This window comes from Phyllobates terribilis, unplaced genomic scaffold (assembly GCF_046119375.1).
Source record: "Phyllobates terribilis strain yellow unplaced genomic scaffold, ASM4611937v1 Scaffold_1077__1_contigs__length_431683, whole genome shotgun sequence".
NCBI lineage: Eukaryota > Metazoa > Chordata > Amphibia > Anura > Dendrobatidae > Phyllobates > Phyllobates terribilis.
The window spans coordinates 322941-395029 of record NW_027363837.1 but is presented as its reverse complement, the minus strand read 5'-3'; the positions used below and the strand labels follow the sequence as shown (position 1 = coordinate 395029).

At 45.9% G+C, this 72089-nt stretch overlaps 1 protein-coding gene across 1 annotated transcript; it reads left to right on the top strand.

Moving 5' to 3' along the window:
* The first annotated feature begins 26552 nt into the window (after positions 1–26552).
* On the top strand, positions 26553–60309 carry LOC141242784 (general transcription factor II-I-like). The gene is made up of 6 exons (XM_073668867.1): positions 26553–26672; positions 34364–34463; positions 37130–37268; positions 37396–37515; positions 58173–58355; positions 60278–60309. Exons 2-6 carry the CDS (start codon positions 34368–34370, stop codon positions 60307–60309), a joined length of 570 nt encoding a protein of 189 aa, XP_073524968.1. The 5' UTR covers positions 26553–26672; positions 34364–34367.
* Positions 60310–72089: the final 11780 nt, after the last annotated feature.

Genomic DNA, 72089 nt, shown 5'->3' with positions numbered 1-72089 from the left:
TCTTACAAAGACAAAAAGGTGTCCAGTGTAAATGTAAAATATTTCCCTTGAACTGACAATGTATTTCCTGCGGATAAATGGTTTCTTCCACTTCTGTGTCTATGCGTCATCACATGTCTCTATGGTTGTCTAACTCTCTGAAAAGACTTCTCCTGTCTCAATTACCTGTCAATTGCATAGCTCTTTGTCTATGCACAATATACATCCTCATGGTTTTTGTCCTAGAAGAAGCTCTAGGGTTGGCGCTTCTCTTTGTACACTACCATTTTACATAAAGGCAGCTTTAGATTGCTAGCTCCTGTTTCCTTACTGCAGGAGTGAGTGTCTTCAGAAATTTTTAATATTTTCTGTGACAGTTAGGTAGCATGCTAGTCTACTAGTAAGTTGTGAGGGCCCTTCACTGCCTAATATTGGTCCGTTATAATGTTCCAAGGTAAACTACAGAATTTTTCACAGACTAATCCAATTGGAGAAATATATAAAAATTAACTTTTATTAAATTATTAAAATTAGTGCTCTCTTAGAAAGTCATAACCGATATCCTAGATATTGGACTACAATAGTATTCTGGTTCATACCGTTCACACTCAATGGTAGAATGATCCACTAACGGAGTGTGTAACACTGATCAATATAAATACTTGGTCAGGCATTATTTCTAGTCAAGTCCTGAATATCATATGTGCCAAAGGCTATTCATGGAGTTTTTCTCATTTATCTGGAATCTAGCAGTGGGAAAGCCGTGGGTAACTATTACCACGTTCTGTGCTGTTATTCTTAATATGATCCTAAGATGATAGAAAGATATTTCATTAGCCCCAGAGGGTTAAACTGCAGACGTACTGTCTCTATTCGGCTATATATCTTATGAGTGTAAATAGTCACGGCCTTTAGCTTGCGATTGTAGCCACCATCTAATATATATAATTGTCTTATCCCGTCTGTCTGTCTGTCCAGGAAATCCCACGTCGCTGATTGGTCAGGCCGCGGCCAATCAGCGACGCAGGATTTCAGAACAAGATGGCGGCCGTTAGCGGCTCACCCTCACACGCTCACCCTCACCCGCTCACCCTCACACGCTCACCCTCATACCCTCAGACGCTAACGCTCACGATCAGACGCTCACCCTCAGACGCTCATGCTCACGCTCGGACGCTCACCCTCTGACGCTCACGCTCGCGCTCTGACGCTCACGCTCAGACGCTCACGCTCAGACGCTCGCGCTCTGACGCTCACGCTCTGACGCTCACCCTCTGACGCTCAAGCTCATGCTCAGACGCTCACGCTCAGACGCTCACGCTCGGACGCTCACCCTCTGACGCTCAAGCTCACGCTCAGACGCTCACGCTCTGACGCTCACCCTCTGACGCTCAAGCTCATGCTCAGACGCTCACGCTCAGACGCTCACGCTCGGACGCTCACCCTCTGACGCTCAAGCTCACGCTCTGACGCTCACGCTCAGACGCTCACGCTCTGATGCTCACGCTCGGACGCTCGCGCTCTGACGCTCACGCTCGGACGTTCACGCTCAGACGCTCACGCTCACGCTCTGACGCTCACGCTCTGACGCTCACGCTGACGCTCTGACGCTCATGCTCACGCTCTGACGCTCACGTTCGGATGCTCACGCTCAGACGCTCACGCTCTGACGCTCACGCTCACACGCTCACGCTCTGACGCTCACGATCAGACGCTCTGACGCTCACGCTCACACGCTAGGACGCTCACGCTCTGACGCTCCCGCGCAGACGCTCACGCTCGGACGCTCACACTCTGACGCTCACACTCTGATGCTCACGCTCTGACGCTCACGCTTTGACGCTCACGCTCTGACGCTCACGCTCGGACGCTCACGCTCGGACGCTCACGCTCAGACGCTCACACTCTGACGCTCACGCTCTGACGCTGGCGCTCAAGCTCAGACGCTCTGACGCTCACGCTCGGATGCTCATGCTCTGACGCTCACGCTTTGATGCTCACGCTCGGACGCTCACGCTCGGACGCTCACGCTCTGACGCTCACACTCTGACGCTCAAGCTCTGACGCTCACGCTCGGACGCTCTGACGCTCACGATCAGACGCTCACGCTCTGATGCTCATGCTCTGACGCTCACGATCAGACGCTCACACGCAGCCGCTCACGCTCTGATTCTCACGCTCTGACGCTCACGCTTTGACGCTCACCCTCGGACGCTCACCCTCGGACGCTCACCCTCAAACGTTCACCCTCAGACGCTCACCCTCAGACGCTCACCCTCAGACGCTCACCCTCAGACGCTCACGCTCTGACGCTGACGCTCTGACGCTGACGCTCACGCTCAGACGCTCACGCTCGGATGCTCACACTCGGATGCTCACGCTCGGACGCTCACGCTCGGACGCTCTGACGCTCACGATCAGACGCTCACGATCAGACGCTCACGCTCTGACGCTCACACTTTGACGCTCACGCTCTGACGCTCACGATCAGACGCTCACGCTCAGACGCTCACGCTCTGACGCTCACGCTCGAACGCTCGGACGCTCACGCTCAGAGGCTCACACGCTGACGCTCAGACGCTCACGCTCTGACGCTCACGCTCTGATGCTCACACGCTCGGACACTCACACTCTGACGCTCACGCTCAGGCGCTCACGCTCAGACGCTCACGCTCTGACGCTCACGCTCACACGCTCGGACGCTCACACTCTGACGCTCCCATGCAGACGCTCACGCTCGGACGCTCACGCTCGGATGCTCACACGCAGACGCTCACGCTCTGATGCTCACGCTCTGACGCTCACGCTTTGACGCTCACGCTCTGACGCTCACGATCGGACGCTCACGCTCAGATGCTCACGCTCTGACGCTCACGGACTGACGCTGACGCTCACCCTCAGACGCTCACGCTCTGACGCTCAGATGCTCACGCTCGGACGCTCACGCTTTGACGCTCACGCTTTGACGCTCACGCTCGGATGCTCACACTCGGATGCTCACGCTCGGACGCTCACGCTCGGACGCTCACGATCAGACGCTCTCGATCAGACGCTGACGCTCTGACGCTCACACTCTGACGCTCACGCTCAGACGCTCACGCTCTGACGCTCACGCTCTGACGCTCATGCTCTGATGCTCACACGCTCGGACGCTCACGCTCTGACGCTCACGCTCAGACGCTCACGCTCAGAGGCTCACGCTCTGACGCTGACGCTCAGACGCTCACGCTCTGACGCTCATGCTCTGATGCTCACACGCTCGGACGCTCACGCTCTGACACTCACGCTTTGACGCTCACGCTCTGACGCTCACGCTCGGACGCTCACGCTCAGATGCTCACACTCTGACGCTCACGGACTGACGCTCACGCTCAGACGCTCACGCTCTGACGCTCACGCTCGGATGCTCACGCTCAGACGCTCACGCTTTGACGCTCACGCTCTGACGCTCACGCTCGGACGCTCACGCTCAGACGCTCACACTCTGACGCTCACGCTCTGACGCTCACGCTTTGACGTTCACCCTCGGACGCTCACCCTCGGACGCTCACCCTCGGACGTTCACCCTCAGACATTCACCCTCAGACGCTCACCCTCAGACGCTCACATTCTCACGCTCACATTCTCACGCTCCCACGCTCACGCTCACCCTCACACGCTCCCACGCTCACCCTCACACGCTCCCACGCTCACCCTCACACGCTCTCACCCTCACACGCTCCCACGCTCACCCTCACACCCTCACATTCTCACCCTCCAACGCTCACCCGCTCCCACGCTCACCCGCACACGCTCACCCTGTGCTAGGTGGTCATCTCCCTCACACGCTCACCCTGTGCTAGCCGGTCATCTCCCGGCTGCTCGCAGCAGAAGTACCCCGACCGGCGGCCTCGCTCCCCGGTCCTCCAAAATTCATTAGGGGCCCCGGGGGGATACATTGGGGGGTTAATTTAAAGTAGTGTACAACCCATTTAAGCATTGCTTCGCTGATTAGTCGCGCCCGGTCGGACGCATACATATTCTAGAATACCCGATGCGTTAGAATCGGGCCACCATCTAGTGTAACATAAATGTCAGATGGCTAGGTATGTAATCTAAGGTTCTTAAGTTTCACCACCGCCCTGTCCAGATGTGGTGATTATATCTCCTATTCACAGAGTGTCTCACCCTGAATAGCCTGGCTGTTTGGAACGGTGAGTGCAATAACCTATCTAAATGGTCTAGCCCTATGCATTTCATCATTATTATGTATGACTGTGATGATCATCAGGGGCTCACAGTCTCTAATATTTCTAGTATGGTAGCGTGGCACATTTCTGATGAACTTATCGGCAGGATTGCCGGCCGCGTCTGGCGGCCAAATCAGCGCATCTTTATAGGATAGTCAGTGCCGCCCTTTGCACGCCTTCTGTCCTCTAGTTGGTGGGTTGCGATACATATAGTGGTAACGCCTCCTATTAGGCTTATGCCGTCATGCAGGGGCTCGTCTCATCTGTCCAATCGTTACATTTTTCTCTAAACAATACAATCTTATTAACTTTGTGATCTCTTAATAGCTGTGTAACTTTGATGTACTGTATATACTCCATAGACCAAAAGTTTGGACACACTTTCTCATTTAAAGATTTTTCTATATTTTCATGACTATGAAAATTGTACATTCACACTGAAGGCATCAAAACTATGAATTAACACATGTGGAATTATAAAGTTAACAAAAAAGTGTGAAACAACTGAAAATATGTCTTATATTCTAGGTTCTTCAAAGTAGCCACCTTTTGCTTTGATGACTGCTTTGCACACTCTTGGCATTCTCTTGATGAGCTTCAAGAGGTAGTCACCGGAAATGGTTTTCACTTCACAGGTGTGCCCTGTCAGGTTTAATAAGTGGGATTTCTTGCCTTATAAATGGGGTTGGGACCATCAGTTGTGTTGTGCAGAAGTCAGGTGGATACACAGCTGATAGTCCTACAGAATAGACTGTTAGAATTTGTATTACGGCAAGAAAAAAGCAGCTAAGTAAATAAAAATGAGTGGCCATCATTACTTTAAGAAATTAAGGTCAGTCAGTGCGAAAAATTAGGAAAACTTTGAAATTGATAAACTTATCCTCAGGAGCACAGGTGACTCTTTGTCTTCCTTTCCTGGGGCGGTCCTCATGACAATTGTCGAGAGGTGCAGAAGTCTCATTGACAGTTACAGGAATCGTTTGATTGCAGTGATTGCCTCAAAAGGTTGAACAACAAAATATTAAGTTAAGAGTACCATCATTTCTGTCCAGGCCTATTTCATGAGTTTAATTTTTTTTTAAAATTCTGTGGAAGCAGGGTTGAAAAGCAATGTCTGACTTTCATTTGTTCATTTTGATAGATTTTTAAGTTATTATTACTTTTGTCAGATTCAAGTTATTTCTGTGACCATTGTGGGTTTTTCTTTCATAAACGAGGGGTACCAACAATTTTGACCACGTGTGTATATTTAGGTGAGTATAAGGACTGCAGAGGGTCAAAAAGCATCTCGAACAAGCGAAAGCCCTATGCCATTATGTATCAATAAAACAAGAGAAAGGTTTTGTCTCATTGATACCATGTGAACTGTATGATTTCATTCTGTGGATCCATCTGCATTCCTTCTGAACTAGTAGTTGGTCCCAGTTTCCTCCTCTCAATGGGGAATGTACTGCTTCTATAGCTTGGAAATGCAGTGCAAATGGATCTGAAGTATGTTGATCAAGCATGTGTCTAGATAATGTTGTATCTTCTTTGTGTCTAATATATCCAATATGATCCAATATCCGTCTCCTAAACTCCCTTTTGGTTTTACCAATGTAGTTCATCGGACATTGACAGGTGGCCATATAGATTACTCCTTGTGTCTTGCAGTTCATGAATTTGCGATTTTGGAATTGTTGTTTAGTTTTGGCACTTACGAATGTCTTGCTTTTATAAATAAAATTGCAAGCTCTGCATCTGCAACACTTATATGTGCCCACAGCATCACTGTTCATTCATGTTTTTTTGCTACTTGTCATTCCTTCCTCCACAAAATGGCTACGCACCAGATGGTCTCTAAGATTTCTACCTCTCCTGTATGTGATCTTGGGTCTTTCAGGGATCACATCTTGTAGATTTTATCATATCTCAAAATTGCCCTAAGATCTTGGAGTATATTCTTCACACAAGCAGCAAAGCCACACTTAGAAGAATTAAAATTCCTCTAAAAATTCAAGAAAAAACACAGCAAAAAAGGCAGCAGTGTTTACCTGCCCAGATCTTCAAAACCAAATGCACTACCAGAGTGCAGCAAACCCACATAAAGATGGCGGCTATACAGGTGCAAAATACTGATGAGACAACCACTCACAACCTACCATTTCATGGAGAGGGTGACTGCTTAGTATTTGAATTGCACACAAAAAGGCTTCTATAGGGTGCTGTTCACACTAGGGTAGTGCACAGTATCCGGCTTACAGCCTATTAGTTATGCCCATACTATTAGATTAGGCGGGCTGAGCGGTACTATCCAAGTGCACCCCCTAGAAACAGACACCCCAGTTTACAATGCCGGCACTGATGGGCCAGGCTGCACCCTGGAATAAAAAAGTGCAAAAATACATATATAAAATATATGAGGTTAGTTGATATTTTGGCCAAAATACGTAAGCTCGTAACCCACGACAAGGGTCCTCATGCTTACGAGTCCTACTCTAAACACAAACAGCAAAGCCACACTAAGAAGATGTATTGGCTGTTTGGTATTCCTCTACGCAGAGGAATCGGATGGTGACTCTGCCAGGACAGTAGTCCATTTTTGGCTGTTGGTTTCTGGAATAGTGTTGTCATCAACTGTCCGTGATTGGAATTTATTATGGTGATATCAAGGAAATTCAGACTATGTTTTTGAATTTCACTGGTAAAAAACAGGCCTAACTGGTTTTGGTTGAGGCAGTCAACAAATTCCTTGAATCTTACTTCTGTATCCATCCATAAGATGAAGTGAGGGCCGCTGGTAATGATGCGGTCAGTGTCCTGAATCCGAAGTCCCTGGTCCCAGTGCCAGAACTTCGTTCCTCCGTCCATGTGTGGCCAGACCCTGAATCAGAATCCAAGACCGGTGTGTCTGAACGTGTGCCTATCCAAGTACCCCGTATATATGGACTTTTACTGTCTCCGAATTAGTCCTTTCTGAGTCTCTGTGTCAGTAATCGTTCTGCAGTTTATCCTGTACATACTATTAATCTGAACGGAGCCCGAGTCTGTGTCCGTGTCAGTAACCATTCTGCGAGAGGATCCAAAACTTAGTAGTCTGAACGGAACCTGAGTCCATATTCGTGTCTGCGTACGTAACCCCTGGGGTCATTAGCTGCAGTACCAGGAACTGCCTAGGAGTGGTACCTTGTGGCTACCTGCAGCTCAAGACTGACTCCTTCATCAGGAGCTCCAGTGAACACCTGGTAGCCGCTTAGCTACACCTCTCCTAGGCAAGCCCAGCCCTGTGGCACAGTTGGTCCACGAACCATGTGCGCTACCTGCGTGCATAACACACGGGCCTGCCGTCCCTGCCTACACTGTCAAAAAGTTTGTTAGTGAAGAAAATTAGTCATTAGTTTTTGCCGTCTCCATCTCCTGACATACTTTCACAAAGTGAGATCAGTAAGTACAGTATGTAATGTAAAAATGTAAAACACTTTGCATATATTACAAGTTCATTCCCCACCTAAGAAGCACAGAGAATGCAATATGTACCTGTTTATATGGGATATGTGTTCATTTCTGTCACGCACGCAGGTGGTGCATGTAGTTCATGGACTCACTGTGCCATGGGGCCAGTCTTACCTATAAGAAAAGTAGCTAAGAGGATTCCTGGTTTTCACTAGAGCTCATGATGATGGAGTCAGGCTTGAGCTGCAGGTAGCCACCAGGTACCAATCTTAGGCAGGCCCCGGTACTGCAGCTGCTTACTCCAGGCATCAGGTACGCAGACACGGACATGGACTCAGGCTCCATTCAGACTACACCGGTTCTGGATCCTCGGGCAGAACAAACACTAAAATGTATTCACAGACAGGGCTGGATTTGGATACTGGTACAGTCCGGACAACACGGAGTACTGGGATAGGTACACGTTCAGACACCTGGGTCTCGGGAACTGATTCAGAGACCGCCAGAGCGGCTTCAGGGTTCAGGTACCACCGTCGCGGCTTCAGATTCAGTCCCTGGCCACACAAGGACCAGGTATTAATTTTCAAGGCCTGACCACACAAGGACCAGGACTTCAGGTTTTAACTACATGGAAACTAAAACGAGGGACCTGGCAACATACAGTTGTACTCACACACACTATCTAGGGAAACCACAGGGGTTGCCCCCTATTGGGGAGGGTACTTTTTATACAAGATGCCTCCCAACCAATGGCTGGGAACATCTTGCAGGTGCGCGTGCTGCCCCTTTTAGAACTGGGGAGCACGCACGCACCAGGCGTGCTGCCGAGAAGGGCGGCGTGCACAGAATGCAGGACATACAGTGCTGGCCAAAAGTATTGGCACCCCTGCAATTCTGTCAGATAATACTCAGTTTCTTCCTGAAAATGATTGCAATCACAAATTCTTTGGTATTATTCTCTTCATTTAATTTGTCTTCAATGAAAAAAACACAAAAAGAATTGTCCTAAAGCCAAATTGGATATAATTCCACACCAAACCTAAAAAAGGGGGTGGACAAAAGTATTGGCACCCTTTGAAAAATCATGTGATGCTTCTCTAATTCGTGTAATTAACAGCACCTGTAACTTACCTGTGGCACCTAACAGGTGTTGGCAATAACTAAATCACACTTGCAGCCAGTTAACATGGATTAAAGTTGACTCAACCTCTGTCCTGTGTCCTTGTGTGTACCACATTGAGCATGGAGAAAAGAAAGAAGACCAAAGAACTGTCTGAGGACTTGAGAAACCAAATTGTGAGGAAGCATGAGCAATCTCAAGGCTACAAGTCCATCTCCAAAGACCTGAATGTTCCTGTGTCTTCCGTGCGCAGTGTCATCAAGAAGTTTAAAGCCCATGGCACTGTGGCTAACCTCCCTAGATGTGGACGGAAAAGAAAAATTGACGAGAGATTTCAACGCAAGATTGTGCGGATGGTGGATAAAGAACCTCGACTAACATCCAAACAAGTTCAAGCTGCCCTGCAGTCCGAGGGTACAACAGTGTCAACCCGTACTATCCGTCGGCGTCTGAATAAAAAGGGACTGTATGGTAGGATACCCAGGAAGACCCCACTTCTTACCCCGAGACATAAAAAAGCCAGGCTGGAGTTTGCCAAAACTTACCTGAGAAAGCCTAAAACATTTTGGAAGAATGTTCTCTGGTCAGATGAGACAAAAGTAGAGCTTTTTGGGAAAAAGCATCAACATAGAGTGTACAGGAAAAAAAAGAGGCATTCAAAGAAAAGAACATGGTCCCTACAGTCAAACATGGCGGAGGTTCCCTGATGTTTTGGGGTTGCTTTGCTGCCTCTGGCACTGGACTGCTTGATCGTGTGCATGGCATTATGAAGTCTGAAGACTACCAACAAATTTTGCAGCATAATGTAGGGCCCAGTGTGAGAAAGCTGGGTCTCCCTCAGAGGTCATGGGTCTTCCAGCAGGACAATGACCCAAAACACACTTCCAAAAGCACTATAAAATGGTTTTAGAGAAAGCACTGGAGACTTCTAAGGTGGCCAGCAATGAGTCCAGACCTGAATCCCATAGAACACCTGTGGAGAGATCTCAAAATGGCAGTTTGGAGAAGGCACCCTTCAAATATCAGGGACCTGGAGCAGTTTGCCAAAGAAGAATGGTCTACAATTCCAGCAGAGCATTGTAAGAAACTCATTGATGGTTACCGGAAGCGGTTGTTCGCAGTTATTTTGGCTAAAGGTTGTGCAACCAAGTATTAGGCTGAGGGTGCCAATACTTTTGTCCGGCCCCTTTTTGGAGTTTTGTGTGAAATGATCAATGATTTGATTTTTGCTTCATTCTCTTTTGTGTTTTTTCCTTGCAAGCAAATTAAATGAAGAGAATAATACCAAAGAATTTGTGATTGCAATCATTTTCAGGAAGAAACTGAGTATTATCTGACAGAATTGCAGGGGTGCCAATACTTTTGGCCAGCACTGTATGCCAGAAAATGGGGAGCAGGAAGTATCCCTTCATGGAGGAGGAAGGAGAGCTATGAGGCAGCGCATTAGTGTATCAATTTCCCTGTAATCTACATATACTTCATGTTCATTCCCTACCTATCAAGCACAGGGAATATAATCTACACCTGTTTATATGGGTTATGTGTTCATTCCCCTATTATCTACATATATTCAGTGTTCATTCCCCACCTATCAAGCACAAGTAATATAATATACACCTGTTCATATGTGATATGTGTTCATTCCCCTATTATCTACATGTATTTCATATACATTCCCCACCTAACAAGCACAGGGAATATAGTATATACCTGTTTATATGGAATATGTGTTCATTCTCCTATTATCTACATATATTCCATGTTCATTCCCTACCTATTAAGCACAGGGAATATAATATATACCTGTTTATATGAGATATGTAGACAAATAGCGAAAATGGCCAGCACATCCTAACTAATGTGAACAGGAGCCAACTAAAAAAATTCAAACTATAAAAATAGGTCAAAGTTGTCTCCTTGTAGCGCTTTCTTATGTTTCTATTTCAGTAATGCAGTTTCATTGTCTTAGAGCAATCACTCTTAGCAATTTAGGAGACAACTTTGACCTTTTTCTATAGTTTGAATTTTTTTAGTTGGCTCCTGTTCACATTTGTTAGGATGTGCTGGCCATTTTCGCTATTTGGGCTCATTCTCACTTGTGAGAAAAATCGGATTGCACGCGGACAAATGTTATTCTATGTGTTACATCTCATCTGCAATTTTTTTTCTCAGCTGAAATTGGACTGAGAAAAAAATGTCAGCGTGCTGCGAATTGCTGCGTATATCGGACGAGACTCATCAATGCAAGTCAATGGGTGCGAGAAAAAAAATGGATGGCATACGGACCATCTTTATGCCATGCGATTTTTACGGATACAATACCATTCTGTAGCACAGAACAGTGTAAATGGTCCTGTAAATGACTGGAGAATAATAGTTGCAGAGAAAAAAAACGCATTGCATACGGATGTCACACGGATGCTAGGTGTGAAAAATCTCATGGCACTCGCATGAAAATCACATAGCACTTGTCCGTTTTTTTCGGTCCAGATATCAGAATGTTTTTTTTTCTCCCATGTGAGTATGAGCGCTTAGTCTAATTCTCTTTTTGGCATGTGCACTCCCTCCCGCCTCAGCCTCAGGTGATTTTAAGCTGGTCCACTCCTGACTAGTGTTGAGCGATACCTTCCGATATCAGGAAATATCGTATCGGATTGGATCGGACCGATACCCAAAAAGTATCGGATATCGCCGATTCCGATACCGGAAACCAATGCAAGTCAATGGGACACAAATATCGGAATGAAAATAAACCCTTTCTTTCCTTGTAGGTTAATTCTACATGAAGTAAAACAACTAAGAATAATGTAGAATGTATTACGCGAAAAGCCGGCAATTCATCAGCGGCATACACCGGTACCCGACAATTTACAACAGAAAGAATAGAGTATCACACATAGATTAGATAGATAGAAACATGTCAGTCACATATATAATAAGTACAGTGATAGTGTTGGTTACTGTACTTGTCATTTAGTGTAAAGGATTTATTTAAAAATATAATAGTGTTTTCATGCACCGTCTCTTTAAAAAAGCCGGCCGGCAATTCAGCATCTGTACCCGACAATTTAGAATAGAAGGAATAGAGAATCATACATAGATTAGATAGATAGAAACATGTCAGTCACATATATATGAAGTACAGTGACAGTGTTGATTACTGTACTTGTCATTTAGTGTTAAAATAAAGGATTTATTTAAAAAAAAATTGGCGTGGGGTTCCCCTTAATTTTAGGCTCTAGCGGAGGTTAAGCAGACGGCTGGGGCAGATGTTTGAAGTCTGGGAAGGGGGTAATACCCACGGAGCTTCCCAGGCTACTAATATGAGCCCCCAGCTGAATACCTAGCCTTTACTAGCTATTAAAATGGGGGACCCCCTCAAAAAAATGACGTGGGGTCCCCCCTAATTTAATAGCTAGCAAAGGCTAGGCAGACAGCTGGGGGCTGATATTAATAGCCCAGGAAGGGTGCCATGAATATTGGCCCCCTCCCAGGCTAGAAACACCAGCCGTCAGCCGCCCCAGAAATGGCGCATCCATAGGATGCGCCAATTCTGGCACTTAGCCTCGCTCTTCCCACTGCCCTGTAGCGGTGGCAGTGGGGTAATAGGGTTGGGGTTGATGTCAGCTTATAATGCCAGCTGACATCAAGCCCAGGTTAGTAATGGAGAGGCGTCTATAAGACACCCCCATTACTAACCCCATAGTCAAAGTTAAAAAAAAAAACACAAACACCCAGAATAAAGTCCTTTAATTGAAATAAACACACAATTCTTTATTGTTCTAAATTAAACTCTACTTACCATCACGCCCATTCCAGCTGAAGCCAACGATCTCCTGCAATAAAAGAAAAATAATAAAGCAACCTCATCCTTACCTTTCCATGGTTCCCAGGACAGCTTCAGTTCTGCTACATCGAGATGACAGGCTGGACCGCAGCAGAACGCTGCCATCCAGCCTGTCATCCCGCAGACACTGAAAAGCGCAGGCATGCTTGCGCTCCTCAGTGTCTCTCTGTGACGGCATCCAGATGAGCCGAGTTCATGTCCAATGAACTCAGCTCACCTCATGTACGTCACTGACAGCGTGGGAGAATTCTCCTGCACTCAGCGCTTCAGCGTGAGAATTTTCCCACGCTGTCAGTGACGTGCATGAGGTGAGCTGAGTTCATTGGACATGACCTCACCTCATTCACGTCACTGACAGCGTGGGAAAATTCTCACGCTGAAGCGCTGAGTGCAGGAGAATTTTCCCACGCTGTCAGTGACGTGCATGAGGTGAGCCGAGTTCATTGGACATGACCTCGGCTCATCTTTATGCCGTCACAGAGAGACACTGAGGAGCGCAAGCAAGCCTGCGCTTCTCAGTGTCTGCGGGATGACAGGCTGGATGGCAGCGTTCTGCTGCGGTCCAGCCTGTCATCTCGATGTAGCAGAGCTGAAGCTGTCGTGGGAACCATGGAAAGGTAAGGATGAGGTTGCTTTATTATTTTTCTTTTATTGCAGGAGATCGTTGGCTTCAGCTGGAATGGGCGTGATGGTAAGTATAGTTTAATTTAGAACAATAAAGAATTGTGTGTTTATTTCAATTAAAGGACTTTTTTTCTGGGTGTTGTGTTTTTTTTAAATACTTTACTAGAAATTCATGGTGGTCATGTCTAATATTGGCGTGACCCCATGAATTTCGGGCTTAGGGCCAGCTGATAATGCCAAGCTGGCCTTAACCCCTTTATTACCCAGTGAGCCACCGCACCAGGGCCCTGGATGAGTTGGGTACAGCGCCAGAAGATGGCGCTTCTATGAACGCGCCATTTTCCGGGGTGGCTGCGGACTGCAATTTGCAGCGGGTGGGGCCCAGAAAGCTTGGGCCTCCCTACGCTGCGGATTCCAGACCCCAGCTGCCTAGTTGTACCTGGCTGGACACAAAAATAGGGCGAAGCCCCACGTATTTTTTTTTTTAAATTATTTCATGAAATTGATTAAATAATTAAGAAAAAAAGGTCTTCCCTATATTGTTGTGTCCAACCAGGTACAAATAGGCAGCTGGTGGTTGGGGGCAGCCCGTTCCTGCCTGCTGTATCTGGCTGGACACAAATATAGTGCGAAGCGCCACGTCAATTTTTTTAAAATTATTTCATGAAATAATTTTTTTAAAAAAGGGCTTCCCTATATTGTTGTGTCCGGCCAGGTACAAATAGGCAGCTGGTGGTTGGGCGCAGCCCGTTCCTGCCTGCTGTACCTGGCTGGATGCAAATATAGGGCGAAGCCCCACATCAAATTTTTTTTAATTATTTCATGAATTTCCTGAAATAATTAAAAAAAAATTGACGTGGGACTTCGCACTATATTTGTGTCCAGCCAGGTACAGCAGGCAGGAACGGGCTGCCCCCAACCACCAGCTGCCTATTTGTACCTGGCCGGACACAACAATATAGGGAAGCCCTTTTTTCTTTATTATTTCATGAATTTCATGAAATAATTAAAAAAAAAAATACCTGGGGCGTCTCCCTATTTATGTGTCCAGCCAGGTACAACTAGGCAGCTGGGGGATGGAATCTGCAGCGCAGGGAGGCCCAAGCTTTCTGCCCCCCCCCGGTGCAAATTGCAGTCCGCAGCCACCCCGGAAAATGGCGCGTTCATAGAAGCTGGATGCTGTACCTGGCTGGCATACAAAAATATGGCAAAGCCCACGTCAACATTTTTGGGAAAAATTAATTAAAAAATAAATAATAATTTAGGGACTGCATCTTTATTAACTCCTCAAATGTTATTTAGTGTTAAAATAAAGGATTTATTTAAAAAAAAATTGGCGTGGGATCCCCCATAATTTTAGGCTCTAGCGGAGGTTAAGCAGACGGCTGGGGCAGATGTTTGAAGCCTGGGAAGTGGGTAATACCCATGGAGCTTCCCAGACTACTAATATCAGCCCCCAGCTGAATACCTAGCCTTTACTAGCTATTAAAATGGGGGACTCCCCCAAAAAAATGACGTGGGGTACCCCCTATTTAATAGCTAGCAAAGGCTAGGCAGACAGCTGGGGGCTGATATTAATAGCCCAGGAAGGGTGCCATGAATATTGGCCCCCTCCCAGGCTAGAAACACCAGTCGTCAGCCGCCCCAGAAATGGCGCATCCATAGGATGCGCCAACTCTGGCACTTAGCCTTGCTCTTCCACGCTGCCCTGGTGCGGTGGCAGGGGGTAATAGGGTTGGGGTTCATGTCAGCGCCAGCTGCCATGAAGCCCAGGTTAGTAATGATGGGCGTCTATAAGACACCCCCATTACTAACCTACAAAGTGTTAAAAAGAAAAAACACACTACACCCAGAAAAAAATAATTTATTTGAAATAAAACACACAATTTTATTTATTCTTAGTTTACTAAAAAAAAATAGTTACCTGTCCACGTTCCCGCGCTGATCTCCCATGCACAGCTGTCACATCTGGAGATGGTGACAGCTGTGCATGGCTGCTGTAAGCTCACACTGCCGGGAACACGTCCGCTCCCGGCAGCGGGAGCCACTGACTGAGGTCACCGGAGTGCATTCAGGCAGCGCAGCTCCGGAGACCTCCTTTACGGCACTGCTGTACCGTGGGAATTTCTCACGATACAGCAGGGCCGTAAAGGAGCTGACCGGAGCAACGCTGCCTGAACTCCGGCGAACCCGCTTATGCAATGACGTCGCTGCTTTACGGCCCCATCATTCTAGCGGCGGCAGCGGTTCAGGGCGGTCACATTCTATGTGGCTGCTCTAAACTGGAGATCATCGTGGGACACTCGTGGACTACTACGGAGGGGTAAGGATAAGGTTGTGGTTTATTATTTTATATTTTATTACAGGAGATCGATGGCTTCGGGGAATTAGGTGTCTAGGTGAGTATAGGTGTAGTTTTTTATTTTTTACTTTATTTTAGGTGGCGATCGGCGGGGACAGGTAATGTATGAACTAATTTATTGTAGGTAACCACTGGCCACCAATGACATGTATTTAAAATTTATTGGGGAAACAGTAGGGCAATTTAAATAACAGGATCAGGCTGATGGGAACTACTGCTCCCATCGAGCTGATCCTGCTGGCACGAGTGGACGGGGGACAGACATAGGCCGATGGGAGTAGTAGTGTCACATCGGCCTATGTCTGCCTGCACGCACACACCCGCACACACTCGCAGACATCGCACAGACACCGCACACACCCGCAGACATCGCACAGACACCGCGCACACCCGCACACATCGCACAGACATCGCACAGACACCCCGCACACACTCGCAGACACACGCACAGACACCCCGCACACACTCGCAGACACACGCACAGACACCCACACACACCAATCATGACGGGCTGATCGTCTGGGAGGTGAGGCTGACCTGTGCGGCTGTGGGAAAGTTCATGTGAGTTCGTGCAATGCAGTCAAGCATGAACTCACGTGAACCCTCTGAGGGCACCGCGGCTACTTCAAATGAACAGCTGATCAGCATCACCTGATACCTCAGCTGTTCATTTGAAATAACCGGCGGGAAAGCGCAGCACAGAACGGGAAAGCCGGCAGTGAAGTCTTTTCACTGCCGGCTTCCCCGCCCGGGTCCTTCGCTCCCCGCTCCTTGGTGCTGCGCTCCCCGCCCGGTCCTAACTTACGATCGGGATGGGAGGTGGCGAGGGGAGCGGAGGATCGGGGTGGGAGGCTGCGGGGAAGCAGTATGGGGCTGTGTGATTGTTTAAAAGCCGGCTTTTAAACGATCAGGAGAATTCTCCCACGCTGGGATGGCATTCTGATGACAGGCTGGATCGCAGCTGAGCGCTGCCATCCAGCTTGTCATCCTTCAGAGACACTGCAGAGCGCAGGCATTATGGGAACTTCCGATTCCGGTATTCGATATTGTAAAAGTATCGGAATTAAGTATCGGAATTCCGATACAGCGAATATCGGCCGATACCCGATATTTCAGTATCGGAATGCTCAACACTACTCCTGACCCATAAATTGTAGGCTTTCAGCCCAGGAGAGGTGACAAAACAGGACAGGGACCCAACAATGAAAGACGACCTTGACGCTAGCTGTTGGGCACACATATATTGGCCAATGTATGCACTAAGTGCTTTCCTTTACTGTAATTTTTCATATTAATATTACAGTAAATGTCATGTGCACATTTTGTAGTGCTTTCTTATGTTTCTATTGTAGTAATTCAGTTTCAATGTCTTAGAGCAATCACTCTTAGCAATTTAGGAGACAACGTTGACCTTTTTATATGAGATATGTGTTCATTCCCCAATTACCTACATATATTCCATGTACATTCCCTACCTACCAAGTACAAGGAATATAATATACACCTGTTTCTATGGGATATGTGTTCATTCTCCTATTATCTACATATATTTCATGTTCATTCCCCTCCTATCAAGCACATGGGATATAATATACACCTGTTTATATGGGATATATGTTCATTCCCCTATTATGTACATTTAAGTTCCTTCCCCACCTATCAAGCACAGGGAATATAACATACACCTGTTTCTATGGGATATCCGATCATTCCCCTATTATCTACATATGTTATATGTTCATTCCCAATCAAGCACAGGGAATATAATTTACACCTGTTTATATGGGATGTGTGTTCATTCCCCTATTATCCACATATATTATCCACATATATTATATGTTCATTCCCCTCCTACCAAGTACAAGGAATATAATATACACCTGTTTATATGGGATATGTGTTCATTCCCCTATTATCTACATATATTATATGTTCATTCCCCTCCTACCAAGCACAGGGAATATAATATACACCTGTTTATATGGGACATGTGTTCATTCTCCTATTATCTACATATATTATATGTTCATTCCCCACCTATCAAGCACATGGAATATAATATACTCCTGTTTATATGGGATATGTGTTCATTCTCCTATTATCTACATATATTATATGTTCATTCCCCATCAAGCACAGAGAATATAATATACACTTGTTTCTATGGGATATCTGTTCATTCTCCTATTATCCACATATATTATATGTTCATTCCCCTCCTATCATGAACAGGGAAATATAATATACACCTGTTTATATGGGATGTGTGTTCATTCTCCTATTATCTACATAGATTTCATGTTCATTCCCCACCTATCATGAACAGGGAATATAATATACACCTGTTTATATGGGATATGTGTTCATTCTCCTATTATCTACATAGATTTCATGTTCATTCCCCATTTATCAAGCACATAGAATATAATATATACCTGTTTATATGGGATGTGTGTTCATTCCCCTATTATCTACATATATGATATGTTCATTCCCACCTATCAAGCACAGGGAATATAATATACACCTGTTTATATGGGATGTGTTCATTCCCCTATTATCTACATATATGTTCATTCCCACCTATCAAGCACAGGGAATATAATATACACCTGTTTATATGGGTTATGTGTTCATTCCCCTATTATCCACATATATTATATGTTCATTCCCACCTACCAAGCACAGGGAATATAATATACACCTGTTTATATGGGTTATGTGTTCATTCCCCTATTATCTACATATATTATATGTTCATTCCCACCTATCAAGCACAGGGAATATAATATACACCTGTTTATATGGGTTATGTGTTCATTCTCCTATTATCTACATATATTATATGTTCATTCCCACCTACCAAGCACAGGGAATATAATATACACCTGTTCATATGGGATATGTGTTCATTCCCCTATTATCTACATATATGTTCATTCCCACCTATCAAGCACAGGGAATATAATATACACCTGCTTATATTGGTTATGTGTTCATTCCTCTATTATCTACATATATTATAGGTTCATTCCCCACCTACCAAGCACAGGGAATATAGTATATACCTGTTTATATGGGTTATGTGTTCATTCTCCTATTATCTACATATATTATATGTTCATTCCCCACCTACCAAGCACAGGGAATATAATATACACCTGTTTATATGGGATATATGTTCATGCTCCTATTATCTACATATATTATAGGTTCATTCCCCACCTATCAAGCACAGGGAATATAATATACACCTGTTTATATGAGATGTGTGTTCATTCTCCTATTATCTACATATATTATATGTTCATTTCCACCTATCAAGCACTGGGAATATAATATATACCTGTTTATATGGGTTATGTGTTCATTCTCCTATTATCTACATATATTATATGTTCATTCCCCACCTACAAAGCACAGGGAATATAATATACACCTGTTTATATGGGATATATGTTCATGCTCCTATTATCTACATATATTATAGGTTCATTCCCCTCCTACCAAGCACAGGGAATATAATATACACCTGTTTATATGAGATGTGTGTTCATTCTCCTATTATCTACATATATTATATGTTCATTTCCACCTATCAAGCACTGGGAATATAATATATACCTGTTTATATGGGTTATGTGTTCATTCTCCTATTATCTACATATATTATATGTTCATTCCCCACCTACCAAGCACAGGGAATATAATATACACCTGTTTATATGGGATATATGTTCATGCTCCTATTATCTACATATATTATAGGTTCATTCCCCACCTACCAAGCACAGGGAATATAATATACACCTGTTTATATGGGTTATGTGTTCATTCCCCTATTATCTACATATATTATATGTTCATTCCCACCTATCAAGCACTGGGAATATAATATATACCTGTTTATATGGGTTATGTGTTCATTCTCCTATTATCTACATATATTATATGTTCATTCCCCACCTATCAAGCACTGGGAATATAATATATACCTGTTTATATGGGTTATGTGTTCATTCTCCTATTATCTACATATATTATATGTTCATTCCCCACCTAACAAGCACAGGGAATATAATATTCACCTGTTTATATGGGTTATGTGTTCATTCCCCTATTATCCACATATATTATATGTTCATTCCCCACCTATCAAGTACAAGGAATATAATATTCACCTGTTTATATGGGATGTGTGTTCATTCCCCTATTATCTACATATATTATATGTTCATTCCCCACCTACCAAGCACAGGGAATATAATATACACCTGTTTATATGAGATGTGTGTTCATTCTCCTATTATCTACATATATTATATGTTCATTTCCACCTATCAAGCACTGGGAATATAATATATACCTGTTTATATGGGTTATGTGTTCATTCTCCTATTATCTACATATATTATATGTTCATTCCCCACCTACCAAGCACAGGGAATATAATATGCACCTGTTTATATGGGATATATGTTCATGCTCCTATTATCTACATATATTATAGGTTCATTCCCCACCTACCAAGCACAGGGAATATAATATACACCTGTTTATATGGGATATATGTTCATGCTCCTATTATCTACATATATTATAGGTTCATTCCCCACCTACCAAGCACAGGGAATATAATATTCACCTGTTTATATGGGATATGTGTTCATTCCCCTATTATCTACATATGTTATATGTTCATTCCCACCTATCAAGCACTGGGAATATAATATATACCTGTTTATATGGGTTATGTGTTCATTCTCCTATTATCTACATATATTATATGTTCATTCCCCACCTAACAAGCACAGGGAATATAATATTCACCTGTTTATATGGGTTATGTGTTCATTCCCCTATTATCCACATATATTATATGTTCATTCCCACCTATCAAGCACAGGGAATATAATATACACCTGTTTATATGAGTTATGTGTTCATTCTCCTATTATCTACATATATTTCATGTTCATTCCCCACCTATCAAGTACAAGGAATATAATATTCACCTGTTTATATGGGTTATGTGTTCATTCTCCTATTATCTACATATATTATATGTTCATTCCCCACCTACCAAGCACAGGGAATATAATATACACCTGTTTATATGGGATGTGTGTTCTTTCCCCATTATCTACATATATTATATGTTCATTCCCCACCTATCAAGCACAGGGAATATAATATACACCTGTTTATATGGGATGTGTGTTCTTTCCCCTATTATCTACATATATTATATGTTCATTCCCACCTACCAAGCACAGGGAATATAATATACACCTGTTTATATGGGTTATGTGTTCATTCCCCTATTATCTACATATATTATATGTTCATTCCCACCTATCAAGCACAGGGAATATAATATACACCTGTTTATATGGGTTATGTGTTCATTCTCCTATTATCTACATATATTATATGTTCATTCCCCACCTACCAAGCACAGGGAATATAATATACACCTGTTTATATGGGATATATGTTCATGCTCCTATTATCTACATATATTATAGGTTCATTCCCCACCTACCAAGCACAGGGAATATAATATACACCTGTTTATATGGGATATATGTTCATGCTCCTATTATCTACATATATTATAGGTTCATTCCCCACCTACCAAGCACAGGGAATATAATATTCACCTGTTTATATGGGATATGTGTTCATTCCCCTATTATCTACATATGTTATATGTTCATTCCCACCTATCAAGCACTGGGAATATAATATACACCTGTTTATATGGGATGTGTGTTCTTTCCCCTATTATCTACATATATTATAAGTTGATTCCCCACCTACCAAGCACAGGGAATATAATATTCACCTGTTTATATGGGATGTGTGTTCATTCCCCTATTATCTACATATGTTATATGTTCATTCCCACCTATCAAGCACTGGGAATATAATATATACCTGTTTATATGGGTTTTGTGTTCATTCTCCTATTATCTACATATATTATATGTTCATTCCCCACCTAACAAGCACAGGGAATATAATATTCACCTGTTTATATGGGATATGTGTTCATTCCCCTATTATCTACATATATTATATGTTTATTCCCACCTATCAAGCACTGGGAATATAATATATACCTGTTTATATGGGTTATGTGTTCATTCTCCTATTATCTACATATATTATATGTTCATTCCCCACCTAACAAGCACAGGGAATATAATATTCACCTGTTTATATGGGTTATGTGTTCATTCCCCTATTATCCACATATATTATATGTTCATTCCCCACCTATCAAGTACAAGGAATATAATATTCACCTGTTTATATGGGTTATGTGTTCATTCTCCTATTATCTACATATATTATATGTTCATTCCCCACCTACCAAGCACAGGGAATATAATATACACCTGTTTATATGGGATGTGTGTTCATTCTCCTATTATCTACATATATTATATGTTCATTCCCACCTATCAAGCACAGGGAATATAATATACACGTGTTTATATGGGTTATGTGTTCATTGTCCTATTATCTACATATATTATTTGTTCATTCCCACCTATCAAGCACAGGGAATATAATATACACCTGTTTATATGGGATATGTGTTCATTCTCCTATTATCTACATATATTATATGTTCATTCCCCTCCTACCAAGTACAAGGAATATAATATACACCTGTTTATATGGGTTATGTGTTCATTCTCCTATTATCTACATATATTATATGTTCATTCCCCACCTACCAAGCACAGGGAATATAATATACACCTGTTTATATGGGATGTGTGTTCTTTCCCCTATTATCTACATATATTATATGTTCATTCCCCACCTATCAAGCACAAGGAATATAATATACACCTGTTTATATGGGTTATGTGTTCATTCTCCTATTATCTACATATATTATATGTTCATTCCCACCTATCAAGGACAGGGAATATAATATACACCTGTTTATATGGGTTATGTGTTCATTCTCCTATTATCTACATATATTATAGGTTCATTCCCCACCTATCAAGCACAGGGAATATAATATACACCTGTTTATATGAGATGTGTGTTCATTCTCCTATTATCTACATATATTATATGTTCATTTCCACCTATCAAGCACTGGGAATATAATATATACCTGTTTATATGGGTTATGTGTTCATTCTCCTATTATCTACATATATTATATGTTCATTCCCCACCTACCAAGCACAGGGAATATAATATACACCTGTTTATATGGGATATATGTTCATGCTCCTATTATCTACATATATTATAGGTTCATTCCCCACCTATCAAGCACAGGGAATATAATATACAACTGTTTATATAGGATATATGTTCATGCTCCTATTATCTACATATATTATAGGTTCATTCCCCTCCTACCAAGCACAGGGAATATAATATACACCTGTTTATATGAGATGTGTGTTCATTCTCCTATTATCTACATATATTATATGTTCATTTCCACCTATCAAGCACTGGGAATATAATATATACCTGTTTATATGGGTTATGTGTTCATTCTCCTATTATCTACATATATTATATGTTCATTCCCCACCTACCAAGCACAGGGAATATAATATACACCTGTTTATATGGGATACATGTTCATGCTCCTATTATCTACATATATTATAGGTTCATTCCCCACCTACCAAGCACAGGGAATATAATATACACCTGTTTATATGGGTTATGTGTTCATTCCCCTATTATCTACATATATTATATGTTCATTCCCACCTATCAAGCACTGGGAATATAATATATACCTGTTTATATGGGTTATGTGTTCATTCTCATATTATCTACATATATTATATGTTCATTCCCCACCTATCAAGCACTGGGAATATAATATATACCTGTTTATATGGGTTATGTGTTCATTCTCCTATTATCTACATATATTATATGTTCATTCCCCACCTAACAAGCACAGGGAATATAATATTCACCTGTTTATATGGGTTATGTGTTCATTCCCCTATTATCCACATATATTATATGTTCATTCCCCACCTATCAAGTACAAGGAATATAATATTCACCTGTTTATATGGGATGTGTGTTCATTCCCCTATTATCTACATATATTATATGTTCATTCCCCACCTACCAAGCACAGGGAATATAATATACACCTGTTTATATGGGATATATGTTCATGCTCCTATTATCTACATATATTATAGGTTCATTCCCCACCTACCAAGCACAGGGAATATAATATACACCTGTTTATATGGGATATATGTTCATGCTCCTATTATCTACATATATTATAGGTTCATTCCCCACCTACCAAGCACAGGGAATATAATATTCACCTGTTTATATGGGATATGTGTTCATTCCCCTATTATCTACATATGTTATATGTTCATTCCCACCTATCAAGCACTGGGAATATAATATATACCTGTTTATATGGGTTATGTGTTCATTCTCCTATTATCTACATATATTATATGTTCATTCCCCACCTACCAAGCACAGGGAATATAATATACACCTGTTTATATGGGATGTGTGTTCTTTCCCCTATTATCTACATATATTATAAGTTGATTCCCCACCTACCAAGCACAGGGAATATAATATTCACCTGTTTATATGGGATGTGTGTTCATTCCCCTATTATCTACATATGTTATATGTTCATTCCCACCTATCAAGCACTGGGAATATAATATATACCTGTTTATATGGGTTTTGTGTTCATTCTCCTATTATCTACATATATTATATGTTCATTCCCCACCTAACAAGCACAGGGAATATAATATTCACCTGTTTATATGGGATATGTGTTCATTCCCCTATTATCTACATATATTATATGTTTATTCCCACCTATCAAGCACTGGGAATATAATATATACCTGTTTATATGGGTTATGTGTTCATTCTCCTATTATCTACATATATTATATGTTCATTCCCCACCTAACAAGCACAGGGAATATAATATTCACCTGTTTATATGGGTTATGTGTTCATTCCCCTATTATCCACATATATTATATGTTCATTCCCCACCTATCAAGTACAAGGAATATAATATTCACCTGTTTATATGGGTTATGTGTTCATTCTCCTATTATCTACATATATTATATGTTCATTCCCCACCTACCAAGCACAGGGAATATAATATACACCTGTTTATATGGGATGTGTGTTCTTTCCCCATTATCTGCATACATTATATGTTCATTCCCCACCTATCAAGCACAGGGAATATAATATACACCTGTTTATATGGGATGTGTGTTCTTTCCCCTATTATCCACATATATTATATGTTCATTCCCCACCTATCAAGCACAAGGAATATAATATTCACCTGTTTATATGGGTTATGTGTTCATTCTCCTATTATCTACATATATTATATGTTCATTCCCCACCTATCAAGCACAGGGAATATAATATACACCTGTTTATATGGGATGTGTGTTCATTCCCCTATTATCTATGTATATTATATGTTCATTCCCACCTTTCAAGCACAAGGAATATAATATTCACCTGTTTATATGGGTTATGTGTTCATTCTCCTGTTATCTACATATATTATATGTTCATTCCCCACCTACCAAGCACAAGGAATATAATATACACCTATTTATATGAGATGTGTGTTCATTCTCCTATTATCTACATATATTATATGTTCATTTCCACCTATCAAGCACTGGGAATATAATATATACCTGTTTATATGGGTTATGTGTTCATTCTCCTATTATCTACATATATTATATGTTCATTCCCCACCTACCAAGCACAGGGAATATAATATACACCTGTTTATATGGGATATATGTTCATGCTCCTATTATCTACATATATTATAGGTTCATTCCCCACCTACCAAGCACAGGGAATATAATATACACCTGTTTATATGGGATGTGTGTTCTTTCCCCTATTATCTTCATATATTATTTGTTCATTCCCCACCTATCAAGCACAAGGAATATAATATTCACCTGTTTATATGGGTTATGTGTTCATTCTCCTATTATCTACATATATTATATGTTCATTCCCCACCTACCAAGTACAAGGAATATAATATACACCTGTTTATATGGGTTATGTGTTCATTCTCCTATTATCTACATATATTATATGTTCATTCCCACCTATCAAGCACAGGGAATATAATATACACCTGTTTATATGGGATATCTGTTCATTCTCTTATTATCTACATATATTATTTGTTCATTCCCCACCTATCAAGCACAAGGAATATAATATACACCTGTTTATATGGGTTATGTGTTCATTCCCCTATTATCTACATATATTATATGTTCATTCCCCATCTACCAAGCACAGGGAATATAATATACACCTGTTTATATGGGTTATGTGTTCATTCTCCTATTATCTACATATATTATATGTTCATTCCCCACCTATCAAGCACAGGGAATATAATATACACCTGTTTATATGGGTTATATGTTCATTCTCCTATTATCTACATATATTATTTGTTCATTCCCACCTATCAAGCACAGGGAATATAATATACACCTGTTTATATGGGTTATCTGTTCATTCTCCATTATCTACATAGATTTCAAGTTCATTTCATGTTCAAGATGCAGAAGCTATCTGTAATGCCTCTCCATATGTTTGGACCTATAAGTTATTAGGTTCATTCTTATTTATTCCTTTTCTTCATTCCTTTTAGTATGTCCCCATACCAAGAGCTGTAATGCATTGAATATTAGAGAAGCCGCTTATCCCCAGCAGCCCTGTGTATAGGCCACAGATGGGAGTCGTACTTCGGTACTACGCCCCCCACCGTACACGACCCAGCAGAGCGCCCGTGCAGTGTGTGCACAGCCATATCACAGCTGAGGCCGCGGCAGCTCCGGGTGCTTTGTTCTCTAGCACCGCAGGAGGTGAGTGTGTACAGTGACAGGAATACAGTGTGAGCCCTGGCTGCCATGTGCACGTAGTGGAGGGCGCGGACAGCGGCACCACAGCAGCTTCTTCACATCCCTGACAGCCGCTGCAGAGCTCCTGGTGCAGGTAAGACATTGGGGGCTGTCTGGTAACATGTGGTCATGCACTGACATTAGCCTTAGTGTCACCAGGCTCAGAGCTAGGGCTGGGAGCCACAAACCTCCTGATTGGATGTCAGGATCTGCATGGGCGGGGCTTAATCTTACAGCAACCAATCACTGTCCAGTGGTTTTTGGTTATGAAGCTGTAATGTAATAATCACCATGAAGCACATTATTGGACAATGTTACATTTACTGCAGGCATATTTCTAAAGGTTCGTGATTTTTATCTAATATTTATTTTACTTTGATAGATCTGTGTATTTATTTCTACATTTATAAGAAATGTTAAAGGGTTACTCTAAGTATTATAAATGGCTAAAATTGCAAAGTGTTTGCAATTTTTTTTTAAATAAAAAATCTTTTCTATTCTCAAAAACAGTTTTTTTTTTATTTTATTATTTACTGATTGTAGCATAGGGAACTTCTGATAGCGGTGATCAGGCTCCAGACAAGGCGCTCAGCACTTGTAGGCTCTTTTCTGTCCAGCTTGTAAGCGCTGGCCGGATTGCTTAGCTTCAGTGACCTCTGCACTCCTCCAATGCTGCAGAGACAGCGCTGCCTCTAGTGGCAGCATGGGAAAGTGCAACGTTCGGACCAGCAGCTGAACGAAACCTCTTGTCCAATCTGTCAATCAAGCATAATCGCACCATCCCGAAGTAGGCAGGAAGCCAGGAGGTAGGGGTGCAGTACACTGCTGAACATGCAGGATCAGGTAACAGCTTAAGCTCCAAATTTGTAAAAATATTCTTAGTCTTCAACCACTCAACTAAAAACATTTTCCTGCTCATAAATCAATACTAACCACATTGGAACCAAATATGTATTTTTTTTAAATCTTTACTGTCTTAAAGAAAATGTTTTGTCCAAATTGTCTTGATTAAAAATAACTTAAAGGGAACCTGTGATCAGTTCACATCGAACACCATATCACATATATAGCCAGCAGCTTTTGTTTTTGTTTTGGCTATGCTGTCTCCCACTCTCAATCCATCATTATCTGTGCTCCCCCACTACACCCTCAATACATCATCATTCACTGTCCCCAGTCACCCACCTTCAATCCATAATTATTTGCTGCTTCCTATCCCCAATCCTCAATCCATCGTTATTTGCTGTCCCCGTCACCCATTCTCAATCCATCAGTATTTGCTATCCCCCACCCTCAATCCATCATTATTTGCTGTCCCCGTCACCCATTCTCAATCCATCAGTATTTGCTATCCCCCACCCTCAATCCATCATTATTTGCTGTCCTCCGCCCCCAATCCATTATTATTTACTGTCCCCCATCCCACACCCCCAATCCATCATTATTTGCTGTCCCCGGTCTCCCATACTCTATGCATCACTATATGCTGTCCCTGGTCCCCCACCACCAATCGAAAATTATTTGCTGTCCCCCGCCTCCCACCACCACCCACAATCCATCATTATTTTTTCTCCCTCACGGCACCCTCAATACATCGTCATTCACTGTTCCCCATCACCACCCCCAATTCATTATTATTTGCTGTCCCCCACCCTCATTCCATGATTATTTGCTGTCCCCCGTCCCCCACCCTCAATCCATCATTATTTGCTGTCCCCCGTCTCCCACCCTCAATCCATCTTTATTCGCTCCCACCACACCCATTTAATTAGTTTTATTAAAAAAAATCACGATCCCCTGCAGGTGCAGCTCCTCTTCTGATATCCTCCTGGCGAGTGGAGCACATACATGCCGGTGTGTATGCAATAACGTCATCGCGCACGCGCTGTTACCAGCGCGTCACAGAATAGGCGGAGGGACTCCCTTGGAGCTGCACGGCTGTTCCATGGAGCTCTAGAAAGGCAGAAAGGCTCCCTCCGCCTAGATCTGCGCCGCCTACATTATTATACCCTGGGGCCCGGTGAGCAGAAGCACAAGAGGGGGAAACTGGTCTTGGCCCGGGCCCCCCCACCTTTGTTTCAGCTCACTGGGTCCCATACAGTAGTAAGGGCAGTAATGCCCTGATAGCGGCCCTGGACGTCATCAAGACCTTACTGAGCTTGCACCTTTTTTGCCACCTAATCTGAAAGCAGTACGATGTAGAGACAGACTGAGACCCTGATTCCAGCAATGTGTCACTTACTGGGCTCCTTTCTTTGGATATAATCACTGTTTTATCAGTAGGAGATTATCATTAGAGGACTAGTAAACTTGTTGCCGTATAGTTCTCCAGATTCACGAGATCTGTATAAACTCACACCCATCACTGACTGGCAGCTTTTTGAGTACACTGTGCATAGGCAGAAAGCTGACAATCAGTGGTGTGGGTGGATTTATACAGAGCTCAGCATTCAAAAACAGCAGAGAAAACATTCTTATCAAAACTACAGCAAGCAGCCCTGTAAGTGATACATTACTGGAATCACAATATCTGCCCATACATTATGCTCCACTCAGATGGGGTAGCAAAAACCTGGTGACAGATTCCCTTTAAGCCCTTACATGTAAGGAGCCAGTCAATAGCAGGTGTATGGAATGGGATCACAGGGTGAGGCCGCCCCATACCTGGCAGGTAATGGGTTGTGTGTTACAGCCAGGACCTGCCTCTAACAAGCGCTGCCTGCGATTGTTACCCTCTAAATGCGCCAGCAGGAGGGAATGTCATTTAATGTAATATGGGGTGTAAACACTTTCAGAAAAGTCTGATCTATCAAAATATAAAGTAATTAACCCAATCAGTAAAAATTGATTTTTTTTTCACAATTTCACTGCACTTGGAATTTTTTTCCTGTTCTCCAGTACACTATGTGGTAAAATGAATGGTATCACTCAAAAGTACAACTCGACCCGCAAAAACCAAGCCCTCATATGTCTATGTGGACAGAAAAATAAAAAAGTTATGAGTCTGGGAAAAAGGGAGAAAAAAAAACAGAAACGCAAAAACGGAAATTACTTTGAGTAGGTGTTAAAAGACCTTTGCATAAATGGCATTAATTTGGGATATAAAATCCTGATGACAGGTTCCTTTACTGTTTTCTGTCAGCTCTCATACAGGTCTCTTATGTAATCGTTTTATATAACGAGATTGCTAACTAGGCCGGGTTTAGACGAGCGTATGAAAAATTGTCGGCTTTTCATCTAGGAAAAAATGGCTTTTTCATCCATATGGTTTTCTGTATGTCTGTTTTATACATCAAAAATGAAAAAAATATACAAGGCCAATAAAGTTTCCTACCTTATCAATTGCAGTGGATCCAGTAAAACCACATGGATGGTGTCCATATGGTTAGTCATTTGTTTGACACCCCAATTGGATTTAAGGGGTCAGATTAGCGTATGCTTCAATTACCGAGGACCATCGATCCCTGTATAAAAATCAAACATTTATTCGAGGAGCGCCGTGACGGCTAGATTGTGAATGTCACAACCCCATTGTATGCCTGTAGAGTATACAGCTGCTGGTGTCACGGCTGCGGAGTGAAGGCAATCTTCATCTGCGAATGTATTGAGGAGTAATAGGAGATGGACGTTCCTGGTAGACCGCGCTGCTGCTGGAATAGTAGTCGTTCCACGCATTGGCAGTATTAAATAGTAGCTTTATTACCCGTTTCAAGTTCATATCGAACTTAATTTTAAAAAATAGACTACGTACAGCTGTGAAAAACGTCTTGATGATTCAGGGCTATAGGGTCTTGCCTGTACGGAGAGAGGTCAGATTGCAACCAGAAGGGATCTAGAAGTATCAATACAAAAGTGCTCGTTATATCAACAGTGCAGTGATGAAAACCAGGTCAGTCTTACCTATCTGGTCCATAAGAAAAGGCCAAGTCAGGGAAATACTGCATTAACCCTTCTTTATTTTAAATGGGCCCTCAACTGTAACGTAGCCCTAAAATTACACTGCCTCAGTGAAAGATGTCATCTAACAACACAAGAAATGTGCAGATATCTTGACTTGTAAAAGAGTTTGAACTAGTCGGTCCTTTCTTTTAAAGGATATAACAATTCAAACTATTTTCCAAATGAAGCTATCTGCAAATTTCCGTGACATGACATTACATGAGGCGTCAATGGGTTGTTCTAACGTTCTCTTATCGGAAGTGCACCACTCCCACCCCCTGATTTTCTGCTTTGCTCCTGAAAATTGACAATTTGGATCAGTGGCATAGTCGTGCTCCTGGACCTAACTGTGCGCTCTCCAAGGCTGCTACCATCGTTAGCTTTACCTGTGCTGTAGGGGAGAAGCTGTTGGATCCAGCTATCCAGCAAGCTTCAGAGCGGTGCAAGGAGGCACTAAAGCGTAGCGCTCTTCACAACTGGGTAACCGGCCTCTCTGAGACTGCAGCGTGGCTGATAACCTAGGCAATGAGCTGTATAAAATTAAAAATCCCTCAGTTTTCGAGACCCTAGAGCAGGGGTCTCAAACTCGGCTGGGTATATGGGCCGCACATGGAAAAAATTTGAATTTGGGGGGCCGCATTCTTTGTTCAATGTGACATTTTTAGTGATACCATTTTTTTTGTATACACCTTTTGAACATTTTTGCCGTGTTTATTTTTTTATGGCTTGGGTCGTTATGGATGTGGCGATAATAAACGTGCACTTTTTTGTGTTTACTTTAGTTTACATATAAAACAGCATTTTTAGTGCCCAATATTTTTTCATGCTTTATTTTATTTTTTATTTTTTTTACAATTTTATTTCCCCCAATTGGCCACATACAGTAATATTGTCTCACAATTAGCATCATATAGTAATAATGGAAAACATCTTGTAGTAATGTTCCCCATCCAAGTCCCCATCTTGTACTAATGTGCCCCATCCTGGTCCCCATCCTGTGGCTATGTGCCCCATCCAGGTCCCCATCCTGTGGCAATGTTCCCCATCCAGGTCCCCATCTTGTGGCTCTGGTCCTCATCTTGTGGCTCTGTGCCCCATCCAGGTCCCCATCTTGTGGCTCTGTGCCCCATCCAGGTCCCCATCTTGTGGCTCTGTGCCCCATCCAGGTCCCCATCTTGTGGCTCTGTGCCCCATCCAGGTCCCCATCCTGTGGCAACGTGCCCCATCCTGGCGCCCATCTTGTACTAATGTGCCCCATCCAGGTCCCCATCTTGGGGCTATGTGCCCCATCCAGGTCCCCATCCTGTGGCTATGTGCCCCATCCAGGTCCCCATCCTGTGGCTATGTGCCCCATCCAGGTCCCCTCTTGTGGCTATGTCCCCATCCAGGTCCCCATCCTGTGGCTCTGTGCCCCATCCAGGTCCCCATCTTGGGGCTATGTGCCCCATCCAGGTCCCCATCCTGTGGCTCTGTGCCCCATCCAGGTCCCCATCTTGGGGCTATGTGCCCCATCCAGGTCCCCATCCTGTGGCTATGTGTCCCATCCAGGTCCCCATCTTGTGGCTATGTGCCCCATCCAGGTCCCCATCCTGTGGCTATGTGCCCCATCCAGGTCCCCATCTTGTGGCTATGTGCCCCATCCAGGTCCCCATCCTGTGGCTATGTGCCCCATCCAGGTCCCCTGTTGTGGCTATGTGCCCCATCCAGGTCCCCTCTTGTGGCTATGTGCCCCATCCAGGTCCCCTCTTGTGGCTATGTGCCCCATCCAGGTCCCCATCCTGTGGCTATGTGCCCCATCCAGGTCCCCATCTTGTGGCTATGTGCCCCATCCAGGTCCCCTGTTGTGGCTATGTGCCCCATCCAGGTCCCCTCTTGTGGCTATGTGCCCCATCCAGGTCCCCTCTTGTGGCTATGTGCCCCATCCAGGTCCCCTCTTGTGGCTATGTGCCCCATCCAGGTCCCCATCTTGTGGCTATGTGCCCCATCCAGGTCCCCTCTTGTGGCTATGTGCCCCATCCAGGTCCCCTCTTGTGGCTCTGTGCCCCATCCAGGTCCCCATCCTGTGGCTCTGTGCCCCCTGTGTTGTTCTTCACGCACATAAAATAGAAAAAAAAAAAGATGATTCTCACCTGTCCTCCGTTCCCTCGGCGGCCTTCCTGCAGATGTGGCCCGCAGGCACCACAGAGTCCGACCCCTTGACGATCCCGACCTGGTCCAGGAGGAGCCGCCGACAGCAGCGCTGCATTGCCGCACAGAGACTGTCTCCCAGCACAGCATTTTCAATGTCAGCCGCCGGCCAATCAGAGGCCAGCAGCTGACATCTGCATATGGCAATGACGTCATACTCGCTGCGCCGACACGCAGATATCAGCTGCTGGCCTCTGATTGGCCGGCGGCTGACATTGGAAATGCAGTGCTGGGAAACAGTCTCTGTGCGGCAATTCAGCGCTGCTGTCGGCGGCTCCTCCTGGACCTGGTCGGGATCGTCAAGGGGTCTGTGCCTGCGGGCCGCATAAAGCAGCCTCAGGGGCCGCATGCGGCCCGCGGGCCACGTGTTTGAGACCCCTGCCCTAGAGCATTTCTAGTAGAAAGTTAATAATAAAGTTGCTTGTTTTACCAGCACTTTGCAATTTTGCCTATTTAAGAATGTAATGTAAGCCCTTTAAAGGGAACCTGTCATCACGATTTAGTATGTTAATATAAAGTTATGGCCATAATGGTGCTTTTATACTGGTTTAATAGATACCTGTAGGGAAGAAATCCGGATCCTGATTCTTGTTTAATTCATGTTAGAAGTTTTGGTGCAATATCCTGTTCGTGCATCAGGGCAGGACTTTGGGGTGGGACTGTGGGTAGGGTTTTTGGCTCTTCTGCGGCCCCTCCGCACTTGTACGAGCCTTCTTTTTTAAAGTTCGCACTAGCACCTCCCTTGCTGCTGTTGGCGCTTCAGCACATTCATCTCCCAGTGTTTTTCAGCAAAATAGTGGCGGTGGTGGCGCATGCGCAGATTGAGATCTCGGCTCGTAATTGAGCTGAGGTCTGAATCTGCGCATGCGCCGTACCCAGCTCCATTTTACTGAAGACATTCAGATGTCGATCTGCGCATGCTCTGCCATTGGCGCCATTTTGCTGGCTACAAGTGGGAGATAAATATGCGCAGGTGCCGCCAGCAGCAGGGGCGGCGCTAGCGCAAACTTTAGAAAAGGAGGCTCGTACAAACAGAGAGGTCGCGGCAGATACGAAAACCCTACCCACAGTCCCGCCACAAAGTCTCGCCCTGATGCACGAAGAGGATATTGCACCAAAACTTCTAACTTGAACTAAACAAGAACCAGGATGCAGATTTCTTCCTTACAGGTATCTATTAAATCAGTATAAAAGCACCACTAAGACCGTACCTTTATTTTAACATACTAAATCGTGATGACAGGTTCCCTTTAAAGGGATTTTGTCACCCTGAATCTTCAGGAGCACACTGCTCTCCTGCCTCCCGACTTCCTGCAGCACTCCTCATTGACAGATCAGAGCAGCGATATCATTGAGCCACCTTGCCTCTCCAGGGCAGCAGCGGCACAGGGGCACGGTGACTGGCCAGATCCAGCGATTTGACCAGCTCATACAATGCAGCAGTGGCAGGTAACGTAGGCGACGAACAATAAACAATAAAATTAGGGAGCCCTTCATTCTTGAGAATGAAGAGGACTTTTAATAAGGAGTACATTGCAGAGTTGCTTGTTTTTATAAGCACTTTGTCATTTTATCAATATATGATAATAAGATTAACCCTTTAGCAACTGTGACTACTTTTAGTATATAGTGTAATCTTTGGGTTTTTTTTTTGAACAGGGAAATGGCGAACTTCCCATCAGCCATACTGTCTATGTACAATGAAACGCTGGAAAGGAAAGAAGCAGTTAAACATTTCATCTCATCCTTGGAGTCAATGGTAAACCATATTCCTATGATGCCTTACAGAAAAATGTGCTTGCCTGTCTACGAGTCCTAATGCAGATTTTCCATAAGGCCCTCCAACTATCACTGATCTTTTTTATAAATTCGTTGTTTTGAAAAAAATTCTTCATAATAAAAATTACAGTTATGCAATGAATGGTACAAATTCTGATCTTGTTACAGATATCTGCAGATATTAATTACACTACAATGTCTTATATCATATATTAACCAATGATAACTACTATACAGTAGAATAGATTAATGTACAAATCATTGCAGTCATCTGATGCATCGAACTTATATAGATGTAATGGAGATCCAAGTAAACATTAACCAAACACAAGGGTACACTGTTTAATCCATGAAAAATCATGGATCTCATCACATATATGAATGAACCTGGAGCACACTACGGTATATAACGCGAAAGTGAGGAAGTCAGTGCATTAGAAGATAAAGTTTGTTAGAGGTGAGCTACACCATTTCCACAGACTTTATGGAACTTTTGGGGACACCCCTATTTCTATATACAATATTTTCATATGGTATGGCATGGCATGTCAGAGTGAGGAGACTTATATGCCTTTCATGCTGTTCTGAGAAATTAAATATGCAACTTGCCTCTCCCGAGAAGAAGAGGAGTAGAACTCTAGTGCCACCTATTGGAAGTAGTCAATATTGACCTTTTAACGGACCTTGCTATATGACTTACTGCAGGATAAAAGCCAAACCATAATCTCAATTTGCAGACATGGTGTTTCGGTATATTGCCCCTCATCAGTGGACCATCCATGGCGTATAAGTCTCCTCACTCTGACATGCCAGGCCTGGCTTGTCACTCTCCACAAGGAGAAACGTTACCCCTTAGATCCCAGTCTTAAGGCTATCACCTAGTCAAATCAGATCTCATACTTTGCACTGACGAGTGGCAGTACCCCGAAACACCGTGTCTGCAAATTGAGATTCTGGTTTGGCTTTTATCCTAAGTCACATAACAAGGATTGTTAAAGGGTCGATAGTGACTACTTCCAATAGGTGGCACTAGAGATCTAGTCCTCTTCCTCTCTGAAGAAGTAATTTGCATGTTAAATGACAATAAAACTTCATTTTCAATAACATGGTCTAGCGTTGCTATGTGACATCGTTTCCAGAATATAGGGTCCTGTAGTATTTTAAACTGCAGAAATTCGGGGTTATCCCACAACTGAGTCTCACCCATTTGGTCAGTAAACTTTAGGACATGCTTATTCTCTTTCCATACCTGTATTGCCTGGCTGTGTGCATTTAATAAGCCCTGAGGTGGTTTCTAGCATCCTTCTAGTATCACCCACACAGAATTCCCATTCTAGAATTGAATGAGATGGGCCAACTATCACTGATATTTAAAGGGGTTGTCTGATACATTTATTGCCCTTTATAAATATGTATCTTTAAGCCATAACCACTTTTATATGACGTACTGTTTCGGGAGGGGGGATAGAAGCTGTGGGAAAGTCGTTGTGGGGCCATCCTCCTGTGATGTCCCATTTAAACTTCCCTCAAACAAAACTTCAACGGAAGTAAAAACATTAGCGAATAGCAGGATAGGGAGAATGGTAGGGAATTTTATAATAAAGCTAAATGCAAAAGTGGTTAGTTCTTAAAGATAGATATTAGTGATGAGTGAGCGTGTTCTGTTAACCCTTTCGGCGAGCATGCATCGGTGCTTGCCGAGTATTTGCGGCATGCTCGAATGTTATGTTTGAATCACTCCGTGTGCATGATTTGCAAATGTTTGACAGCTTTAATGCATGTGAGGAATTCCTAACAAACAGGCATTCCTCACATGTATTAAAGCTGTCAAACAGTCGCAAATCGTGCACACGGGAGTGACTCAAACATAACATTCGAGCACACCGAAGATACTTGGAAAACACCCGCGCATGCTCGTAAATCTCAAGTAATGAGCATGCTCACTCATCACTAATAGATATTTATGAAGGGCATTATTGGTATCGGACCACCCATTTAATAGTTATTTTTATTTGGGTCTTAGGGACCTTTTAGGCCCTCTCTAGCTGCTTCACTGTATTACAGGATTATTTGAATAGAAAAGAATAGCTCTAGAACATAATGGATCATGTTTCCTGCATAATCAGCACTGCATCTGCGCCAGACTGCTGGGATCAGTATCCGGCAAGGACATAAATACTGCAGCCAATCAGCATTGCTGACTGGCTGCAGAGTTCACATTTCCTCCTATTGGAAGAAACAGTGTTCTTTGTGCTCTGACAAAATTTGAACGCTGCAGGCGATCAATGGATGACCTCCCCAGAAGTTGATCCCAACAGAATGGCTGACGGCGCAGTGTTATTGGTCTGTGATGTGAGTATATTATTATCACCTCCCTGGGCCCATTAAAAGGGGTTATACAGTAGTGGAAATCACCCGTAAAGGAGTACAGAGAGTAGTCAGGAACTTTTTACACTGTTGGCTCATATTAAGATCTGAGAAAAGTGAAGGAAAGCATAGCTAGCTGCAGGCAGATACTTGCAGCCCCCCCCACCGCACAATGGATATATGTATAACAAATGATAACTGTTATAAATGTTTTCACATATATAACATATTGCTGTATTCTTTTACAGTTAATCTGAATTTTTCCACTTTTCTCTGCAGTGCAAGCAGTTTGCCAGGGTGAAGGCAGAAGTAGCATGCATTGCTGTATGTGATTCAGAAGCGTTGGTTGTTGGCAGCAGGAAAGGAAAAGCCTTCTTTGATTCCAGGAAGGATCTGCAGAACGATTTCATACAGTATTGTGAGTATTTTGGAACATTAAATGCAATGATGCTCCATAATTCTTCTCAAAAACTTTTGTGCACAGTAAAAAAAAAATAACACATATGGTAGAAATTCTATGCTTCTTATCCTTGGATTTCTTGCAGGCAATTTGGATGAAGTTTGTGTGTCAGAAACTGTAACGAAGACGCTTAGATTGAGATCGAATCACGCAGAGATTGAATCACTCCAGAAATGTGTTGAGGATTTGTTCTGTCTTTGTTATGGTATGATGCATTACTGTGCTTCTTTGTAATGTCTATTATATATAGTTTATGTATAGTTAATCTTAGCAGTGGTCACCATTTAGTTTCTCCCACTTTCCTCTGTTGCTTGTAAAATATATCTGAGAGCCGCTGTTGGTATCTTCTCCAGACTCTAATGGACATAAACGTCATATTCATGTTATTGCCCTATTTGTCTAAGCAGATCATAAATGACCCACAGATTCTAGTTGAGGAATTGTAACTAAAAACCTCCAAAATAAAATAAATTAGTTTTTATTGAAAAAATATATTAAAAACACCATAATATACAATTAGAAATGATCTCAAAAGAAGAAAGAAAGTACAAATGTAGCACCCTGAGGATTCGGCTGCTGCAGGGGTATTGCACCTCAACCCAGAGGTGTGATATTCCACTCCCGGGCAAGGATGGAGAGTGGAACTGAGCTCGGTAGGCTGCATGCACTACACACATCCCATTTCCGAGGAGCAGACCGACGGTACTCCCACTTAGAAATGTGCAGGTACGACCGAGTCTGTTCCTGGCTGGAGTGGGAGGGGGGTGGTACATCCCAAGTAGTGTAGGGGCAGATAGGGGGAGCAGCCTGGGTAAAGATAGGAGCTCATTGGGTGCTGGTCACCTGAGCTCACACATAGAGGGTGTATATAAGGTGGGCACCAACTAAGAACAGGGTCAGATGCAGAGAGGAAGTCTGAGAGCAGAGAAGAAAGACCCAGAGTGAGAGAGGAGAAGAGAGAGAGAGACCCAGAGGGGGAAACAGCAGAAAAGGACTCCAAGATCCCAACTTAAATCCCCGGGTGAAGAGTCGGCACAGGGTACCGGATCCCAAGCTGGTGGGGGCAGAAAACACACCCTAGCCAGAGACCGGAGACCGTGGGCAGCGTCTGCCACGGTCACCCATCACATCCACCCCGAAGGCACACCACATGAAGGGTCAGGGAACCCAAGGCCAAGGGTGTCCCAACAGAAGGCCCGAGGGAGCTGGACCTAGGTGGATCACTGGTGGGGACGGCCAGAGAACGGGACAGAAGGAGAGCTCAGGGCCACGCTCCGGACTTGTTTGGGGGTTGGCTGGATCCAGGACCTGGTGGACGCAGCACGGCTCGGGTGGTCACTCGAAGCTGGAGTGACCAGTACAACATCTGCAGTAAGTAAACACCCTTAACTGCACAACCCGACTCTGTCTTCATTGCCGTCTGCACTGCACCACCACAACCCCCATCCTCTGCACCTGTCCCCCCTGAGGCTATACCCCTCCCGTTGGGGGTTATCCCACCAAGCTGCGCACCCACCATCAGCCTCAGCGGACCCTGCTGCAGCGGCGGCCACAGTGACCGCATCACAACGGGTGGCGTAGTCGACACAAAAGAACTCTTAATAACATCTGTAGGACTGCCACATAACACTGAGTTTGACGCCCTGGGCACGGGCCGGGTCACAGCCGCTCGGAGACTACAACCCCCCATCTGATCCGGTGCCGGGTATTCCCCTCAAAAAGGAATATGTCCCAGGGGGCGCGTCAACTTTGGCGTAGTCGGCAGGATTACGTGCCCGCAACACCCGGGTACTGCGTGCCTGAAGAAAAGTGCAAGTTTACCTCAGAAAGAAGTCTCCTGCCGGTTCCGGAGGGTCCACGCCATCGGACCCCATCACAGGTCGTTTCCCGCCGATTGTCCGCCATTTCCAGCTTGTTCCCGCCATCTGCAGAGTTTCCCGCCACTGGGCGACGCTTCCCGCCAAATCCGCAGATTTCCCGCCTTGGAAGAGCAGCGGACGCCATTATGGGCGTGCCAGAAGGTGGCAAGAGGCCGCCTCCCATCGTGGGCCAGGACCGAAAATGGCGCCAAAAGTGGAAACCGCCCCCACCAACAGAGACTGTGATGCTAGAGGTGTCTGTCAGCGTGAAAGAACTGCCCCTGGAGCTGACAGTCACCGAGTTGCCCCGGGACCGCCCTCGAAGTGGGAGGAGACGAGAGAAAAGAACGAAGATGGGTGCCGCCTGGAGGAGTCTGGAGCGAGCGCACCCGGAGGCAAGAAGTCTAACGAGGAGTAGCGGAGGAGTTTACCCGGATATGGAGAGAAAGCAGAACAGCACCGGCCCGCTGGCCAGGAGTCTGCTAGAGACCGAGGAAGGAGAGCAGAGCAGCACCGGCCCGCTGGCCAGGAGCCTGCTGGAAGGAGAGCAGAGCAGCACCGACCCGTTGGTCAGGAGCCTGCTAGAAACCACGACCCCACTAGGCCTAGTGGAGGTCCTTGCACAGCTCCCCCGAGACCGGGAGTGTGCACAGACTGCCCTGGAGGGCCTCGCACGGAGGATGGCCCGGGTACAGCGCGAGATATTGGCGGAATGGAGCCGGGAGATGGCCCAGCAAGCTGAGACCAGTCAACGGAGCACGCTACCCTGGAAGAGGAAACAGACCGCCTCTGAGGATGGCGCGGGAGGACCAAAGGCCGAAGACGACGCCGAGAAGGGAGCCGAACGCATGGAGGCAGGTAAAGGGGACGCCTATACCCCAAGCCGGGAAACCGCCCACCTGCCCCAGCTCCCCGTCGCAGAGCCCGAAAGTCCCCCTGCTGTGCCCGTAGCCGCCATGTCACCGCTATGGACTAGGCCCCGACCGGAAGCCGCCGCAGCGACCCCTGTGACGTCACGCGCCTCGACCCGGAGCGTGACAAAGCAGGAAATACCACCAGCCTGGTCGCAAGGCCTAGTTCCCCCGGGCGCCGCATCACCAACAGCGCCCCCTACCTCCGCGGAGCCTCCGGCCTGGCCGCAAGGCCAGGTAGCCCAGGGCGCCGCCGTCCTAACGGTGCCCTTCACCTTCCAGGTGCCCCAGGCCTGGCCGCAAGGCCTGGGTAACCCGGGCGCCACCACCACCGCGCCCGCGCCCGTAAAACCAAGGGTGCCACACCTGGGGGAGGACTTGTTCAGCCAGCTCACATGGCCGGACGGGCGGCCCTTCATCTGGCCCAAAGAATACCATGAGCTGGAACGGCAGCAGAGACTAAGACCCCTGGATGAACCCCTGATTCCGGCTCCGAAGCCCGTGGCACGGATCTCGCCCCCGCTAGCGGAAGCACAGTTTGAGTGGGACCCCACCGGAGAAGACCTAATGGGGTTCACTCAGGAAACCAGGGCAGCTGCAGCAGAGCGCGCTGAGTGTTGCCGACAGCAGCTCGAAGAGTTCGCGAGGGAGCGGAGAGAGAGGCGGGTCCGGGAACAACAGGCCCAAATAAGGAGCGCCGAGCAGAAGAGCCGGACCAGGAGGGACCCCCGTGCAGCACATTGTCCCCGCACCATCGGGACAGTGATCAAGTTCAACCAGCAGCATGGGTGGGGCTTCATTCGAGACAACAACACCCCCGGCGACGTCTTTGTCACGCGCAGAGACGTGGAGTCCCATCTGCCGGAGGGGCACAGAGATCGTGACCTCTACATCGGAGACGAGGTCACCTTTACCCGGCACAAGTGTGCCAAAGGACCTTACGCCCTCCACGTACACCGCCTGACGGGGGAGGAGTTGCAGTGCGAGGAGGAGGAGCAAGAGGACCCGGACGGGTCTGAAGTTACAACCAGCTACAAGCAAAGAGCAGGAGGAAGACGCCGTTGAGTGCGGCAGAGCAGTGGATGTAAATAGTTACCCGACCGGGTATAAAGAAACTGTTGCTACATATATAGTCCCCGTTGGGACCAGCATGAGTGAACTATTTACCCGTTATTCCGTAATCCCACAGGCTGAGGACTGTGAGCAGCCATTCCCTTCCCTTTACCTGGCCGAGGACTGAGAGCGGCCAACTTCCCCTGTAAATAGTTGCGCTTCCTAAAGCGCCCCCTACTGGGTTTATAGGAAAACCATGTTTTCTAGAGAGACTGTCGCACTTTACCCGGTCACACGGTGCACAGTGACCGGAGGAGGAGCCAGAGGCGACGAGAATGTTTTATTTGCTAATATATGTTGTTTTATATGTTTATGAAAAAAAAAAAATTGTATGTTTTTGGTGTTATTTATGTCTTACAGCCCGAGGACGTGCTGTGATTTACCAGGGGGGAATGTAGCACCCTGAGGATTCGGCTGCTGCAGGGGTATTGCACCTCAACCCAGAGGTGTGATATTCCACTCCCGGGCAAGGATGGAGAGTGGAACTGAGCTCGGTAGGCTGCATGCACTACACACATCCCATTTCCGAGGAGCAGACCGACGGTACTCCCACTTAGAAATGTGCAGGTACGACCGAGTCTGTTCCTGGCTGGAGTGGGAGGGGGATGGTACATCCCAAGTAGTGTAGGGGCAGATAGGGGGAGCAGCCTGGGTAAAGATAGGAGCTCATTGGGTGCTGGTCACCTGAGCTCACACATAGAGGGTGTATATAAGGTGGGCACCAACTAAGAACAGGGTCAGATGCAGAGAGGAAGTCTGAGAGCAGAGAAGAAAGACCCAGAGTGAGAGAGGAGAAGAGAGAGAGAGACCCAGAGGGGGAAACAGCAGAAAAGGACTCCAAGATCCCAACTTAAATCCCCGGGTGAAGAGTCGGCACAGGGTACCGGATCCCAAGCTGGTGGGGGCAGAAAACACACCCTAGCCAGAGACCGGAGACCGTGGGCAGCGTCTGCCACGGTCACCCATCACATCCACCCCGAAGGCACACCACATGAAGGGTCAGGGAACCCAAGGCCAAGGGTGTCCCAACAGAAGGCCCGAGGGAGCTGGACCTAGGTGGATCACTGGTGGGGACGGCCAGAGAACGGGACAGAAGGAGAGCTCAGAGCCACGCTCCGGACTTGTTTGGGGGTTGGCTGGATCCAGGACCTGGTGGACGCAGCACGGCTCGGGTGGTCACTCGAAGCTGGAGTGACCAGTACAACATCTGCAGTAAGTAAACACCCTTAACTGCACAACCCGACTCTGTCTTCATTGCCGTCTGCACTGCACCACCACAACCCCCATCCTCTGCACCTGTCCCCCCTGAGGCTATACCCCTCCCGTTGGGGGTTATCCCACCAAGCTGCGCACCCACCATCAGCCTCAGCGGACCCTGCTGCAGCGGCGGCCACAGTGACCGCATCACAACGGGTGGCGTAGTCGACACAAAAGAACTCTTAATAACATCTGTAGGACTGCCACATAACACTGAGTTTGACGCCCTGGGCACGGGCCGGGTCACAGCCGCTCGGAGACTACAACCCCCCATCTGATCCGGTGCCGGGTATTCCCCTCAAAAAGGAATATGTCCCAGGGGGCGCGTCACAAACACCCATGGTACAACGGGAAAAAAAGCAATTCACATCAATTTCATAATTGTGGTTATATGAACACAACCTCAGATAAGTCTATGAAGAGTAAATAAGTGCACATACGTATCCTAGTAAACATGCGCAAATCAATGTCTAATATATAACTTACCAATGATGCCAGAGGTGGAGAATCCTCCTTGCTGCACCGACGCGCGTTTTGCTTGTTACTTTCCCAAGGGATAGTGCACTGTAGGATGCCTTGCTCTAGTTAATATAGGCTCCTTCATTATTGCCAATTAATTGGCACATCAGCACCGCAGACCAGATATAATGCTTCCGCCTTCAGTCATCTTTACGGCGCGCGCATGTGGGTTAAAACTGACTAGGTGATGTCATTTCCATGCGAGCGTCGCTCTACGGATGTTCCAGGCGGAAGCAAACATGGTGAGGGTTACAACGCGCATGCGCACATCGGCAGCCATTTTACAGAAGATCAAAGGGCACATTCATATTCATACCACTATTATGAAATTGATGAGAATAGTTTTTTTCCTAATGTACTATGGGTGGTTGGATTTCCTCTTGTACTTTCTTCCTCCTTTTGAGACTATTTCTAATGGTATATTATGGTGTTTTAAATATATTTTTCAATGAAAACTAATTTATTTTATTTTAGTGGTTACTTCATAGTCGTTCTTTGGTATACATAATTTTGGGCGTACTCCATCCCTTATCCAATTATGTGCATTGATTGGGGGAACTTAGTGTTGGTATGTTCCTAGCCTGGAAATATTATTGGTGCTATATGGGATTGTTCAATTAATCATTTGTACTCATAAAACATTTCTTCTTATGATTTACTAAGGTTCTGTTCACATTGCTGTCAAGAGACTAAAATAGCGGGCACCACAACAACACCCTGACAGCAAGAAGCACTGTAAGTCATTGGGGGCTGTCAGATGCAGCAGCTATGTATAGGAGCCACAACACAAATGTGAACACAGCCTAAACCATTCATTTTATTTAATAGAATAATTCTTGTTATTCCGTACACTAAAGAGATGACTGCCACTCATATACAAAATCCTCTGGCTGCGTACACAAAAAACTGTAACCTGCCTGAAAAAGCGCTAAATAACGGCTATAAGGAATGAACCTATGCACTGCAGTGTATAAATGACTTGCTGTTCTTAGGTTCATACTTTTGAGCTTTTTTTAATTGCTTCATGTTTCCAAAGCTATGATGTGACCTGACCATTCTTCTCCTCTTGGAAACCGCTCAATAGTTTATACAGGACAAGTAAAAAAAAACATTGGTGGCCAAAGACATCACAATAAACACTAAGAAAGTGACCTAAAAAGCTAAAAAAAAAGATGCTTCAGGACAAAAGTCTTCGGCGTGTCCTGAAGAGTCTTCTGAGAAACTCATGGGGCTTGCACACATCTTATAGACGTCTTGTGTAACATAACCTAACTTCCCTTTCTGCATTTTTTTACGCAACGTAAATTGACTTGCGTTGCTGTTACGGGTCCAGGTGGTGGAACCTCTGTGCCGAGGTGCAAGGAGGGACCCAGAGGGGCGTGACTAAGTATCCACCCGAACCGACCCTGGTCGTACGGCAGCTAACGACACTGTGACCAGGGAGGATCCGGGCTGAGGGACCAGGTGCTACTCTGGGGACGACCTTGTAAGAGAGCAGGTGGCTCCCACGGGTCAGATGGCTGGGACTGACCGGTATGGCGGATGGACACGGCAAGTAGGCGGAAGTCTCTGGTAGCTGACAGGTGGTCACAGTTCGAGAAAGCAGGGCAAGAAGCAGTCTTTAGGTTTACCAGGAAGGTGGTCACAGCAAGTGACGGCAGGGTCTCCAGGCAGGCTGGCAGGAAACAGGCGGGTGCTCCCAGGTGAGTGGGCAGACAGACGAGGCAGGTAACTGGCAGGTAACTGGTGGGCGCTCCCAGGTGAGCGGGCTGACGGACACAGCAGGTAACAGGCGGGTGCTCCCAGGTGAGTGGGCAGATAGAAGAGTTCTCTCCTCAGGACCAAACCCCTTCCAATCTACCAGAAAAAAGGTCTTTCCTCTTACCCTCTTGGTGGCCAGAATACTCTCTACTAGAGATGAGCGTTGTTCGACTCGAACTGTTCGCCAATCTCAAATTCGAGCTGTTTTGGGCGGTGTTCGAGCTGTTCGGCGAACACGAACGATTTGAGAAAAATTCGGCTGTTCGAGGTTATGTTCGATAACTGTTCGTGCACCAAAATCATAACTGGATTTTCTCTCAGTAATGATGAAAATTAATGTTAATCCGCAGTTTGAGTGTACAGCGGGGCGGGGGGAGGGGCAGGGGATGGATCTCTGCAGGAATAATGAAGATCTCCATTTTTTTTTCTCTTTCCCGCATTTACAGTGGGCAGGTGCAGTCTGTCAGCCTATCAGCAGCGCACACACGGAGCGAAGTGCTTTTTTTCACACAAGCAAGGGCATGTGTCATTGGCAGTGTATGTCACATGTCCTTGCCCTATAAGACCAAGCCATTTTCCCCGTCGCCACCATTTTCTCACTGCTGCAGCTGCGTGTTAGACGGCACCGCTGTTGCTGTGTGCGCTATACCTTGTTAATTTCAAGCCAATTTTCGCACAAATCTACAGATAGCTTGGGAGTAGGGAATAGTTGTGATTGCAGTCCTTTTAAGGACTAGGTTACAGCATTTCCTACGACTTTTATCAGGCTGGTCTGTGCTCTTAAATAGATAGGTTGGGAGTAAAGACTAATTGTAATTGCAGTCCTTTTCAGGACTAAGTTACATCAGTTCCTATCAGTTTTTGCCAGGCAGGTCTGTGCCAGTGCTGTGCAAGTTTTTTTCACAGCATTTGGCTGAATCTAGCAAAGCTAATCCTTTTTGGCCTATTGCAGAGTGTGTTAGTCAGTGGAGTAGCCTATCTGTGATGCAAGATACACCACCTGTGTATAGAATACCAATTTTTTTACTGCACCTAGTGAAGTAAAACCTTTTGGGCATAGCATCATTCTATTAGTCCATCTATACTGACCTCCATAAGGTTGCAAATTGAATATCATTTTTTTCTGCATCTAGCTCTGAAAAAATATTTGTCCTTCTAGCAGTGTGTGGGACTTGTTCTATTAGTCCATCTATACTGACCTCCATCAGGTTGCAAATTAAAAATATTTTTTGTCTGCATCTAGCTCTGAAAAAATATTTGGCCTTCTAGCAGTGTGTGGGACTTGGTCTATTAATCCATCTATACTGACCTCCATCAGGTTGCAAATTGAATATATTTTTTTTCTGCATCTAGCTCTGAAAAAATATTTGGCCTTCTAGCTGTGTGTGGGACTTGTTCTATTAGTCCATCTATACTGACCTCCATCAGGTTGCAAATTAAAAATAATTTTTATCTGCATCTAGCTCTGAAAAAATATTTGGCCTTCTAGCAGTGTGTGGGACTTGGTCTATTAATCCATCTATACTGACCTCCATCAGGTTGCAAATTGAATATATTTTTTTTCTGCATCTACCTCTGAAAAAATATTTGGGCTTCTAGCTGTGTGTGGGACTTGTTCTATTAGTCCATCTATACTGACCTCCATCAGGTTGCAAATTAAAAATAATTTTTATCTGCATCTAGCTCTGAAAAAATATTTGTCCTTCTCGCAGTGTGTGGGACTTGTTCTACTAGTCCATCTATACTGACCTCCATCAGGTTGCAAACTGAATATAATTTTTTTCTGCATCTACCTCTGAAAAAATATTTGGGCTTCTAGCAGTGTGTGGGACTTGTTTTATTAGTCCATCTATACTGACCTCCATCAGGTTGCAAATTAAAAATATTTTTTATCTGCATCTAGCTCTGAAAAAATATTTGGCCTTCTAGCAGTGTGTGGGACTTGTTCTATTAGTCCATCTATACTGACCTCCATCAGGTTGCAAACTGAATATAATTTTTTTCTGCATCTACCTCTGAAAAAATATTTGGGCTTCTAGCAGTGTGTGGGACTTGTTCTATTAGTCCATCTATACTGACCTCCATCAGGTTGCAAATTGAATATAATTTTTTTCTGCATCTAGCTCTGAAAAAATATTTGTCCTTCTAGCAGTGTGTGGGACTTGTTCTACTAGTCCATCTATACTGACCTCCATCAGGTTGCAAATTCAAAATAATTTTTTGTCTGCATCTAGCTCTGAAAAAATATTTGGCCTTCTAGCAGTGTGTGGGACTTGTTCTATTAGTCCATCTATACTGACCTCCATCAGGTTGCAAATTGAATATAATTTTTTTCTGCATCTAACCAAGCCAATACTTTTGGGCTAATACCACAGTTTGGCCACTCAGCTCTGCTCGGTTCCCCTCCATTGTTTTTTTGTGCAAACAACTCCAGAGTTGTGAATTAGTTAACCACCAAAATGAGTGGAAAAAGGCCTGCTGCTGGTGGAAAGGGGAATAGGCGTGTTGGGAAGGGGAAAAAAGGTTGTGTCTGTGGGGTAGGTGTTAAAGCAACAATAACTTCTGCAGAAGAAAGACCATCTTCCAGCCAAACTAAAATGTCTACTTCTTTTAGCGGACAATGTGATAAGATCCCTTTCTTACGGCCACACCAATCGCTACAAATTCCAGATGAGGCACAAAAACAGCAGGTGCTTCAACGGATATCAAGTGTTCCTTTAAGTGAGCTCTCCTCCACATCAACTTCAACATCACAAATACTCCAGTCCTCAAAGGTGTCACCCCAATCGCACTTGCTTCCTCACAGCTCCCAAATCTCCAGCTGCCTATCTGAGTATGAGGTAGAACAGATGGTTGAGTCTGCAGAGCTGTTTACTCATACTATAGCCTGGGAATCAGAGGTCGGCTCCAGCGCTTCTGTGAATCCAGACGAGGAAATGATCTGCACTGATGCCCAGAATCTTTATGAGTCGGATCCAGGACCAGGCGCTGAAGGTTCTGACCATAATGTAGACCCTCATTCCCAAACTGTAACTCCTGTTGGTGGAGACAATGAGGAAGACGATGATGAGACTCAAATACCTGATTGGAGCGACAACTTTAGTTTTTTGTCATGGCAGGAACAGGTTGGCTCTGAGGACGACGGGTGTGATAACGCACAGGGTGATGATGATGAGGTTGGAAATCCCACTTACTGTCAACCCACAGTCAGCCAATATATGAGGTCAGCAGAGGAGGTAGAGGAGAATGCTAGTGACGACGAGGTCAGGTTGCGCCTTCCTGGACAGAGAAGTAGTACTGGAAGCACGTCAACAACTGCATCCTCAAACACAACTCTGCCTCTCACCACAAGTCGTGGTGGCTCTTTAGGTCGCATGGGTGCTAAGCCTTGCATAGCCTGGGCATTTTTTCAGATCGATAAAGATGACCCAACTCGTGTTATCTGTAACATTTGTCAGCAAAAGCTAAGTAGAGGCCAAAAAATACATAGTTTGAGTACTTCATGCATGAACCGGCACATGGACATGAAGCATAAGTTGCAGTGGGAAGTTCACTGTGCTACAATGCGGCCTAGCCGGCCGGGCCAGCCACCGTCTGCCATATCTTGTGCATCCACGGCCTCTTCATCCTCTGTGACTGGGGGGACAGCAGTCACACCTGTTTTGGGGCGCAGACCTGCCACCTCTTTACCCGCAACAGCCAGCATGATTGGCAGGTCATCATTTTCTTTGGAGGTGGTAACACCAGCTGTTGTTGAGCGCTGTCCGACATCGATAGCACCACCTTTGGATCAAGGCAACCTAACATGTCCGCCCGCATCTTCCTCACAGACCGGCAGTTTGCCGGGGACACCTTTATCAACCCCATCTAAGCACAATAGCCAGCCCTCGGTCCCTCAGATGTGGACAAGTAAAAGACCATTTCCTCCTAGCCATGATAAAGCTAAGAGGTTGAATTTCACCATCTGCAAGCTCTTGGCTACAGAAATGCTGCCTTTCCGCCTTGTGGACACAGAGGATTTTCGAGACCTTATGTCCGTCGCAGTGCCCCAGTACCAGATGCCCAGTCGGCACTACATCTCAAAGAAAGGTGTGCCTGCGCTCCACCAGCATGTCGCACACAACATCACCGCTTCTTTGAGAAACTCTGTGTGTGACAGGGTGCATTTCACCACAGACACTTGGACGGGTAGGCATGGACAGGGGCGTTACATGTCGCTGACTGGGCATTGGGTAACTATGGTGACAGCAGGACAAGGGGCTGCTGTCCAAGTCTTGCCGTCCCCACGAGTTGTGCGTCAATCCTCTTTATCTCAAAGTTCCTCCACTGCTTCTGCCTCCTCAACCTCCTCTCGGTCCTCCACCTGCACCCAAAGCCTGTCTGGTCATGCCACAAGCTTTCTAACTGCGCAGAAGGGATCCTGCACACCTCCTTACTATGCTGGCAGTAGGGCTCAACGTCATCAGGCGGTTTTTACTTTGAAATGTCTGGGAAATGTGAGTCACACAGCTGAGGAGTTGTGGTCAGCTCTGGAGAACCAATTTCATGAATGGTTGTCTCCACTGGACCTGAAACCAGGGAAGGCCGTGTGCGACAATGCTGCAAACCTGGGTGCGGCCCTTCGCCGGGGCAATGTCACACACGTGCCTTGTATGGCTCACGTGTTGAACCTGGTTGTCCAGCAATTTTTAGCCCACTATCCCGGACTAGATGGCCTTCTGCAGAGGGCACGGTCGCTGTGTGCTCACTTCCGCCGTTCGCATCCCGCAGCTCAGCGACTTACATCTCTACAGAAGTCGTTGGGCCTGCCACTTCACCGGCTAAAATGCGATGTGCCTACCCGGTGGAATTCAACTCTGCACATGTTGCAGCGACTGAGGCAGCACCGACAAGCCCTGGTGTAATACGTTCTGACTTATAGCCTGGGCCAACGAGATCCAGAGGTGGGGCAAATCACGCTGGAGGAGTGGTCTCAGATCAGGGACCTATGCACCCTTCTGCACAGTTTTGAAATGGTGACGAAGATGTTTAGTGCTGACGATGCCATTTTTAGCATGACTATTCCGGTGATTTACATGCTGGAGCACATGTTAAACAGAATTCGGAGTCAGGTGGTGGCACAAGAGGAGGTGGAGGAAATAGAGGAGGAGGAGTTGTATGCGGAAGGGCTAACATCTGCAAGGTCCAGACGGTCGGCAGCACCAAGGCGGCAGGCATGTGAGGGTGGGGTAGATGGTTTTACCAGGGCGCATGGTAGCAGCCAAACTAGTGAGGAAGGTGCAGGAGCCCAGGAAGAAGTGGAGGACGAACTGATGGAAGACTCATCAGATGAGGGAGACCTTGATCACTTTTCTGTTGTGCGAGGTTGGGGGGAGAGGACAGAGGAAGGAAGCATGATTGTTACCTCGCCACCAACACAACAGGGACTTGGTGCTCCTGGATGCGCAACACACATGAGTGCCTTCTTGCTGCACTACCTGCAACATGACCCTCGAATTGTGAGAATTAGAAATAATCCTGACTACTGGGTTGCCACACTGTTAGATCCCCGGTACAAAAGTAAATTTGCAGAAATTATCCCTGCCATAGAAAGGGATGCACGCATGCAGGAGTATCAGCAGAGACTGTTGCAGAATCTTACATGTGCTTTTCCACAAAACACCAGTGGTGCACGTACTGAATCTCACAGTTCCAACTTGCCAACCGTGGGACCGTCGAGTGTTCAGCACTCAAACCGTAACAGAAACACAGTATCTGCTGGTAACATCAATTTTGCGGAATCATTTCACCACTTTTTTAGCCCATCCTTTGCAAGGCCACAGGAGACAAGAAGTCTGACACATAGTCAACGCCTAGAGACGATGGTACAGGAGTATCTCCAAGTAAACATTGAAGCCATGACTGTGTCACTGGACCCTTGCTCTTTTTGGGCTTCCAATCTGGATAAATGGCCGGAGCTAGCCACTTACGCCTTGGAGATCTTGTCATGCCCCGCAGCCAGCGTTCTGTCTGAACGTGTGTTCAGCGCTGCTGGTGGTGTGCTGACAGATAAGCGCACGCGGCTCTTCACTGATAATGTAGACAGACTCACGTTTATAAAGATGAACAAATCATGGATCCGAAACGACTTTTATACCCCTGTGTCATTCTGGGGAGAGTAAAAGCTTGATGATTGGTTAAAATCACCTCACCAACCATTTTAAGCTTTTAAATTACTAATCATGTTTATCTGTATCTTGGCTGGAAAATTATTTGGGCTTTGTAGCAGTGTGCAGTACTGATTCTATTAGGCCATCTATACTAAGCTCCACCAGATTTAAAATTACTAATCATGTTTATCTGTATCTTGGCTGGAAAATAATTTGGGCTTTGTAGCAGTGTGCAGCACTGATTCTATTAGGCCATCTATACTAAGCTCCACCAGATTTAAAAGTACTAATCATGTTTATCTGTATCTTGGCTGGAAAATAATTTGGGCTTTGTAGCAGTGTGCAGTACTGATTCTATTAGGCCATCTATACTAAGCTCCACCAGATTTAAAATTAATAATAATTTTTAGCTGCATCTAGCCCGGAAAATAATTTTGGGGCTCCGAGATGCGCAAGACACATAAGTGCCTTCTTGCTGCACTACCTGCAACATGACCCTCAGATTGTCAGAATTCGAAGTAATCCTGACTACTGGGTTGCCACACTCTTAGATCCCCCACACTCTTCGATCAACCTTTTCATTTTAATAAAGACCAAAAAAATGGTCATTTTTTAAATTATAAGCATTAGCAGGTTATTAGAAACTGAAATCAAACAGTTTTCAACTCAAAACTTTATTCTAGGTGATGTTACATTTGCACATAGGACCCCTTGTTCGAAAGGAGCTTCTGAACTCTCTCGTCCATTGAATTTGTCAGGTTTTGGATGGTTTCTGCTTCAATTGTTTTGCATGAGGACAGAATACCCTCCCAGAGCTGTTGCTTAGATGTGAACTGCCTCCCGCCATCATAGACACTCCTTTTGATGATGCTCCAGAGGTTCTGAATGGGGTAGAGGTCAAGGGAGCATGGGGGTCACACCATAGGTTTGTCCCCTTTTATGCCCATATCAGCCAGAGATGCAGATGTGTTATGTGCAGCATGAAACGGTGCATTATCATGCATGAAATGATCTTGCTGTGGAATACACGGTTCTTTTTCTTGAACCATGGCAGGAAGTGCTGTTTGAGAAACTCCACATACATTATGGAGTTCATCTTTACCCCTTCAGGGATCCTAAAGGGGCCGACAATCTCTCTCCCCATGATTCCAGCCCAAAACATTACTCCACCTCCTCCTTGTTGGCTCTGTAGCCGTGTTTGCGTGGGGTGTCCATCAACCAGCCATCCTCCACTCCATCCATCTGGACCATCGAGCGTTGCACGGCACTCATCCGTGAACAAAACAGTTTTGAAATCAGTCTTCATGTAATGTTTGGCCCACTGGAGCCGTTTCTGCTTGTGTGAAGTGGATAGAGGAGGTCGACAGGATGGCGTATGCACAGCTGCAAACCTCTGAAGGACCCTGCATCTTGTTGTTCGGGGGACGTTGGAGGCACCAGCTGCTTCAAAAACTTGTCTGCTGCTATGACAAGGCTTTTTTGCCGCTGCTCTTTTAACCTGACGTAATTGCCTGTAGGAAAGAGTCCTCAATTTGCCCTTATCAGCACGCACACGTGTGTACTGTGAATCAGCTACATACTTCTTGATTGCCAAGACACTTCATCCTGATCATCGCACAATGTTGATTGTAGTCATGCCTTGACCTAAACACTCCACAATTTGTTGCTTCTCAGCAGCCGACACATCCTTTTTCTTTCCCATTTTGGCAGAAAATGTAGGCTGCTTAGTAATGTGGGACAGCCTTCTTAAGTAGACTTGCCTTTCATTGGACACACCTGCCAAACTAATTAGCACAGGTGTCTGCAATTGCTTACAGTGATATAAAGATTCCTGACACACATCACCATCAATGAGTTTAACTGACAAACAAACAAATCCTTCCCTTATCACTCCTAAACACTTTTTGCATAATAATTTGGAACACAGTGTACATGTGCTTTTCCACAAAACACCAGTGGTTCACGTAGTGAATCTTACAGTTCTAACTTGCCAACCGTGGTCTGTATGGAGTTGTTCAATAAAGGGCCCAAAATTAAGATAACATAGATGGGAGAGGTCTCTATGAATAGGAATTCCTAAGTATTTGATACCCTGTGAGGGCCAGGCAAAGGGAAAGTTGGACTGGATGGAATCCTGTATGGATTTGGGGAGGGAGACATCGAGGGCCTCAGACTTCGCTGCATTGATTTTAAAATTTGACCATGTAACAAAGTGATCTATTTCAGCCATAACAGCAGGGATGGATATATGTGATTGAGTGATATATACTAGGACATCATCAGCAAATAGAGTGATGCAGTCCAGGGCCTTTACTCACAGTTCTTATTATCCAGACTACGTCTGCAGGTAACGGCTGCCCACGTCATACTGTGCTCACCAGGTGAGGGGCTCAGACAACTCCCAGATAACTTTGGAGCGCTTCACAGGACCCCCTTTGTGTGTCCTTTGTCTGGCCTTAATTACCAACCCTTCTGTCCGGCTGCCTCGGGCCTCCTCTTGGTAAACTTGGCGCCAGTTTCCCTGACCCTATGTGGTGCCTTCCTAGCGGGTGTAGCGAGGGGCTGCGCCACATAAAATGTCACAGCCTCCGGTTTCTAGCTGAGGGTCGTTTCCCGCCTCCACTAGTTTCGGGGACCGGTCTCCCCCTTTGGCCTGACCCCTCCACGCAGGTGGATTCGGGCGTGCGGTGGCGACTCGCCCGTCCACACCCCTGGGATCCCTTCGTTCCTCGTTCCTGGAGCCTTCTCCGCTCCTCTTCCTTCCTTCTCCCTCTTCCAGGCCTGGGCCTCTGTTACTAGGCCCGCCTCTGGAGCAGAGCTCATGCAGAGCCCCTGCTCCCTGTCACTTCTGCTCAGACTTCTCTGCACTGAACTAAGATGGTGCCCACCTTTTATACTCCCTTCTCAATGCACCCAGGAACTGCTTCCTCCCTGCTCCTGCACTACAGGGTTCCCCTTCCTCAGTGTTCCCTCCCCCCACTCCAGCCAGGGACAGGGACTGTCGTGCCCATCTCAGGGGCATATTGGTCGCCCTGCCCCACGGCAATGTGGTGTAATGCATGCAGGTGTCGGGTCCTGATCCACACTCCATCCTTACCTGAGAGTGAGATATCACACCTCTGGGTGAGGTGCAATACCTCTGTAGCAACCGAGTCCTCAGGGTGCTACAGTTCCATTTATCTTCAGCCTAGGTGACGTATTGCGATACAGGGCCGTGATTTTGGCTATAAAAGGGTCCCCTAGACCTCTACCCCAAACTTTTTAAGAGAATAATATATGGCGTGCCAGGAGACTCTATGGAATGCTTTCTCAGCATCCAACGAGAGTATCTAATTACAAACTTTTAACTGCATCTAGCCCAGGAAATACTTTGTGCCTAGTAGCAGTGTCTGCTAGTCAGCGGATTATCCCGGCTGTTAAGCAAGCTACACCACCTGTAGTTTGGACACTTAATTTTTTCAAAGGAAATGCTTCGGGACCATGGGATAGTCAGTGAAGAGCATCAGGAGGCACCCCAAGGCATAGGGGCTGGGACTGGCAGTAGGATGCCTTGCGGTGGACAGCCGAGCTCGATCCTTATAAAAGCTTTTTAACTGCAGCAGCTTTAGTGGACACTACTGGAGCTGGAATTACGCGGCTGCTGGCATGAGACTTGCCCTCCAATAGATCCTTGTAAATGGATTTAAAGTGTATTCATTCAAATTAGAGAGACAATTTAAATTAAAAAGCTTAGAGCTGCCTCCACCACAGGGGGGCTCGCTCGACCCACCAGTGGACAGGCACCAGTATTGGGAGAGGGGGGCTGGCCGTCAGGGTTCACCGCGGCTCTGGCACAAACCCGGCGACACGGAGGTGGCACGGGCAGGAGCGGACTGGCCGTGTCGGCTTCTCACTTTTTGGATTTTAGAAGGGCATGACATGCCTATATCTGTGTCTCCCCCTCCTTTTACTCCTCCACCTCTTTTCTTTTCGCATGACTATATGTACTTGTCACTTTTCCATGTGTTAGTTATGTCTTCTGAGCAGTTTGTCAGCTTTTGGACACCTTTGAAGGTGTTTTCTATGTGTTTCTATGTGTTTTTGTTTGCCTGCCATTGGTTTTAACGGTGTTCGAAGGTGTTCGACGAACAGTTCGGCGAACACACGGGTGTTCGACGAACCGAACCGAACTCGAACACTACGGGGGTGGCTCAACACTACTCTCTACCTCAAAGACGTCTTCAGCGGAAACCGGAGCAGAGGAAGCACCTGGATTGTTGGAAAAAGAGTTAAAGACAACGGGTTTGAGGAGAGATACGTGGAAGGAGTTGGGAATCCATAGGGTGGCCGGGAGTTTAATTTGTAGGCCACTGGATTAATTTGCTTGAGGATTTCGAAAGGGCCGATGAAGCGAGGACCTAACTTGTAGGAGGGTATCTTGAGCCGCACATGTTTGGAGGAGAGCCAAACTTTGTCTCCCGGACGGAATTGAGGCGGATCCAGACGTCTCTTATCAGCATATCTCTTCATCCGCTTGGAGGACAGAAGAAGTGCGGACCTAGTACTCTCCCAAATGGTAGAAAACTCGCTGACAAGAGACTCTGCTTCAGGATTGTCCACAGAAGCAGAGACGGGAAACGGAATCTGGGGGTGTTGGCCATAGACAATAAAGAACGGGGATTTGGAAGAGGAATCGCTCTCGTGGTTATTATAAGAGAATTCCTCCCAAGGAAGGAGGTCCACCCAATCAGAATGGTGGGCATTAACAAAGTGCCGGAGGTAGCTGGTAAGGATCTGATTGATCCGCTCCACTTGACCATTGGACTGAGGGTGGTAAGCGGAGGAGAAGTCCAGGGTGACGTCCAGTAGTTTACATGTGGCTCTCCAGAAGCGTGAGGTGAACTGAACCCCTCGATCCGACACGATGTGGAGGGGTAGGCCATGGAGACGGAAGATATGGCGGATAAAGTCCTTAGCCAGCTCAGGTGCAGACGGGAGACCAGGCAGGGAATGAAATGAGCCATTTTAGAAAAGCGGTCCGCGACCACCCAAATGACAGTACACCCGGCGGAAACAGGGAGATCGGTAATGAAGTCCTTGGCGATGTGTCGCCAAGGGGCAACAGGTACGGGAAGCGGCAGGAGATGGCCGGCTGGTAAGTGTCTGGGAACTTTGTTGCGGCCACAAGATGAACAGGCAGAGACGAAGTCTACCACATCCTTACGCAGGGTAGACCACCAGGAATGCCGAGAAATGAGCAGAAAAGTCTTCTTTTGGTCGGCATGGCCAGCTAGTTTAGAAGAATGACCCCAGCGAAGAACCCTCTCACGGTCAGGAACCGCCACGAATGTCTTGCCGGGTGGAAGACGAGTCAAATCCAAGGGGACCACATTCACCACCTTGGAGGGGTCGATAATGTGCATAGGCTCCTCCTCTTGGTCGGAGGACAGGAAGGATTGAGACAAGGCATCAGCTTTGACATTCTTGTCCGCCGGGCGGAAATGAAGGATGAAATCGAAGCGGGCAAAAAACAAAGACCACCGGGCCTGACTTGGATTAAGTCTCTGGGCATTTGGGAGATATGCCAGATTTTTGTGATCCGTGTAGATGATCACCGGGTATAGAGCCCCTTCAAGCAGATAGCGCCACTCCTCCAGCGCCAATTTGACGGCCAGCAGTTCTCGGTCTCCTATGGAATAATTGCGCTCAGAGGAGGAAAAGATTTTGGAGAAAAAGCCGCAGGTTACCATTCTCACGGATGAAGACTTTTGGGTGAGCACCGCTCCGGCTCCAGAGGAGGAAGCATCAACCTCCAGGTAGAACTGTTTGTTGCAGTCTGGACGGTGCAGCACAGGGGCAGAGGAGAAGGCTTGCTTCAGGAAAAGGAAGCTTCGGGCAGACAGACGAGGCAGGTAACTGGCAGGTAACTGGTGGGCGCTCCCAGGTGAGCGGGGTGACGGACACAGCAGGTAACAGGCGGGTGCTCCCAGGTGAGCGGGCAGACAGACGAGGCAGGTAACAGGCAGGTAACTGGTGGACTCTCCCAGGTGAGCGGTCTGACAGACAGGGCAGGCGGATGCTCCCAGGTGAGCGGACAGATAGCCAAGGCAGGTAACAGGCAGGTAACAGGTGAGCGCTCCAGGTGAGCAGGCTGGCAGGCTCGGCAGGTAATGGGCAGATAACAGGCTGGCAGGCAGGACGAGAAGTCAGGCTAGCAGCTTGACCTGAGGGCTGAAGCACAGATCAGACACAGTGCAAAATACTTTGCTCGGGCACCTCCATTTTGGAGGAGGTGCCTTATATATGGGAGGTCCTCCTGCAATTGGCCGGGGACTCCTTAGGACTGCAGCAGCGTGGAGAGAAGCGCTGGAGGACGCCGCGCCAGGAGCGGGGAGGTTAGAGGGACCGCTTCTCTGCCTAGCAAGGGGCAGAGACGCCGATGCTACAGTTGCGTTTTTGAAATCCACAACGTATCAGTTTTTCTTCTTGTAAAAATGTTTTATATTTGCAGATTTTCCCTATAGATTTGAATGAGTTGAGCAAAATCCAGATGTAAAAACCATGTGTTTTTAGTGCGTTTCCGCAATGGAAATTCACAAAAAATGCATATAATTCGCACATGACTTTATCAATAAAGTTCTATGAAATCCAAGTAACAGGAAGTATCCAAAACAAAGCGGTTTTATTTATAACATGACGTACCAAAAAGAGAAAAAATGTGACGTATGTAAAAAAAAACCTCAAAAACGTAAGTAGCCTAATTTAACTAAATGGTGTAGAAATGCTGCAAAGCATCTGCAACCTCAAAAATGAACCAAATACTCATTGTGGGAACTTAGCCTAATACTTCATTGTAATCCGGTCTGTGATGATAATAAGACTGCTGAAAAGTTTCTGTAACAACCTGGAAGTAACAGTCTGATATTAGACCTAGTGGCCAATGTGAAAATTACTAAATTTCAGATTTTTTTATGTAGCTAGTTATATGAAAATATATATATATAGTCAGTTTTTTTAAAATATGTGTAACATAAAAACCTGATTTATACAATCGAATTTGTCTGATGGCAAATTACTATTAAGTGTAAACCAGTCATATTTTCTATTTCCAGGCAATTTCTGGTCGTTTACAGTGTGTGTTGTTAAAAGAGACTCCATGTTTCCAAATTAGAAACTATGTAAAAGCTGCAACTGATATATTTTAAAATTTGGCTCAAAAGTAAAAAATTTGCAAAACTTCTCCAAGTGGTTTTGAATGCATTTCAGTCATACTAGTTATTCTGTATTATTTTTCCTTTTAATATTCCAAATAAGGTAAGGCATTAGGAAGAACAACGCCAGTACCCATCCCATATGAAAAGATGGCTGGGGACCCCACTGCTGTTGTGGTATGTGGCCTCCCAAATGATATAGTCATTAAAAATCCATCAACATATGACCTTCACACTATCAAGCAAATCTTGGAAAACAAGTCGAGCATATATTTTACCATAAAAGGTGAGTATTTGATTACTTGCTGCTATGATAGAGCACCCATGTCCAGGGGGTGTCACCTCACCAGAGCAGTCCGGCCTCAGATGCTGTAATGAAGACCCCTGGGCACGATTAACGTCCTCCTCACTGCACTGCAGAGATGACAGGACCAGTAAGGAGGACGTCAATCATGCCCACAGGAAGGCTGAGGTAAGACTCTTCTGGGTAAATCAAACCCCCCAGGACTAGCACTAGTCCAAGTTAATTAGCATCGTCCAGGACAGCAATAGCCATATATTAACTATTGTCTGTGTCTTCAAGGATTTGACATGGGTGCAGGATTGGAGCACTAAATGAAAATGGGTCTGTTTGGGGGACTTGAAAGGGTATCTTTAAATCAGTCCAAAATATACTTTAGAACAGGGATGTCAAACTCAAAAACACAGAGGGCCAAAATGTAAAACTTGGACAAAGTCGTGGGACAACCAATATACAATATAATGGGCCCCAAATAGGCCTCCATACAGAATAATGGTCCCACATAGTCCTCCATACAGAATAATGGCCCCACATAGTCCTCCAAACAGAATAATGGGCCCTGCATAGACCTCCATACAGAATAATGGGCTCCACATAGTCCTCCATACAGATTAATGATCTCCACATAGTCCTCCATACAGAATAATGGCCCCACATAGTCCTCCAAACAGAATAATGGGCCCTGCATAGTCCTCCATACAGAATAATGGGCTCCACATAGTCCTCCTACAGATTAATGGGCCTCACATAGTCCTCCATACAGAATAATGGGCCCCACATAGTCCTCCATACAGAATAATGGGCCAAACATAGTCCTCCATAGAGAATAATGGCCTCACATAGTCCTCCATACAGTATAATGGCCCCACATAGTCCTCCATACAGTATTATGGCCCCACATAGTCCTCCATACAGTATAATAGGCCCGACATAGGGGTGGTGGTTCTGGAGTCACTGGACAAATAAAACCACCTTGAGGGCCAGATTTGGAGTTTGACGTGTATGCTTTAGAACGAACCAATTAATAGAAGTGTAGCTGCATACTAGGCCACATTCACAATGCAGTGTTAAGGCCCCTATACAAATTAGATGGCTCTCAGCTGAATGATGGTTTGGCCGGCAGCCATCTCGGCCAGCTCTCTCATACATTGAGGCGCTCCTGTGTTTTCTATGAAACAACTGCCACCAGACACCACTGCCAACAGCTTATCTCAGGGAGAACAACGCAATCCTAAATCGGAAATGCCCAATCGACATGTACCCCGACCATCAGTTAGCTGGCGCACCCATACACATTAGAGTGTCCACTGAACCCGTCAATATCGGGCACCTGTGGCGGACATCCTAATGTGCATGGAAGGGCTTTAGTAGAATTTTTGATGATTTTTGCTACGTTTATCTTCTATGCTTCTTCCCCATTTAGATCCAGTATTGGTGTTAAAAACACCCACAGTTTTTAATTAACGTTACGTTAAGACTTTTTTCACAATGCATTTTCCTTCCATTAAACGCATATGAGGGAAAAGCTTCCAACGTATTCATCTAATGAAAGGCTGTCATGGATGTCGTACAGTGGCATCCATTGCCCATGGTACTCCATTGTAAAAAATGTATACTGTGCCACATGTGTTTTTTATACTGGATGCCATAGTACGCATTAGTGCCGCCTGCCGAACTGTTCAGTACCTTTGTATACTGTGGACTGGAAGTACAAGGTGGAGAAGGAGGACCAGTGCTCAGCCCATTCATTCTAGCACCTGCTGGCAATTTCAGCACCAGAATACATATATATATACATATATTCACTATGTTATTGTATGTTTTTTTAATCAGGTCCTTTCCTGATAGGTACTTACCTAGTGAAGATATTCTAACTATGAACTTTTATTTCTTTCTTTCATCCCCAGATATATTCGGTTGTGATTTTACATTACAGTAAGGACTAGTGTTGAGCGAGCATGCTCGACACTGCTCTGTACTCGCCCAAGCATCTCACTACTCGGGATACTCGGCGAGCACCGAGCATTTTCGGGTTACTCGGGCGGGAGCTCGGGTCTCCGCCCTGCATGTTTGGCGCTCTTTACAGAGCCAATGAACATGCAGGGATTGCCAGCCAGTCACTGTAGTGCCACAGCCATGTTGGTTGTGGGCATTACAGTGAATGGCTGGCCGCACAGCGTCACCTTGAGTATTTAAAACCGGGCGCCGCCATCTTGGACACAGTCGCTCTGGATCAGACAGTGTAGGGAGAGTTCTGCTGAGCTAGGGAGAGATTTATACTGCGAAATAGGTAGTGTAGGGTCTCTAAAGCCTGCAAAATCAAACAAACAGTCCTTCTGAGGACTAATATCCATCCCAGATATCAGGCTGGCAGGCTGTATAGGAGGCGCAGTGGTTATACCAACAAACACTGCATTACAGTCCTGTGTGCTGCTAGACTTAGCCCCAGGTCTCAGGGGCCAGGAAAAATCCTTTTTTTTTCATCTAAATCCTCTTTTTTTTCCCCTCAGTCAGACTGTACAAATACCCGTCTTATTAACCTTTTGTTACCCCCCCTTCCAAAAAAAAAAAAATTGAGTGTGTCTGTGAGTGTTCAGACACAAATATATCTGTTTAAAAGAGTCTGGTTTCGGGCAGATAACTAGAACTGTGGTTTTGCAGTTCCACGGTTCAAATCTCTGTATTATCCACTTTTTTGCATGTTTTTCCATAAATAAAAAACAGTTTGAGTGTCTCACTGACTGTTCAGACACAAATATATCTATTTTAAAAAGTCTGGTATACACCAGGAAATTAGAAATGTGGTTTTCCTCTTCCACGGTTCATATCTGGGTGTTATCCACCTTTTTGTCTTTTTTACATAAAAAAAAACAGTTTGAGTGTCTCACTGACTGTTCAGACACAAATATATCTATTTTAAAAATTCTGGTATACACCAGGAAATTAAAACCGTGGTTTTCCTCTTCCACGGTTCAGATCTGGGTGTTATCCACCTTTTTGCCTTTTTTCCATAAAAAAAAACAGTTTGAGTGTCTTGCTGACTGTTCAGACACAAATATATCTGTTTAAAAGATTCGGGTGTAGGCCAGAGAACTAGAACTGTGGTTTTCTTCTTCCACGGTTCAAATCTGGGTGTAATCCACCTTTTTGCCTTTTTTTACATAAAAAAAACAGTTTCAGTGTCTCGCTGACTGTTCAGACACAAATATATCTGTTTAAAAGATTCTGGTGTAGGCCAGAGAACTAGAACTATGGTTTTCCTCTTCCATGGTTCTAATCTCCTTTTTATTACTGTTTTGCCATTGATAATGCGATTGTAAGCTATTTTACTTCATTTACAACGGGCAAAGTGCTTGGCAAGGGACTTGGAACTGGACGTTCTGGTGATGGTGCGTGCAGAAGACGGGGCCGTAGCCAAGGTGAAAATGTGCCACAACCAACAGCCATATCTTCTCACTCCCAGTTCTTGACCAAATTACTAGGGAAGCACACAACAACACCACTATTGCGAACTGATCAGTGTGAACAGGTTATTAATTGGATAGCAGATAATACTTCCAGTCACCTGGGCACCACCACCTCCGGTCTGTCTTCCACACGGTCAAGTCTTAGTAGCCGTGAGTCTCGACCGCATACTCCTCCTCACCCTGATGCTCCTTCCTCCCACCATGCCGAGTGTCGTCAGACAGCAACTGATCCCACAGTTGGACACTCTGAAGAGCTGTTCACTGGTCCTTTTCCATATTTGGGCCCCTCGCCTGCTCCACTTGAAGTGGTGGAAGAGGAGATCCCATGTAGCGATGGCCAAATATTTGAACAGCCACAGCCACAGGAAGGCGACGCTTGCAATTTGTCACAAGAGGTGGACTATGACGAGACACAATTGCCACGAACTGAGGAGGAGGACCGTGGTGTGGAAGTGGAAGAGGAGGAGGTGGTGGATGATCTAGTAACTGAACCAACGTGGCAGGAGGACACGCAGAGCGAGGCCAGCAGCACACAGGGAGAGGGAGACAGAGTACCCCAACAGGCATGAAGAAGCAGTGTGGTGGCCGCAGACAGAAGGCGGGCAACCGTTCCCCGTAACACCAACACGAGGGACGTTGCCAGTACAACTGGTAGGTCTTCCAGAGTCTGGAATTTTTTTTAAAGACTCTGCTGATAACCTCAAAAAGGCCATTTGTACCACCTGCCATGCCAGCATCAGCAGGGGTGACAAAACTATCAGCCTGACCACCACCAGCATGATCAGGCACATGTCAGCAAAGCACCCGACTTTGTGGGGCGAGCCCCAGGGTCCACGACCAGTGTCAGCGGGTGTCACCACAGCTTCTTCCACTGTTGTGCGTGTAAGAGAACCCCCTGTTGTATGTGCAAGGCAATCCCCTGTCCATACTGCATGTAAAGATGCCCCCTCCTCTTAGTCTTCACTTGTTATGGCAGTTTCTCAAGAAACAGCATCAACGTCCACGTCCCACCGCAGCGTTCAATTGTCCATATCCCAGACCTTTGAAGGAAAGCGCAAATTCGCAGCCAACGCCCCACAGGATACAGTCCTAAATTCGCACATTTCATGACTGCTTGCGTTGGAAATGCTGCCTTTTAGGCTGGTGGAGATGGAATCCTTCCGCAACCTTATGGCGGTGGCCGTCCCTCGGTACTCGGTCCCCAGCCAATACTATTTTGCCCAGTGTGCCATCCCCGCACTACACAAGCACGTGTCCTAAAACATCTGCCCTGCCCTCAAGAACGCAATTACTGGGAGAGTCCACCTGACAACGGACACGTGGACAAGTGCTTGTGGCCAGGGACGGTACATCTCCCTGACAGCACACTGGGTAAACATAGTGGAAGCCGGGACCCAGTCGGACCTTGGGAGGGAACACATCCTCCCTACACCGGGGATTGCGGGCCCTATGTCAGTCAGAGTTGCCCCCACAGTGTACAGCTCCTGCGCATCATCCTCCTCCTCCTCCTCATGTTCAGCCTTCATCTCAGATATCACCACATCAGTTACAAGCTGGAAGCACTGCAGTACTGCCTCAGCCAAGCGGCAACAGGCTGTGCTGAAACTCATAAGCTTAGGTGATACACCTCACACTGCTTGTGAGTGTTGGACAGCTGTGAAAAAGCAGGCAGATCTGTGGCTGAGACCGCTGAACCTACATCCAGGCATGGTCGTGTGTGACAATGTCCATAACCTTGTGGCGGCTCTGAGGCGAGATCACACACGTACCATGCCTGGCTCATGTACTTAACCTCATGGTTCAGCGGTTTCTTAAATCATACCCCACCTTGCCAGATCTGCTCGTCAAAGTACACCACCTGTCAGCTCATTTTCGGAAGTTGGCTACAGCTTCCGCCGCCCTTGCTGTGTTGCAGCAGCGTTTGCAGTTTCCGGCACACCAACTGGTGTGTGATGTCCCCACACGTTGGAACTCTACCCTCCACATGTTGCAAAGCATTTGTGAGCAGAAGAGAGCAGTTGTGGAGTACCAGCTGCAACAAGGCCGTCGATATTCAGGTCAGACTCCACACATAAGACCTCAGGAGTGGACCTGGATGTCTGATATATGTACCATCCTGACAAACTTTGAGGAGTCCACCAAGATGGTGAGTGGCGATGACGCCATGATTAGCGTCAGCATCCCACTTGTCGGTCTTTTGCAACGCTCTCTGCAGAGAATTAAAGAGGAGGCATTGCAGCCAGAGTATGATGAGATGGATCAAGAAGCCGTAGCGGGTGATTACACACAGCCCAGCCTCATCTCAGCCCAATGTGCATTGGGGGACAATGAGGGAGAGGAGGAGGAGGAACAACAGGAGCTGGTATCATGCGCTGTAGACGGTAGTACCTGTACAACTGTCATACCGTCGGTTCAGCGTGGGTGGCCTGAGGACAGGGGGGAGGAGGAGGAGGAGAGCATGGTCAGTCGTCATCTTGGTGAGGACACAGAAGTCTTGCCCGTTACCAGTCTGACACGCATGGCTGACTTTATGTTACGCTGCCTTAACCGTGACCCTCGTGTTGTCAAAATGTGACAGTCATTACTGGTTGGTGACACTTTTAGATCCCCGCTACAAGGAGATCTTTCACTCTTCTTATTCCTGAGGTGGAGAGGTCTACAAAAATGGGGCAGTACCAGAAGGCCCTTGCTGCAGAACTGTTAAAAAAATTCCCATCTGAACACGCTAGCGGCAGAGGTCACAGTTCATTGCCCAACCAAGGCGTACAAGCGAGAGAGACGCAACTTCAATCCAGCAGAGGCAGGGGAACACTGTCAACGTTCTGGGACAGTTTTCTGAGACCCGCCCAGCTTACAGGCCCTGAGGCGCGGGGTACTCTCACAAGGAGTGGAAAGTTTCAAAAGATGGTGAGGGAGTAATAATAATAATAATAATAATAGTTTATTTTTTTATAGCGCCAACATATTCCGCAGCACTTTACAAATTTTAGGGGAGACTTATACAGACAATACAGAATAAGCATATCTCATATCGAAAGGAGTGAGGGCCCTGCTCGTGAGCTTACAGTCTATGAGGAAGTGGGGGAGACACAAAAGGTAAAAAGTACATATATTGTATAATGCAGCCTTGATATACTGAATAGGATAAATAATAATACATGGACTGGTCGCCAGCCAGTATGTGTGCAGTCCTGACAGAGGCTTTTATGTGCATGGTTGGTTTGAACCCGAAGTTGAAGAAGATTTTAATATGGGGGAAAGCTGGGATGGACAGAGTGTGTTTAGGTGATACGCCAGTCTAAAGAAATGTGTTTTTAGGGTTCGCTTGAAACTGTGGGTATTGGGAATTAATCGAACTGTCCTGGGTAGTGCATTCCAGAGAATTGGCGCAGCACGCGAGAAATCTTGGAGACGGGAGTGGGAAGTTCGGATTATGGAGGATTTTAGTTTCAAGTCATTTGCAGAACAGAGGGCACGTGTAGGGTGGTAGACTGAGACAAGGGAGGAGATGTAGGGGGGTACTGAAGCATGGAGCGCTTTGTGGGTAAGCGTGATAAGTTTAAAACAAACTCTATATTGGATGGGCAACCAATGCAATGACTGGCACAGGGAAGAGGCATCTGAGTAGCGGTTGGTGAGGAATATGATCCTGGCTGCTGCGTTCAGGACGGATTGGAGAGGGGAGAGTTTAGTAAGAGGGAGACCGATTAGTAGAGCGTTGCAATAGTCAAGACGAGAATGAATAAGAGCGACAGTAAGAGTTTTTGCAGAGTCAAAGGTGAGAAAAGTCCTGATTCTTGAGATGTTTTTGAGGTGTAGATGACATGAACGAGCGAGTGATTTGATGTGAGGAGTGAAAGAAAGATCTGAATCAAAAATGACCCCAAGACAGCGGGCTTGTTGCTGGGGAGTAATGGTTGAGCCACAAACGGAGATGGCAATATCGGGCACAGGTAGATTAATGGAGGGAGGAAAGACGAGTAGTTCAGTTTTTGACAGATTCAGTTTTAGGTAGAGGGAGGACATAATGTTAGACACAGCAGAAAGACAATCACTGGTCTTTTGTAGTAATGCAGGGGTGATGTCCGGAGCAGAGGTGTATAATTGGGTGTCATCAGCATAGAGATGGTACTGAAAACCGAATCTACTGATTGTTTGTCCAATAGGAGCGGTGTATAAGGAGAAAAGAAGGGGGCCTAGGACTGATCCTTGAGGAACCCCGACAGTAAGAGGAAGTAGGGAGGAGGAGGAGCCGGCAAAAGACACAGAGAAGGAGCGGTCAGAGAGATAAGAGGAGAACCAGGAGAGAACCGTGTCCTTGAGGCCAATAGTGCGGAGCATAGTGAGGAGGAGCTGATGATCCACAGTGTCGAATGCTGCAGAGAGATCCAGGAGAATCAGCAGGGAGTAGTGACCATTAGATTTAGCTGTTAGTAGATCATTAGAGACTTTAGTGAGGGCAGTTTCAGTAGAATGTAAAGAGCGGAAACCAGATTGTAAAGGGTCAAGAAGAGAGTTGTCTGAGAGATAGCGGATTAGACGGGAGTGGACCAGGCGTTCCAGGAGTTTAGAGATAAAGGGAAGATTGGAAACAGGTCTGTAGTTGGCCGTGCAGTTCTGGTCGAGGGATGGTTTTTTAAGTAATGGTTGTATGCTGGCGTGTTTAAAAGAAGAGGGAAAGATACCAGATGAGAGGGAAAGGTTGAAAATTTTAGTTAGGTGAGAGGTGACAGCTGGAGCAAGGGACTGAAGGAGATGTGAGGGAATAGGGTCGCTGGTGCAGGTGGTAGGGCGAGAAGATGCAAGGAGCCTGATCACTTCATCTTCCGTGACTGGTTCGAAGTCAGAAAATGAGCAAGATACAATGTGGCGGGGGGGAGCATGCATAACATTTGGGGATTGGGAGAAAATTTCCTGTCGGATATGGTCAATTTTTTCTTTGAAATAGTTAGCCAGATCGTCAGCGCTGAGGTCGGTGGTCGGGGCCTGTGCTGCTTGATTGAGGAGAGAATGAAACGTGTCAAAGAGTCGTTTAGGATTATTGGAAAGTGAGATGATGAGGTTGTTAAAGTAGGTTTGTTTGGAGAGGTGAAGGGCAGAGTTATATGTTTTCAGCATAAATTTATAGTGGAGGAAATCTTCGGGCAGATTTGATTTTCTCCACAGCCGTTCAGCGCACCTGGAGTACCTCTGGAGAAGACGTGTTTGAGGCGTGTGCCAGGGTTGTCGCCGTCTATGCCGAATTGTTCTTTGTGTAGGAGGTGCGGCTTCATCCAGGGCGCATAGCATTATTTTGTTATAATGCTTCAATGCAGAGTCGGGACATGAGAGGGAGGAGATTGGGGCCAATGATGATTGCAACCTTTTTATAAATTTGTGGGTGTTAATGGCGCGTAAATTTCTATAAGTGTGGACGGTGGGAGTGTCTTGAGTAGAGTCACAGTTCTTGACAGAGAATGAAAGAAGATTATGGTCAGAGAGTGGAAGGGGAGAGTTAGTAAAGTCATGTACTGAGCAAAGCCGGGAGAAGATCAGGTCCAATGTGTTCCCGTCCTCATGTGTAGGAGAATTAGCAAGCTGTGAAAGGCCGAAGGAGGAGGTTAATGATAAAAGATGCGTGGCAGATGGGGAAAGAGGATCGCCAATTGGGATGTTAAAGTCTCCCATGATTATCGTGGGGATGTCGCAGGATAGAAAATTTGTAAGCCAGGCAGCAAAGTGATCCAGGAATTGACGGGGGGGACCTGGGGGGCGATAGACAACCGCCACTCGCAGGGAGAAGGGCCGGTAGAGTCTGACTGTGTGGGCCTCAAAGGACGGGAAGATAAGGGAGGGTACAGGGGGGATAACCTGAAAAGTACATTTTGTTGAAAGAAGCAGACCAACACCTCCACCTGATCTGCTGTCAGGTCGCGGGGTATGAGAGAAATGTAGGCCACCATAGGAGAGAGCTGCAGCGGCGGTGGTGTCCGACTGCTGGATCCAGGTTTCAGTGAGAGCCAGAAGGTTGAGGGAATTAGAGAGGAAAAAGTCATGGATGTAAGAGAGTTTATTACAAGCTGAGCGTGCATTCCAAAGGGCACAGTTGAATGAGACAGAAGATATGCAGGGAATATTAATGAGATTAGCAGGGTTTCTGAATGTAACAGGGAAAGAGTTAGTGTTATTATTACTGGAGGGTCCTGGGTTGGGAGAAATATCACCTGCGACTAATAGAAGGAAGATACAGAGAGTGAGCAGATGATTGAGTGATTTGTGAGAGCGTTTCCTGCGTTGTATGGTGGGAATGAATGGATCTGCGTGGTATAACATTGTGAAGAGAGCATGACAACTGTACATAGGAGAAGAGAGGAGTGAGGGGTTAATATGGATGAAGTGTGCCGCATTTGTGGGAGAACGGTGAATGTGGATGATTGTAGCAACCAGAAAATAAATGGCACAGATACAAATGGTGAATACTGTTTGCCAAAAAGATGACCTGGAAGCAAGTTTGTTGGTTTGTCTTGCATGTCTTACCTGTCTCCTGCCCTGTCCAACTGCCATTTTCTAACTGCCAGGGCACTTTGCTAAATTATGGCACTTCGATAAAGTATGCATAAATACTATATGCATAAATGCCCCCGCATAAATGCTGCCCATTAACTAAGTCTCAATATATAGGGACGTATCTGCTTAGATCTGCACAGATTTAACTCATTAACAATCAATCACTAGCTTAAAAGACAACAGGAGACCATAAAGTGCAGGGGAAAAAAAAAAAAAACAGACTAGTTAACTCGGCATGGATCATAAACTCTTAAAGTAAGTGTGATGACCTTTAAGTATCATGGAATAAAAAAGCTAGAGCAGTGAAAAATATATACCAGAAATTGATAGGCTGCAGAGCATTGCATGGAGATACAAGGCAGTTTTCAGGACAGATCACACAAGCAGTGAAAAATATATACCAGAAATTGATAGGCTGCAGAGCATTGCATGGAGATACAAGGCAGTTTTCAGGACAGATCACACAAGCAGTGAAAAATATATACCAGAAATTGATAGGCTGCAGAGCATTGCATGGAGATACAAGGCAGTTTTCAGGACAGATCACACAAGCAGTGAAAAATATATACCAGAAATTGATAGGCTGCAGAGCATTGCATGGAGATACAAGGCAGTTTTCAGGACAGATCACACAAGCAGTGAAAAATATATACCTGTAAGAAGAGAAGAAAGATGAATATTAGCAATGCCATTTTCTAACTGCCAGGGCACTTTGCTAAATTATGGCACTTCGATAAAGTATGCATAAATGCTATATGCATAAATGTACCTTGCCGACCATACCAGCGTCCTCCGTGATTCCTCTGTGCCTTTTAATTATTGGGTATCCAAGCTGGACTCTTGGAATGAACTCACTCTGTACGCTTTGGAGGTCCTGGCCTGCCCTGCCACTAGCGTGTTATCGGAGTGTGTTTTTAGTGCCACTGGGGGAATTATAACTGATCAGCGCACTCGCCTGTCAACTGACAATGCTAACAAGCTGACCCTTATCAAAATGAACAAGGGCTGGATTGGGCCAGACTTCTCATCACCACTAAATGACAGCAGAGTAACATAAAGTCAAATCCACTGTGTTATTTCGGGAGGTGTATTCCCATGCACCGCTTCACACCCACACATGGGTATACGCTTCCTCATTTCGGCTGTTTTTTGCTCTTCTCCTTATCCTTAGCCTCCACCACCACTATACCACCAGGGTGACCGTGGTCCGTGTTGCCAGCATTGCAAGTTCCTCCGTCCTAATTTTTGGCAGCTTTTGCTTGAAAGGCATAGGCAAAGACTATGGGAGACCCACTCCCCAATAATGAGAATAATGTTTTTAATATGCTGTACTGCATGGCTCTTGTAAGGGGCATTGCAAGTTCCTCCGTCCTAATTTTTGGCAGCTTTTGCTTGAAAGGCATAGGCAAAGACTATGGGAGACCCACTCCCCAATAATGGGAATAATGTTTTTAATATGCTGTACTGCATGGCTCTTGTAAGGGGCATTGCAAGTTCCTCCGTCCTAATTTTTGGCAGCTTTTGCTTGGAAGGCATAGACAAAGACTATGGGAGACCCACTCCCCAATAATGGGAATAGTGTTTTTAATATGCTGTAGTGATGAGCGAGCATGCTCGCCACTGCTCGGTACTCGCCCGAGCATCTCAGTACTCGAGATGCTCGGAGCTCGCCGACTACTTTCGAGATCCTCGGGCGGGAGCTTGGGTCCCCGTCCTGCATGTTTGGCGCTATTTAGGGCACCAATCATGCAGGGATTGTCTGCCACTCACTATATTGTCACAGCCATGGTGGTTGTGGCATTACAGTGATTGCCCAAATTGATGGGAACAGTGCTCACAGTTAAACATGAAAAGCCGGCAATTCAGCAGCGGCATACACCGGTACCCGACAACTTAGAACAGAAAGAATAGAGCATCACACATAGATTAGATAGATAGAAACATGTCAATCACATATATAATAAGTACAGTGACAGTGTTGGTTACTGTACTTGTCATTTAGTGTTAAAATAAAGGATTTATTAAAAAAAAAAATTGGCGTGGGGCTCCCCATAATTTTAGTCTTAGCGGAGGTTAAGCAGACAGCTGGGGCAGATCTTTGAAGCCTGGGAAGGGGGTAATACCCATGGAGCTTCCCCGGCTACTAATTTCAGCCCCCAGCTGAATACATAGCCTTTACTAGCTGTAGCGCCGGCGTCCCTGCCCTCTGCTAGGCAGGGACGCTGTTCCCCTCACCTCTCTGCTCCGTGCCCGGCGTCCTCCTCCCGCTCTGCTGGCAGCGCGCGCTCCTTCCCGGCCACTGTGCTTAGGGCGCGCGGTCTCCCTCCCTCTTAAAGGGGCCGTGCGCGCCGTCCTAAGGAGTCCCCGGCCAATGGCCGGAGGACTTCACCATATATAAGGCACCTCCTCCAAAATGGAGGTGCCCGAGCAATGTTGTTGCACTGTTCACTACTCTGCTTCAGCCCTCAGGTCCCGTTGCCAGTTACCTGCCAGATACCTGCCAGATTCCTGCCAGCTTGCTGTCTTATTCCTGCCTGATATTCTGCTACCTGCCTGCTAGCCTGAGGTCCGACGGTCTGCCTTACAACTCCTGTCAGTCTGTCTAAGGACCAGCTTGCCCGCTCACCTGGGAGCGCACATCAACTACCTGCCTGCTTGCCTGAGGTCCGACGGTCTGCCTTCCAACTCTTGTCAGTCTGTCTATGGACCAGCTTGCCCGCTCACCTGGAAGCGCACATCTGCTACCTGCCTGCTAGCCTACCTGGAGGCTCCGCCGTCACGTGCTGTGACCACCTGCCTGTCCAGTGACTCCTGCCCGCTCACCTGGGAGCGCTCATCTGCTGCCTGTCTGCTAGCCTACCTGGAGGCTCTGCCGTCACGTGCTGTGACCACCCGCCTGTCCAGAGACTTCTGCCCGCTCACCTGGGAGCGCTCATCTGCCGCCAGTCTGTTGGTCTTCCTGGAGGCTCCGCCGTCACATGCTGTGACCACCCGTTTATCCAGAGACTCTCGCCTGCTCACCTGGGAGCTCACGTCTACCATCAGTCGCCACAGGTCGTACCAACCCTTTACCCAGAGACTGCCCCGGTCACTTGCCGTGACCATCTGCCCGTTCACCCAGAGACTGCCCCGGTCACTTGCCGTGACCATCTGCCCGTTCATCCAGAGACTGCCCCGGTCACTTGCCGTGACCTCCTGCCCGTTCTTCTAGAGACTGTCCCAGTCACCTGCTGTGACTGCCTGCCTGGTCGCCACCCGCTCCCTTACAAGGACCGCCCCCTTGTATAGTAGCTCAGAGGTTCCGCCTCCCAGACCCGTTACAGTTTGCTCGGGCCATGGAACCCGGTGGCACCCAAGCTCCCTCGCTCTCGGACCTGTGTCATGAACTGTCCCGTCAGAGGTCCCAACAGGAGTCCATCCTGGGTCACCTGCGGAATGTCAGTTCTCGCCTGGACACTCTGACTGCTCCGCCAGCAACCTCCGCCAGTGCCATGACTCGCAATCCGGCAGCTCCGCTGCCCACTAATACCATGGTATCCTACCCCGGACCCCGGCTTTCTGCACCTCCTCGCTTCGGAGGCGACTCCGCCCAGGCTCGGGGCTTCATAAATCAGTGCACCCTGCACTTTGAGCTCCTGTCCCACCAGTTTAACTCCGACCGGGCCAAAATTGCCTTCATCATGTCCCATCTCACCGGGGAGGCCCT

Excerpts from the sequence above, each read along its gene's own strand:
- LOC141242784 (XM_073668867.1), top strand. The coding sequence starts at position 34,368 with ATGGCGAACTTCCCATCAGCCATACTGTCTATGTACAATGAAACGCTG. Across the intron at positions 34,464-37,129 it reads TCTCATCCTTGGAGTCAATG|TGCAAGCAGTTTGCCAGGGT; the intron begins GTAAACCATATT and ends TTTTCTCTGCAG. Across the intron at positions 58,356-60,277 it reads CATATATTTTACCATAAAAG|ATATATTCGGTTGTGATTTT; the intron begins GTGAGTATTTGA and ends TTTCATCCCCAG.